This window comes from Somniosus microcephalus, chromosome 3 (genome assembly GCF_052327205.1).
Source record: "Somniosus microcephalus isolate GS21.2 chromosome 3, FLI_Smic_1.0, whole genome shotgun sequence".
Lineage (NCBI taxonomy): Eukaryota > Metazoa > Chordata > Chondrichthyes > Squaliformes > Somniosidae > Somniosus > Somniosus microcephalus.
This window is the reverse complement of record NC_140989.1, coordinates 227,299,001-227,371,089: the sequence shown is the minus strand read 5'-3', so window position 1 is coordinate 227,371,089 and position 72,089 is coordinate 227,299,001. Positions and strand designations below refer to the sequence as shown.

General features: G+C 47.4%; 2 long non-coding RNA genes across 2 annotated transcripts in view; both read right to left on the bottom strand.

Moving 5' to 3' along the window:
* Nucleotides 1-22,230: 22,230 nt before the first annotated feature.
* Nucleotides 22,231-51,569, bottom strand: LOC147121750 (uncharacterized). Its single transcript, XR_015075408.1, has 3 exons — nucleotides 51,506-51,569; nucleotides 22,492-22,654; nucleotides 22,231-22,351 (listed from the first exon to the last, which is right to left on the bottom strand). It is a non-coding gene; the product is annotated as an uncharacterized LOC147121750 (long non-coding RNA).
* Nucleotides 51,570-71,538: 19,969 nt separating this feature from the next.
* LOC147121749 (uncharacterized) overlaps nucleotides 71,539-72,089 on the bottom strand; it is a 609-nt gene continuing 58 nt past the window's right edge. The window contains exons 1-2 of the long non-coding RNA XR_015075407.1: nucleotides 71,989-72,089; nucleotides 71,539-71,642 (exon numbers count right to left, since the gene is read on the bottom strand). The exon at nucleotides 71,989-72,089 is cut by the window's right edge and continues 58 nt beyond it. This is a non-coding gene — a long non-coding RNA (uncharacterized LOC147121749). The remainder of the gene's footprint in view (nucleotides 71,643-71,988) is intronic.

Sequence of the window (72,089 nt, the reverse complement as noted above, 5' to 3'; positions counted from 1 at the left end):
AGAAGGTTAGTATGCAGGTGCAGCAGGTGATCAGGAAGGCCAATGGAATCTTGGCTTTTATTGCAAGGGGGATGGAGTATAAAAGCAGGGAAGTCTTGCTGCAGTTATACAGGGTACTGGTGAGGCCACACCTGGAATACTGCGTACAGTTTTGGTTTCCATATTTAAGAAAAGATATACTTGCTCTCGAGGCGGTTCAGAGAAGGTTCACTTGGTTGATTCCGGAGATGAGGGGGTTGACGTATGAGGAAAGGTTGAGTAGGTTGGGACTCTACTCATTGGAGTTCAGAAGAATGCGAGGCGATCTTATCGAAACATATAAGATTGTGAGGGGGCTTGATCGGGTGGATGCGGTGAGGATGTTTCCACTGATGGGTGAGACTAGAACGAGGGGGCATAATCTTAGAATAAGGGGTTGCCCTTTCAAAACTGAGATGAGGAGAAACTTCTTCACTCAGAGGGTAGTAAATCTATGGAATTTGCTACCTCAGAGAGCTGTGGAAGCTGCAACATTAAATAAATTTAAAACGGAGATAGACAGTTTCCTAGCTGATAAGGGAATTAGGGGTTACGGGGAGAGGGCAGGGAAGTGGACGTGAGTCTAAGTTCGGATCAGCCATGATCCTATTGAATGGCGGAGCAGGCCCGAGGGGCCGTATGGCCTACTCCTGCTCCTACTTCTTATGTTCTAAAAGAATAATCCGAGGATGAGTCACCCTGGCCAGCGACCTTCCACTTGCATGAAGGCTGATCAAGAGTGATCTGGGAGCCAGAAAATAATCTTTTGAAGCACGCTCCTTGCCCGACACATTAACTGGTCCGTCCTCTCCATCGATGGAGTTTTTGCAGTATTTTCTGTTTTTGTTTCAGATTTCCAGCATCCGCAGTTTTATTGATGAAATCATCTCCTTGTTGGTATCACAGCACCACCTTGTGTTCTATTCACTAGCTTTCAATTGTGATGGATGTTACATGGGAGATTGCCATCACACTAAGCCCCTGTTCACCCCCTCTGCTGATTGAGGGCAGTGCAAAGCAGGGAACTGGGGACTATAGAGCTGATCTTCAACTATACGCCCGTATTTACTCTGATGTTAAAGCAAAGTGATCATCTGATCCTCTAGACTCCTGTCTCAATAAGATCTTTTCTGGTGGTGGAGGAATGTAACTGTACATTCCAAATGATTGGTTTGCATTCTCTTTTTCAAAAGATTTTGGAAGAAATTTGTATATGACCCAGTCAGCTGCAAGAAAATTGGCTGGAATAAATTTGCGTATTATTCGTAGATCCTCTGTGGCATTGCTCACAGTGAGTCCTCTTCTCACTTGATCTTCATGTCTTCTTCATTCTCTCGCCGTGACATCTCTGTGTCTCCGTCTCTTTCTTCCCCCAAGCTCTTTTCTCTCTCGTGAATCTCGGGTTTCTACAATGTTGTATCCTTCTGCTGTCTCTCACTCCATCACCTGATCTTCCTCCCACGCTTCCCACATTTCTCTCTCCTTGTGCCCTGATTTCCTGCTCCATCACACTGATATCTATCTTTCCCTGTCACCAATCTCTCTATCCACCCAGTCTGTACCTGCAGCCTCTCTCTTCTGTGGTCTGCCTCTCAGTTCCTCAATCTATCAGTCGTTCCCCCAAGCTCTCACTTTCCCTCTTTCTGTGCCCGCAATGCCTTTCTGTCTTTCTCCCCCCTCCCCCTCTCTGCGTCTGGCCCCTGAACCTCTGTCCACCAAGTCTCCCTCTCTACCAAATTTGTCTCTCTCTTTCACCAATCTCCCTCTCTTCCGCTCTATATCCTCAAACACTTTCTCCCTGTGCCCCCAATCTCCAGCTCTCTCGTGCCCCTGAATTTCTCTCCCTTCTACTGGGGAGGGGCAGGGAGAGTTGACCTAAAGTGGCCACGGGAAATCACTGGTGGAGATCTGCAGAAAGGGGAAGCATCTTGGCAGAGGTGTCAGGAGTGGGGACCGGTCAATCAGGAGGACATGCTGGGAGTAAGAGCTGGTAGCAGTGAGGCCAGGACTAGCTGGGATGTCCAAAAGGCCAGAGAAGATTTTTTTTTAATGTAAGTTGAATGAAAACAAAAACATTTGTCACACAGGACTTAGGAAACAACATTTTTTAAAAATTGTAGAGTGGGGCCGGACAGAGCCAGGAGCAAGAGCCAACAGCAGCGAGAGAGATTCAGGGGTCAAAGAGTGTGAGTTTGGTGGTGATGGGGACAGAAAGATATTGGGGACAGAGAGAGAGATGGGGCATACAGAGAAACCAAGAAATTAGGGGAAAGACAGACAAATGATGGGAGAGAGAGAGGCTGCCGGGACAGTCGGAGAGTCTGGGTAGACGGAAAGATCGGAGACAGCGAAAGATAGAGATCAGGGTGACGGAGCAAGAAATCAGAGCACAAGGAAAGAGAAATGTGGGAAGTGAGTGGAAGATTAGGTGACGGAGCGAGAGATAGCAAGAGGATACAACTGTGGTAAACCACTGTTGTTGTTGTTGTTGTGGTGGATAAAGCTCTCCGTGCTCCCGCTGTCAAAAAGGCAGGTAGTGGCGCGGCCGTTTACCGTAATGTCCAACACGAGATTCATGAGAGGAAAAAAGAGCTTGGGGAAGAACAAGACAGACACAGAGATGTCACGGCGAGAGAATGAAGAAGACATGAAGATCAGGTGAGAGGAGGACTTACTGTGTGCAATGCCACAGAGGATCTACAAATCATAAGCAAATTTATTAAAGGCAATTTCTTGCAGCTGACTGGGTCATAGGCAAATATCTTCCAAATTCTTTTAAAAAAAGAGAAAAATAATGATTTGCAAACATACGAAAAAGACAGGCAGAAAAAGACGAGTTGGTGAATCGAGCCTGTCCCATTCATTCAACACAACACAACCCCCCTCCCCCACTTCTTACTGACCAGCAGCCTGGGAGAGGTAAAGAAAACAAAAGCGGAATACTGCGGATGCTGAAAATCTGAAATAAAAACATAAAATGCTGGAAATACTCAGCAGGTCAGGCAGCATCTGTAGAGAGAGAAACAGAGTTAACGTTTCAGGTGGATGACCTTTCAACAGAACTGGAAAAAGTTAGAGATGTAACAGATTTTAAACAAGTGCAGGGGCAGGGAAAGTGGGGAGGGGAGGAAAGAATAAAAAGGTGGGTCTGTGATAGGGTGGAAGGCAGGAGAGATTACACAAGAAGGGAAACAGAAAGCAATGAAGATGAACAAGGTAAAAGAAACAAAAAAAAACCCTCGGCCAATTCGGGGACACAGTAATTCTGGGAAATACCTCTGCAACCACCTCCCACCCCAGAAGGTGAGCAAGAACAGGTTCCAGGAGATAGCAGTGAGCTCGAGAAACATCACCCAACACCCCACCTACCTTTTGTACACAGTGACATCAGCCTCCTCCAGGAACTTTCCCAGCTCTCCTTTTGAACGTTTGCGGCCATTACATGAGCTGGCAACATGTTCCAAGGTCGATGACCCTCCGGGAAAATTTAAAAAAACCTTGACATCTGACCTAACTCTACGCTTGCATAACTTGCATGTCTCCTTGTACTTCCCAACTTATCTAATTCAAATAATCTGTCCACATGGACACAGTTTAGTCCCTTCTTCATTTTAGCTACTTCAATCAAGTCTCCCCAAAGTCTACGATTTTTCAGAGTAAAAAGACCCATCTGCCTGAGCCTAGCGAGATAACCAAAGGTTTTTAAACTAAGGGCTGGAAATTAATGAGGTGCTAACTTTTGAAAAGTAGTGGCAGGCGCTAACGATTCTCTCCTGCTGGGAAATTCAGCTTTAGCGCTCCAAGAGGGAAGTGGAGCGCTAAATCAAGCGCAAGCCACTTCTCTTAGTGTGCTCTTTTTTTTTATTCATTGATGGGATGTGGGCGTCGCTGGCTAGGCCTGCATTTAGTGCCCATCCCTAATTGCCCTTGAGAAGATGGTGGTGAGCCGCCTTCTTGAACCGCTGCAGTCCATATGGTGTAGGTACACCCACAATGCTGTTAGGAAGGGAGTTCCAGGATTTTGGCCCAGCGACAGTGAAGGAACGGCGATACAGGTCCAAGTCAGGATGGTATGTGGCTTGGAGGGGAACTTGTAGGTGTTGATGTTCCCATGCGTCTGCTGCCCTTGTCCTTCTAAGTGGTAGAGGTCGCGGGTTTGGAAGGTGCTGTTGAAGGAGCTTTGGTGAGTTGCTGCAGTGCATCTTGTAGATGGTACACACTGCAGCCACAGTGCGCCGGTGGTGGAGGGGGTGAATGTTGAAGGTGGTGGATGGAGTGCCAATCAAGTGGGCTGCTTTATCCTGAATGGTGTCAAGCCTCTAAGTGTTGTTGGAGCTGCACTCATGACTTGTGCCTTGTAGATGGTGGAAAGGCTTTGGGGAGTCAGGAGGTGAGACACTCGCCGCAGAATTCCCAGCCTCTGGCCTGCTCTTGTAGCCACAGTATTTATATGGCTGGTCCAGTTCAGTTTCTGATCAATGGTAACCCCCAGGATGTTGATAGTGGGGGATTCAGCGATGGTAATGCCATTGAATGTCAAGGGGAGATGGTTAGAGTCTCGCTTGTTGGAGATGGTCATTGTCTGGCACTTGTGTGGTGCGAATGTTGCTTGCCACTTGTCAGCCCAAGTCTGAATGTTGTCCAGGTCTTGCTGCATATGGACACGGACTGCGTCAGTATCTGACGAGTCTCGAATGGTGCTGAACAGTGTGCAATCATCAGCGAACATCCCCACTTCTGACCTTATGATGGAGGGAAGGTCATTGATGAAACAGCTGAAGATGGTTGGGCCTAGGACACTGCCCTGAGGAACTCCTGCAGTGATGTCATGTGATTGAGATGAATGACCTCCAATAACCACAGCCAACTTCCTTTGTGCTAGGTATGATTCCAACCAATGGAGAGTTTTCCCCTTGATTCCCATTGACTTCAGTTTTGCTAGGGCTCCTTGATGCCACACTCGATCAAATGCTGCCTTGATGTCAAGGGCAGTCACTCTCACCTCACCTCTTGAGTTCAGCTCTTTTGTCCATGTTTGGACCAAGGCTGTAATGAGGTCAGGAGCTGAGTGGCCCTGGCGGAACCCAAACTGGGCGTCAGTTAGCAGGTTACTGCTGAGTAAGTGCCGCTTGATAGCACTGTCGACGACACCTTCCATCACTTTGCTGATGATTGAGAGTAGACTGATGGGACGGTAATTGGCTGGGTCGGATTTGTCCTGCTTTTTGTAGACAGGACATACTTGGGCAATTTTCCACATTGCCGGGTAGATGCCAGTGTTGTAGCTGTACTGGAACAGCTTGGCTAGGGGTGCAGCTAGTTCTGGAGCACAAGTCTTCAGTACTATTGCTGGAATGTTGTCAGGGCCCATAGCCTTTGCAGTATCCAGTGTCTTCAGCCGTTTCTTGACATCACGTGGAGTGAATTGAATGGGTTGAAGACTGGCATCTGTGATGCTGGGGACCTCAGGAGGAGGCCGAGATGGATCATCCACTCAGCCCTTCTGGCTGAAGATAGTTGCAAATGCTTCAGCCTTGTCTTTTGCACTCATATGCTGGGCTCCACCATCATTGAGGATGGGGATATTTTTGGAGCCTCCTAATGTCCGAGAGCGGGGCAGCAGTGGCAGAGCGCTGAACAGTGTGGAGTGCAAAGATACCGGCATCGGAGGCTGCTTCCCTCGCTTAAAGGGAAGGACCAATGATGATGCACAACATACTTCTGCTCAATTCTGTGTTGCCAGGCGACCTTCATGACTGCTGATACAGCCCCAAACACACTCAGAGATTGGAGGGCTTGGACATCTCACAGCAACAAAGCATCGAAAACTTTCAGCAGGCACCAGACTGGTGCAAAGAATAAAGTTTGGCCTACCTGAAAACCAGTGTCTTTAATTAGCGCTCCCCAAGTGGCCAGCCGAGGTGACAACGCCTCCTCTTCCTGCCGTTGCCGACGCCCGGCGATACAGCAGGGGGCGGGAGGCAATTTTGCATACAGGGCGGTAACAGGGCGCTGCGCACTTTATGACGTCACGATCTATGAGGCGCTGGAGGGTGAGGCGGTAAGTGTTAGCGCCAGCGCTAAACCGGCAGGGAGGTTCGAGGGTGTCGCTGAGTTCGCCACACCCGGTCACTAACCCTTTAGCACCCCGTTACAGCGCACCCCCCCCCCACGCTAACTGGAGGCGCAAAGCTGCCAAATTTCTCCCCCTAAGTATTAATCTCGTGACCCTCCTCTGAACCTTTTCGGTGGCCTCTGTATCTCCTGCCGTGTGAGGGGACCAGAAGTGGACACAGTATTCTAGCTGGGGTCTAACCAAAGTCTGGTACAAGAACATTGTGGTGCTTTGTTTTATATTGGATCATCCTCGCAATACTTCCTAATATCTATTTACTTTTGTTATTGTCCCTTGGGACTGGTTGTGGACTTTACAGAGTTGACTCAAAAAAGATCTTACTGAGACAGGAGTTGGAATGATCATCAGATGAACTTCCTTGAACCTCAAAATAAAGACAGCCGTGTAGTTGAAGAATAGCCCAGTTTCCTGCTTCGCACTGCCCTCAATCAGGAGAGGACTTGAACAGTGATTTGGTGTGACAGCAATTTCCCATGTAACATCCATCACAATCGAAAGCTAGTGAATAGAACCACAGCGATTCTGGACCTTTGCTTTGGAACAGTTTATGCACCGTGTAACTAAAGTATAATTAAACTAACGGGAGGAAAATCAGGTGTGCAATCTTCCCAGTATGATATTCCTCTCTGCACTGCGACCAGGTGATGATTTACCCCCAGAGGCTAACATTGAAAATCTACCCCATCGACATTCCTGCATGTGTCACTGGACGGTGACCAGGAGCCAGAACCCGGGCTGACGTTTCTTCTTGCAAGCCCAAAGACACTGGAACCGGGTCCAGTCCCCCCACCACTGTATTTAATTGAGGTCGGATGACTCAGCACAGATGGGGGAATCAAACCTGGGATCTTCCTAGGTTGTATGGCTCATCTTCACATTAGCAGAGCTTTCTTTGTATCTGCAGACTTTATGGTAAACAGGTTTGCCAGGAAAAATGGTCCAAGGTGAGATCAGTTATTCAGAATGAGCTGCAAAATCCAGTTGCCCATTGTACACTGGAGTCACACCATTTCTCCACAAGGCGGTGCTGTGGTACCAACAAGAAGATGATTGTATCAGAAAACTGCAGATACTGGAGATCTCCAACAAAAACCGAAAATGTGTCACTATCCTTGGCTGATGAACAATCCTTACTGTAATGCATCCACATTACTTGTATTCAATTTCCACTCCTTTGTCTCCCCCCAACCAGTTTGAGGTTAAATGACCCATGAAAAAAATCTGAAAGCTAAAAAACAAGTTGGTGAAATTATGTCAGTGAAACAGATCAGAGCGTGGTGTGCTGTGCAAAAAATAAATCAGTGCTTTTTATGGAAGAAAACAAAATACTGGAAATACTCCAGCAGGTCCGTCACCATTGAGGGAGAGAACGGAAAAAGAGTGTTCTTCCAGAAATTATTTTCTGGCTCCCAGATCACTCTTGATCTGTCTATGAGCAAGTGGAAGGTCACTGGCCAGGTTGACGCATCCTCGGATTAATTTTTTTTCAAACTGTTGAGCACCTCCAAAAAAATGGTTGTGGCCACAATTCTATTTTGTTGCCTGGTAGGTAGGGTCCAGGAGAGTGTGGTATTTCTAAAACAGAGTATACTCCACTTACCAGGAAACATGTCCTGTCAGCACACTTTAAATATTTTCTCCCTCCTTCATTTTTTTAAACTCTCCTGAAACATGTTGGTGTACAGTTCCACATTGGGCCAGAATTCGCCGCATCAGGGCACCTGCCGTTAGTTAGACTTGCCCTTGCACGTTTAGGTTTTTTAATTTTTTGCGCAGCAAGTTGCTGAAAGCACGAGCTGATAATGTCGCAGCGAGGGAAGCATCTCCTTAACCAATCAGATTGAAGAATTGTGACATTAACAGCACAAGGGCTAAGAAGGAAGTGTAAATTAGAGTGAGTGGATTCAATGTCAAATCCAGTACAGAAAGAGAAATAAAGAGAGGGAAAGAAAGATTGGATTAAGAGAGAGAGAAAAGAGACAGGAAAAGTTTTTAAAAAAAATTAATTTGAAATTTTACATTTTAAAATCACCAACAACAATTAAAACCTGAAGGAATGATGCGCCACACTTGTAATGGTTAATTTTCAGTGCCAGAGAGGTTGATTGGCAGTAATAAACACTTAGCATGTCATTAAAAGGGTACTTAGATTTGAAATGACAAGACTTAACTCTCTGTGGTGAGTTTAGTTTGTATCTACCGTGCAAATACAGCAACTTCACCACATTCGATGCTTTTCAATGGTAAGGCAGACAACGAGATGACATTTTCACGAAGCTAATAGTGGAGCGGCACAACTCGGAAGCAACTTTTGGATATTTGAGTTTAACCGTGCATCTGACCCTCGCCTGAAGTTGCTGTACCATTTGCGCATAAATAATGGTGAGCGCCATTCGCCTCACCGTTATTTTGACAGCAAATTCTAGCCCAATGTCACGCACCCTCCAGTGCTGCATCCGCATAGACAAAGAATGTTGGCCAGCATCTTTGATGGTGGGAGCATCAACAACTGGTTCCAGTCCTTTGCACATATGCACTTTCCAGCAAGAGTTACTGGACTGGCAGTGAGGAATTAGGAGAGGATACCGCAGTGATTCGCTTCTCCTTCCCAGAAGGTGTTGGCACAAGCATGGGCAATATTGGTGCTTGGAGGATCCAGTCAGCAGGCAAGAGATGGTGCAGAGTGTTGTAAAACACTAGATGGAACCAGCAAGAACAATCTGAACAAAAAGCAAAATACTGCGGATGCTGGAAATCTGAAATAAAAACAGAAAACGCCGAAAACACTCAGCAGGTCAGGCAGCATCTGTGGAGAGAGAAACAGAGTTAATGTTTCAGGTCGATGACCCTTCATCAGAACTGAAATTCAACATTGACAAGTGTCTTATAAGATCCTGATGTTCACAGCCCTCCCTACCTCTGTGATCGACTCCAACCATACATTGAGTTACATCGAGTCTACAGCACAGAAACAGGCCATTCGACCCAACTGGTCTATGCTGGCGTTTATGCTCCACACCAGCCTCCTCCCACCCCTCATATATCCTGCATGCATCCTCCACATCCAGATTACTCCTTTTCCCCTATTTTTTCCACTACACAGTAGGAGTCTATTATTTTGGCCTCTACAGCCCTTCCTTCCGGATTTGCTTCATTAACTCTCTGCACTGCCCTCTCTACTTTCAAAAACATTCTTAAAATCCTTCTCTGTGAACAGGCTTTCAGCCTCTTGCCCACCAGACTTCCCGCTCCACCCCTCCCCGGGCCGGTTCTTCCCCGCTTTGCTCTCCTGCTCAGTGCCCAAGCTTTTGTTTCAGCGCCCTGAGATGTTCTCTGCATGAGGAGTGCTCAGGAATGTGAAGGAACTCCCATTTCACAAGGGGACTGGGTCACTGACCTGGGTGTTAAGAATTTATATAGCGCCTTTCATGACCTCAGGACGTTCCAAAGTGCTTTACAGCCAATGAAGTACTTTTTGTAGTGTAGTCACTACTGTAATGTAGGAAACGCGGCAGCCAATTTGCACCTAGCAAGACTCCCACAAACAATTGAAAAAAATGACCGGATCATCTAGGTGTTGGTTGAGGGATAATTGTTGGCAAGGTTGCTGGGGTGAACACCCCTGCTCTTCTTAGTGTCGTGGGATCTTTTATATCCACCTGAGAGGGCAAACAGGATCTCAGTTAAATGCCTCATCCAAAAGACAGCACCTCTGACAGTGCAGCACTCCCTCAGAACTGCACTGGAGTTTAAGCCTAGATTTTGTGCTCAATCTCTGGAGCAGGGCTTGAACCTACAACCTCTGACTCAGAGGTGAAAGTGCTGCCCACTGAGCCATGGCTGACACCTGAATTGAGGCAGCAATTAACAATTAACCTTTTCTGCAAAAAAAGTAACGGTAGTGATTTCTTTGGAAGGGTAAATTAGTGATGAAGGTACGTTCCAGAACTGTCTGCTAAAGTAGCATCTGCAGTAATGTTGCAGGAAAAGTGGTCAATAATGTGAGCAGGAAAGATCCTGGCAAAAGTGCAATATGGTGAAAACCAATACTTACCTTGGATAATCTGCAAGATCCGTAAAGATCAGTCCACATATAAGCTAATATGGGTCAGATGCTGCTTTGCTCCAGCATCATTCTGTATCTTATAAGAACATAAGAAATAAGAGCAGGAGTTGGCCATTCGGCCCTTCGAGCTTGCACCGCCATTCAATAAGATCATGGCTGATCTTCTACCTCAACTCCACCTTCCCGCACTGTCCCCATATCTCTTGGTTCCCTTCGTATTCAAAAATCTATCGATCTCTGCCTTGAATATATTCAACGACTGAGCCTCCACAGCCCTCTGGGGTAGAGAATTCCTAAAATTCACAACCCTTTGAGTGAAAAAATTTCTCCTCATCTCAGTCCTAAATGGCCGACCCCTTATTCTGAGACTGTGACCCCTGGTTCTGGACTCCCCAGCCAGGGGAAACATCCTCCCTACATCTACCCTGTCAAGCCCTGTAAGAATTTTACATGTTTCAATGAGATCACCTCTCATTCTTCTTACTCTAGGGAATATAGGCCTGGTCTACTCAATCTCTCCTCTTGATTGAGGGCAGGCGTTGAGATAGGTACAAATAGAGAAGGAACGCCTGGCAATTTATATTTGCTTGTGAGCATTTCCACCTGTATTTGTGTTGGTACATTGTAGAAGTCAGGAACTTTTAAAAAGCCTTTGGTCGCTATTTTAAAAAAGAAACAACACAGAAATATATTAGTTTGTGTAAAATGGAGGATGCGTAAAATCACAAGCAAAATGTAAATGGGATGCTGAAGACAATAGGGTGCAAGTCAGAGGAAGACACGATCAAACTGTACAATGCTCCGGCCAGACAGCACATTGAGTACTGGACCTCATTCTGGTGGCCGAGAAACGAGGGAGACCTCAAGCATTGGAGGCGGTGCAGACAGGAGACACGTGGCTGGTTCCGAGAGTCCGGAGAAAACACCAGAGAACCGTGGGCTGTTCAGCTTTGAAAGGAGGCAATAAAGGGGTGACCTTGTTGTAATTTTTCAAGATAGTAATCAGTATCGAAAAGATAGATCGGGAACACCGCCTCAATCAAGACCATGGCACTCGGACAAGAGGACGCAGGTTCAAACTAGTAAAAGGCAAGTTTCGGACTGATGGCAGGAAGTTGTTCTTCACGCAAAGAGCGATCAACACAAAGGACGGACCTGTGGATATAGTGGGGGCAAAAATCCCGGAATCAATTGAGGAACGGTTGGATGCTATGATGGAGGGGACAGCAGGGTCTTTCAGGAAACTATAAGCTAAAATCTAGCATCCTCTTAAAATAGAACGGTGGACTCTGTGTAGGGGATTAAAATTCCTCTTCTGCACTAGTTCCAGATTCCTAAAAGTCCTCCCAAGCCAAAAGCCAGTAAAGAAAGATCCTTTTAACATTTTCTTTTGACGTTGCTTATAAACCTGGCACACGAAACCAAACTAATAAAACCAAAACCCTGTCATGAACCCCCACGTATTTCTATTTGAGGAATGCTATTTAAAGACATGCTATTGTTCCCTTATTATTTATAACTTCTCTCTTCACCTGTTCCTATTTATCCAACTCAATGACTAAATTATTTATGCATTTCATCATTGACCTATTTGGAGGACAATTCTTCTGAAATACCATAATGAAGGTTATCAAGTATCGTTTATGGAGAGCGACCTGTTTACCACCTCCCCCATGCCTTAATCTTCCCTCTTTACTCATTTAATATCTCAGTTCAGTTTCTTGTTGTACCAGGATCGACCCAAACCATTTTAACCCTCTCTTGTCTGGCAAAAAACAACCCTCCATCTCTTCCAATCTCTCCAACGTCAAGGCTCAGCTTTTATCAACATTTACTTGGGATCCCAACATCTTCGCACAAAGAAAAACAATCTGTCGAGTTACGTAGAATAGTCAGTTATACTTGCGCAAAATTGTATGCAATGTCCACGTAAACCTGCACCTTTATTTGTTCCCACTTCCCTTGTTGATACTATAAGAGGTGGGAATATAAAGTAAATGGCATCAGGCTGCAGGACACAAGACAGAAAAAGGATCTTGGGGTTATCAGTGGGGAGGTCACCAAAACCAACAGCAAGAAGAAAAGCTGAACGGATCTTGGGGCGTATGGCCAGACAAATGGATCATAAATCCCACGAGATGACAATGAGTCTATATGGGGTAGTGCTATGACCAGACCTGGAGTACTCTGTACAATTCTGGTTGCTGTATTATAGCACCAATACACAGGTATTGGAGGCAGTGCAGAAAAGGGCAACCAAAAGGGGAAGGTTGAGGAATCTGGGATTGTTTACTTTGGAGAAGAGCAGGCTCAGGAAGGGTTTATTTTAAGATTCCTAAGGGAATAGACAAATTGAACCCCAATGATAGGCTTGAGATTTCCACAAACTCTAGAACCAAGGCAGATGGGTTTAAGGTTAGAAGAGGAATGGTGCAGAGACAGTGTAGATTTTGACAACTTTATTTGTGTGGAGAGGACTGCACATGGAAAAATATAAGGAGAACTGGATAGACATTTGAGGGCTATTGAGAGGTACTTCTCATTTGGAACCAGCTAGATAGGTTGCAGCATCGTTTCTGATCCTGTACTTTTTTTATGCTCCTAATTTACTTTCTCAACAACCATCGTCATTCCTTCATGCCTTACTCTGATCTAAATTAATAATCTGTAATGGGTCAGGGAGGGTTATCTTTCCTTTGTAAGCTTTATTGTATCATTACTAACCCTTGATTCCCCAATACATTGATGAGGTATCCCCCAGATATCTGTAGGATGGATTACATGTTCCATTATTTTCTTTATAAAACAAACACAATACCTTAACTGGGATCTTATAATCCACATTTCGTAAAGCGATTAGCCTTGAATTCCTAATATTGTTTTAATACCCTTTACCCTTACATATTAAAGTTACTAAACCTCTTAAAGAAGACATTACAACCTTTTTTTTGAACTTCTAACATTGGAAAAACTACCTGGAGTCTTTCTGCCGCAGTGTCTTATCTTTCTCCAGTGAACACATTACTTTAATTACTTTGGCCTCTGTTAAGGGAATATTCAACTGTTCTTTGTCTTCCTCTGAAATCTGACTCCATATTCCCTTTAAAACTGCACCCAGGTTAGTGGTTTCAATTGCTTTTTAAATGGATGATACTAAATAAAAGACAGTACCTTAATTTTGCTGGGTCAATACTCTGGAATTGCCTACCTAACACCATGGTAGGAGCAGTACAGCGAAGAGCCAGTCGGCTGATCTCAAATGCCAGGGGTCGAAGCTATGAGGAAAGACTGGAGAAACTTGGGCTTTTCAGCCAGAGAGGTGAGCTGATAGAGGTCGACAAGATAGTTAAGGAAATGGAAAAGGTAAAACCAAAGTATTACTTTCAATTAAACTGTGAGGAGGCGACAAGGGTTCACATGAATAAAAGTTAAGTTTAGCACTGATATCAAGGCGCTCTTCTTCAGACAAAGAGTGATCAACACATGGAATGGACTTCCAGACAGAGTAAAGAGGTGAAAATCCTGGTGTGGCGGAGCCACTAAGGGACTCCGATCAATTGTATATAATTCCCTTTAATAATATGTTAGCTACAGCCTGAGTCTGTATCTTTGTTTTCACTGTTTACATGTACAGAGCGCGATCACTTTAATAGCACGGGTAAAAGCGATGACGTCACGCTGTTCATCATGTGATCCCCCACCGGCGGGAAAAACGTGATGACGTCATGATGTCAGCCACGGGACCACCCAAGCAGTCCTCGTGGAGCCTCCGAACTGACTAGACCTATATTCGATGTTCTCCTGTAATTATCTGTTAAACTCTGTTAGCTTTCATTAAACCTCGTTTATTTGATCGCCTGAGTGGACCTCAGTCTTTTGATAGGAACTAGACATTCCTACATTGGTGACCCCGACTTTTGCGAACAGTTTTCGCAGAAGTTACTGAACATGGAAACGAACGCCGTTGCTTTGAAGCTACCACAGTTCTGGGAGCAACAGCCAGCTGCGTGGTTCATCCAGGCTGAAGCCCAGTTCGCAATCAGGAACATCGTTGCGGATCAGACCCGTTACTATTACGTGGTCTCCGCCCTCGACAGCGCCACAGCCTCGCGGATCGTCAGCCTGCTTGGTAATCCGCCAGAAGATCGCAAGTATGAAACGATAAAGGCGCGGTTGTTACAGGTCTTCGGGCTCACGAAGTCGGAGCGCACCCGCCGGCTGCTCGCTATGCCCGGCCTTGGGGACTCCAAGCCATCCGAGCTCATGAGCCAAATGCTCACGCTCCTGGGCCCCGAACCGGAATGCTTCCTCTTCCGGGAGCTATTCCTCAGCCAGCTACCAGAGCAAATTCAGGCTGCCCTAGCCAGGTCGGAAGTCACAGACTGCGCAGAGCTGGCTGCTGAAGCGGACAAGATTTTCGCGGTGACACAGCAGTATTGCGCTGCCACGAGGCGCACATCCCCCACAGATGCTGCTCCAGCCCCTCAACCTGCGGGGTTGTGCTTCTACCACACGCCCGTTTTGGCGCGAAAGCAAGATGCTGCCGCCCTCCCTGCAGCTTTTCGCTCATACAAAAAAACCAACAGCAACCCTGTCGAAAGAGGACCGGTTATAACGAGCGCCCTGCGGCTGCGATGGCAATCGGTAATACGGGGAAACTCCTCTTCATCACCGACTCCCTATCTGGTCGACGTTTCCTTTGCGACACCGGGGCGCAGTGTAGCATCCTACCCGCGTCAAATCTTGATATACAAGTCGGGGGGCACGAGCCCTCCCTCGAGGCGGCTAATGGTGGGGCCATTCGGACCTTCGGAAGACGGCGGGTCCAGGTGTGCTTCGGCGGCCAGCGGTTTTACTGGGATTTCATCACTGCCAAAGTCTCTCAAGCCATCCTCGGGGCGGATTTTTTGTGCGCCAACGGCCTCCTGGTGGATGTAAGGCACCGCCGGTTGATCAATGCGGCCACTTTTCACTCCATCCCGTGCCACCGCGGTAACGCCATGTCGCGCACTGTCTCCTGTGCGTTCCCACCTCCGGATGACTTCACTCGCCTCCTCGGAGATTTCCCAGACCTCACCAGACCCACTTTCTCTTCCACGGCTACGAAACATGGTGTCGAACACCACATCACCACTACTGGCTCCCCGGTCTATGCACGGGCCCGGCGCCTCGAACCTGGCAAGCTCGCGGCTGCGAAAGTGGAGTTCGACACGATGGAGCGGCTAGGGATTATTCGCCGGTCGAATAGTCCCTGGTCTTCGCCTCTCCACATTGTTCCGAAACCTGATGGCGGCCTTGCGGCAACTACCGACGCCTGAACGACGCCACTACTCCTGATCGGTACCTGATCCCTCATATTCAGGATTTCTCTGCCCATTTGGCGGGAAATACCATTTTTTCAAAAGTCGACTTTGTCCGTGGCTACCACCAGGTCCCCGTGCACCCGCAAGACGTCCCGAAAACTGCAGTCATCACCCCATTCGACCTGTTTGAATTTCTGCGGATGCCGTTTGGATTGAAGAAGGCTGCACAGGCTTTCCAGCACTTGATGGACTCCGTGCTTCGGGACCTCAAGTTTCTATTCGTCTATCTCGACGACATCCTCATCGCCAGCCCTAATAAAGAGGAGCACATCCGCCATTTACGCACCCTCTTTAGACGCCTCAGTCAACACGGCTTGATCATCAACCCGGCCAAGTGCCAGTTCGGCCTGCAGCAGATTGATTTCTTAGGCCACCGCATCACATCGGACGGCGCAATTCCCCTGCAAACGAAGGTGGAGGCTGTTACTTCTTTCCCGCGCCCGCAGACTGTCAAGGCCCTGCAGGAGTTCCTCGGGATGGTAAATTTTTATCACCGGTTCGTCCCTAATGCAGCTCTGCTCATGCAGCCCCTGTACGAGGCCCTCAAGGGCAAGTCCGGCAAGGATCCAATTAGCTGGACGGTCGATATGGACCGGGCGTTCGTCGACACAAAAGGCGCCTTAGCCAATGCAACCATGCTGGCGCACCCGCTGCCAAGTGCCACCATCGCCCTTACCACCGACGCGTCAGACTATGCCATCGGTACAATGCAGGAACAGTGGGTGAATGGGACGTGGCAACCGCTGGCATTTTTCAGCCGTCAACTACGGTGAAACGAACGGAAGTACAGCACGTTCGACCGGGAGTTGCTGGCCCTTTTTCTGGCCATCCGCCATTTCCGGTTCTTGCTAGAGGGCCGTCCATTCATGGCTTTTGTGGACCATAAGCCACTAACGTTCGCTATGGCCAAGACCGCCGAACCGTGGTCAGCTCGGCAACAATGTCAGTTGACCTTTATTTCAGAATTCACCACTGACATTCAGCATGTGTCTGGTAAGGACAACCTGGTGGCGGATTGCCTCTCCCGTGCGACCATTCATGCAGTCCAGCTCGGCATCGACTATGCCCTCATGGCTGCGGATCAAGCCTCGGATCCGGAAGTACAATCTTACAGAACCAACCCCTCTAGCCTCCAAGCGGCCGACGTCAAATTCCATGCTGCGGGCACTACGCTACTCTGCAACGTCTCCGTGGGAGATCCTCGCCCTATCGTGCCAGTTGCCTGGTGCCGAAAAGTTTTTGATGCCATACACGGGTTGTCGCACCCTGGCATGAAGGCCTCGCAACGGCTGATTTCGTCCAAGTTCGTGTGGCGGGGCATGCACATGGATGTCTGCGACTGGGCCAACACCTGCGTGGTCTGCCAAAAGGCCAAGGTGCAGCGTCACGTCAAGGCTCCATTGGCCACTTTCGCTGTTCCAGAACGTAGGTTTGATCATGTGCATGTGGACCTGGTGGGGCCACTTCCGCCTTCGCACGGGTTTACTCATCTTCTTACGATGGTGGACTGCACCACTAGATGGCCTGAGGCGGTTCCTTTGTCATCCACCACTTCTGCAGACGTCGCCAGGGCATTCATCTCCGCTTGGGTCGCCCGTTTCGGGGTACCGGCGGACATCTCGTCTGATCGTGGGCCGCAGTTTTCTTCTGAGCTCTGGAACGCTGTGGCTCAGGGGCTCGGCGTCAAGCTGCATCGCACCACTGCCTAGCATCCACAGGCGAATGGCCTGTGCGAGCAATTCCACAGGTCGCTCAAAGCCACACTGCGAGCCAGCATTAAAGGCGCAGGCTAGGTGGACAGGCTTCCATGGGTCCTTTTGGGTCTTCGTACGGCACCTAAAGAAGATCTTCAATCATCTTCGACGGAGCTCATATTTGGCCAGCCGCTACGCGTACCTGGGGATTTCCTTCTGACTCCGACAGAGCCATGGTCCGCATCCCAGCAGCTCATCAGCCACCAGGAGGCAGCCAGAGGTTTCGCTCCAGTGCCTACGTCGCATCACGGCTTGCAGAGCTCCCACGTCCCGGCTGAGCTGAAGAATGCCGACTATGTGTTTATCCGCCACGACGCTCATCGGGGTCCACTCAAACCCCCTTACACTGGCCCTTTCCGCGTGATAGAGCCAGGAGACAAAACTTTTTCGGTCGATATCGGAGGTAAACCGGACCACATTTCGGTTGACCGGTTGAAGCCAGCTCACTTGGACCTTGACTGCACAGTCGCGATCGCACAACCGCCGAAACGTGGCCGACCGCCCACAGTCGCCGTGCCAGTTCAAACGCAACCGCCCGCCAGCTCGCCCGCCGTCCATCAGCTTCCACTTCAAGGCTACAGAAGTCGATCTGACAGGCTTGTCGGGCCTCCTCGCCGTTTTACTTTTGCTGTTAAAGACAATTCTGGGGGGGCGCATGTGGCGGAGCCACTAAGGGACTCCGATCAATTGTATATAATTCCCTTTAATAATATGTTAGCTGCAGCCTGAGTCTGTATCTTTGTTTTCAATGTTTACATGTACAGAGCGCGATCACTTTAATAGCGCGGGTAAACGCGATGACGTCACGCCGTTCATCACGTGATCCCCACCAGTGGGAAAAACGTGATGACGTCATGACATCAGCCACGGGACCGCCCAAGCAGTCCTCGTGGAGCCTCCGAACTGACTAGACCTATATTCGATGTTCTCCTGTAATTATCCATTAAACTCTGTTAGCTTTCATTAAACCTCATTTATTTGATCGCCTGAGTGGACCTCAGTCTTTTGATAGGAACTAAACATTCCTACACTGGGATCATTTAAGAAACAGTTGGGTACAGCAGTGGGGGCGGGGAGTGTAGGGTCTTTCTGGATGAATTAGTTGAGATTGGTCAAATAACCTTCCTTATCCATAATTATAAGAACATAAGAAATAGGAGCAGGAATAGGCCACTTGGCCTCTCGAGCCTGCTCCGCCATTTAATAAGATCACGGCTGATCTTGGGCTCAAAGCCACTTCCCTGCCCACTCCCCATAACCCTTCACTCCCCTATCTTGCAAAATTCTGTCTATCGCTACATTAAATGTATTTAATGACCCAGCCTCCACAGCTCTCTGGGGCAGAGAATTCCACAGATTTACGATGCTCAGAGAAGAAATTCCTCCTCATCTCAGTTCTAAAAGGGCGATCCTTTATTCTGAAACTGTGCCCCCATGTTCTAGATTTCCCCACGAGAAGAATCATCCTCTCTGCTTCTACCTTGTCGAGCCCCTTCAGTATCTTATATGTTTCAATAAGATCACCTCTCATTCTTCTAAATTACAATTAGTATAGGCCCAACCTGCTCAACCTTTCATCATAAGTCAACCCCCTCATCTCTGGAATTAACCTAGTGAATCGTCTCTGAACTGCCTCCAATGCAAGTATATTCTTCCTTAAATAAAGAGACTAAAACTGTACACAGTAGTCAAGGTGTGGTCTCACCAATGCCCTGTACAGTTGTAGCAGGACTTCCCTGCTTTTATATTCCAACCCCCTTGCAATAAAGGCCAACATTCCATTTGCCTTTTTGAATACTTGCTGTACCTGCATGCTAACTTTTTGTGTTTCATGCACAAGGACCCCCAGGTCCCTCTGAACTGTAGCATTTTGTAATCTCTCTCCATTTAAATAATAATTTGCTTTTTTATTTTTCCTGCTAAAGTGGATAACCTCACACTTTCCCACATTATACTCCATCTGCCAAATGTTTGCCCACTCACTTAGCCTGTCTATGTCCCTTTGCAGATTCTTTGAGTCCTCTGCACAACTTGCTTTCCCACCCATCTTTGTATCATCCGCAAACTATCTTCTGATCTTGTGAAAAGCCCCTGCAAATACTGCAACTTTCTTAAATGTTTCTCCCTTTTTCTTCTTGTGCTTTCTTCTCTTGAAGGAAAGCTTTTCTGTCTCTTTTACCATTTCCCAGCATTCTCTATCTCAAGGAATCCTGCAATGATTTCTGTTCAATTAATCAACAATGATATAACTCTGTAACCACAATACCTTCCAATAATTAACTTCCAAGTTACTATTCCTATTTTAGTTGCATCTGGTAAATCAACTTTCACCTTTAACATTTGGTGGTCTAAAAGATAAAGGCCTAGAAATTGGGTTGTTTGCGCCAGCGGTTAGCGCCTTAAGAGACCGAGAATTGGGGCGTTGCCTAATGTTGGAGCGGGCGCAATGAAGATAGCGACAATTCCCATATTGACTATACATTTAACGCCTGCACTAAGTGTTTGCGCGCGCCCGCGAGCGCAAGCACATAATGACGTCATTTCATCGTGCAATGCCTTTTAGGGGTGCCTGAGCGGATATTGGGTGGCGCCCGGAGCCTTAACGCCTAGCGCTATTAGTGACAGTTCGAGGGAGCGTTAGCAGGCCCTTCTCGGAGTCGGGGGGGCGATATTTAAAGGGGACAGCTCTAGTATAGAAGCTTCAGCCACTTGGCCTGTTCATTGCGATCGTTGGTGGAGAGATTTGGGGAGCTACTGTGGAGCAGAGTTTTTGGATTTTAGCATTAGAGTAATTGGGACCCTCAAACCTGTCCGGAGCAGTTGGAGCACTAGACCTAACAGCCTTCTGACCAACTGGCATCGGAATGGGAGATGCTTTGGAGGGCGACGGGCTCCTGGCCGAACACTATGAAGGGGCAGAAAGACGGCGGGAGAGAGGGCCGGGATTGGCCAGAAGGAGGAGGGGCAATGGAGGTTGCCCAATCCGAGGGTATGCTGCGAGGGTCTTTAGGGGTCATACCTTGACATGTCGGAGGAGCAGTGTGTGCGAAGGCTCCGAATCGGGATGGACGTTGTTACTGAGCTGTGCCACCTGCTTACTGAGGATCTGCAGCCGCGTCAACGGTTCATGACCTCTCTGTCGGTGGCTGCTGAACTGACTGTTGGCCTCAATTTTTATGACAACGGATCCTTTCAGTGAGCCATTAGGGACATCGCGAATATCTCTCAGGCTGCAGTCCACTGCTGCATCCGGCAAGTTACAGCTGCCCTTTATAGGAGAAGGCGTCAATTCATCACCTTCCCTCTGACCCTGGAGAAGCAGGCGGAGGAGGAGGAGGAGCATGCGGACGAGGAGGAGGAGGAGCAGGAGGAGGAAGATGGAAGGGCTCCTGAAAGTGGAAGGGACATCCGTCACTGGCTCATGAGGAGTCGTCTCGAGGCCCCTCTGGCGGAATGATGAATGTCTTAACTGCTGCGCACTTTGGATGTTTGAAAGCATCTGAAGGCCAGCATCACTGTAATTATTCACGTACACCTTAACACATTTAAACTTCTCTTTATTGTCACAAAAGTCTTTCCTTACAGCAAAACAACGTCATGTCAACAGAAACCATAACAAACAAAATAACAATAAACTCTTTGGCAAAGCCGCCAAACTGAGCAAACCTTTTTCCTACAATTCCAACAGGTGAGGGTCTCCTTGAGTTTGGCCAAAGAAACGTCTCAGGACCTCCCTCTACTGCTGGCCCCTTGATGGAGAACGACTTCTCTTTCGCGCTCGGCCCCTTCCCTCCTTGCTGCTCCTACATAATTGAACCCCAGTGGCAGGGTGAAGGCTGGGGGACGCCTGCTGACTGTCTGGAAGCGCAGAAGCCCCTGATGGACGGCCTGGACGACCTCTGGGCTTGGAGGGTGCGGAGGCTGGCTGCTTGATCTGGCCATGGCTGGAAGCAGTGTGAACTGCAGGTGGTGGCAGCTGGACTGCAGACGTTCCAGCGGTGGCATGAGCAATGGTCACCTGCCGAGAGAGGACACCTGCACCATGGTCGGATGACACACTGGCTCTCGGAGGGGACCGGCTCGGCTCCACCGCCACAAGTGACTGCTCCACTGATTCCTGGCCTCGTGTGGCACTGGAAGGGCCCGGGGTGATCCTAGCTGAGGCAGATAGGGTGGCTGCAGTGAGAGTTCGCGTTGTCTCAATCTGGGTGTGGACGAGGCCGGCAAGTGACTGCGTGGCAGCAGTGAGGACCTGTGAGCCAGGTGCCAGTGCTTCGGAGAAGCCCTGGACAGTTCTTTCCATTGCTTCGGACAAGGCCGGTGCTGACCGCTCCACTGCCTCGGACAAGCCCTGGACAGACCTTTCCAGGGATTGTCCGAAGCCCTGAACAGTCCTTTCCATAGCGGCCTCGAAGCCCTGGACAGTCCTCTCCATTGTTGGTGCAAAGCCCTCGACAGACCTCTCCATTGTTGTCCCGAAGCCCTCGACAGACCTCTCCATTGTTGCCCCGAAGCCCTGGAGAGTCCTGTCCATTGTTGCCCCGAAGCCCTGGAGAGTCCTGTCCATTGTTGCCCCGAAGCTCTGGAGAGTCCTCTCCATTGTTGCCCCGAAGTCCAACACACTCTTTGCCAGTGAATCTATTGACTGAGGCATCCTCCCCACTGCAGCCATCAGCTCAGTGTGCCTGAGCCGGGTCTGGGTGCTCATTTCAGCCAGGCGACGCACCTCCTCTGCACTCTGTGCAGCAGTCATCACTACCTGCCTTGCCCTCCGGGGAGACGGTGGCCGAACTTGCCCACCCCCCTTGCGTTGCTGCATGCCGCTTGGTCCGGCAACTGCCTGATCATCAGAGCCCCCCCCCCCTCCCCTCCAGGGAACTACTATCCCCAGTCTGTACATGTGTATGCTCCTCTGAGATTGGAGCGGATGGTCTGGCTTCCTCCTGATCCTCAACTCCGGAGGCACTGGCACTGGCAGCTTCAGGGCGTGGAGCCCCAGTTGGTGATGCATCATCTGAAAGCAGGGAGGTGGAAGAGTGGCTTTAGCAAAAGGACAGGTTGGCGGAAAGGCATGGCAGATTGCGGCACACTGAGGAAGCATGCTGGCGGGGGGACCAAGTGGAAGGAGACAGTTGCAAAAGGTGCGAGCCTTACCCTCGCTGTCGGAAATGGGGTCGGCAGCTGCAGTGGTAACAGGACCAGACAGACGTCCTCCAAGAATCTGGTGCACTCTCTCCTCGAGATCCGTCAGAGTGACGACTTGTGGAGGTCCGCCACCGGTTCGACGCTGCTCCCTCTGCATCGTCGCCAGCTTGGACTGCAGGGGAAAGAAGGGGAAGTTCTGTAACATGATGCCTTGAGAGATCATCTCATGCCCCCCATGGTGCGACAGCCCTTACATGATGCCTTGAGAGATGATCTCATGCCCCCCATGGTGCAACAGCCCTTACATGATGCCTTGAGAGATCATCTCATGCCCCCATGGTGCAACAGCCCTTACATGATGCCTTGAGAGATCATCTCATGCCCCCCATGGTGCAACAGCCTTTACATGATGCCTTGAGAGATCATCTCATGCCCCCCATGGTGCAACAGCCCTTACATGATGCCTTGAGAGATCATCTCATGCCCCCCATGGTGCAAGAGCCCTTACATGATGCCTTGAGAGATCATCTCATGTCCCCCATGGTGCAAGGCCCCTTACATGATGCCTTGAGAGAAATGTTCATGTGTGTGCCCAGAAAGGGCCATGGATGCTTGCTGACAGATGGCCATTGGGGCATCATGGCAACAGGGTCCTCGAAGTTAGGTGCAGATGGAGGGAATCAGAAGTTTGCATAACCAACACTCACCCTAACGACCCGAGTGAGGTCGTTGAATTTCTTCCTGCACTGAACAGGGGTCCTGGTCGCCAAGCTGTTGGAGTTGACCCTCTGAGAAACCTCCCTCCAAGATCGCCGGTAAGCCTTTTGATTCGGCCTCTTGCCATTGTCAGGATACAGAACATCTCGACGGCGCTCAACTGCAGACACCAAGTGGTCCAGGGCCTCACTGCTGAAGCGCTCTGCTCTCTGTCTCACCTTCTCCATCCTCACCAAGCTTGTTGCGCCAGAGAAGGGCGAGCGCCGATTCTGAGGCCTACAGGGCGTTGAGTGTAGCAGCTCAGGCTGACTGACCCACCCCTTTAAGAGCCGGCCGGCGCCTGGAAGTCTCGTGGTTTCCGGTAATTGAGATCACCTGCGCTGCGCCCGTCCGCGACGATGTTGGGTAGCGCCTGAACTTTTGCGCCTTAGGAGCCCCGTGCAACGTCTGAGTTAGCGCCTCAATCCCCTTTGGGAGCGATGCAACCCAATATCTCGCCAGGCAGCGATAAGTTTCGTCTGGCTATAAACTTTGCGCAGCGCCAGTTCTAACGCCTCAAGCGGGGCTATACCCAATTTCTAGGCCAAACTGCCTTGAACAAAAACTGTTTTACCTTCCATAAGTTTAGACGCAAAACTAATGCATTGTGGAATTAATTGATCCATTTGCATTAAAGAACTTGTATTGATATAACGTCTTATCATATCTCTCAGAAACATCTGAAAGTGCTTTTTGTGGACTGCATTACATTGTGCAATTACTGAGTAACCATGTGAATTTCAGTCTCCTATGCCCTCAAGAGTGCCAACGTGGATTAAACCACGTTTCTTCCACAATTTATTTGATAAGTCTTCACTATTTATCTTCCTACTGTGACACTCCATGATCTGGTTAAATTGTCCTCCATCATTAAAAAAGACATTCACGTTGATAAAAACCCAAGATTCTTTCATAATGCTTGTCAAGTGCAGTCACTCCCGAGACACTTTCTCACTCACCTTTCATCAGTAAAATAATTCTTCTTACGTTCATCCACCACACCTTGGCTTGAAACCTAACCAACATTTTCTGCTCCCACAATTGCACTGACTAGCAACATGCTCTCTAGGGCCTCTCAGTTATAAGGTTATCATTGTTCCACTTAATTAAGATGTTTGCGTAAAGAAAATCACATTCCCACACCAGCAAGGGACACGGGAGCCTTTGTCTCCAATAATATTGCAGCTATGGGTCTCAGCCTAGCATCCGTGGAATGTGATGTGCTGCTGATAGACCAAATGTACATTGATGGAATTCATCATCCAACAGTGTGCTGTATCCCTTGATTCAGGGACCACCCAATCATCAGCCAGACCAGGTAACAGATGAAGATTTAGCAACACTATGTGAAACAATAATGTTTTTGATCACAACTGCAGTGAAGATGGAGGATGTCCTTTGGCTATTCTGACTGGAGTTTGTCACTATGACCCAGTATACCAAGGCTTTAACAATAATCTGCAATTGTTCAGCACATATTGGGGAAAAAGAAACTGCAAGCCGGCAGTGAAAGCTTTCCGCTTACAATGAAGATGCCAATCTCCCTAAAGCCCAGGCACTGCTGTCCTGGCTCCTCATCGTGTCTTGTTGCCCATATCAGGGAGGAGGCCGAGGAGCACGACACTGAGGCTAATGCAAGTCCTGAGTCTCAATATCCACCCAGAATCAGCAAGGTGGTTGGAAGAGGAGCTTCCAGCATTAGTTAACGATTTACTGGAGAATTCAGAGGAGTCTCTGGCCCAATGGCAATGGGAAGATAAATTATTGGTGGGCTTGTGCATAATTCTGAATAGCATTGATGACGAGGAATGAACATGTCAGCTCGCAAATAAAATATGGGAACATATCAGCACAAACCATCTTTCCCCATAAGGACTTTCTCTATAAATCTCTTGGGACAGTGCTCCGCCAGACCCGCATGAAGAACATAAGGGAGGATCTTCGCCAAATGCTACTGAGTGTGCAGCACAGTGACAGTGCGGAGAGAGGGGGCAGCCCTCGCCATTGGTTTCTGTGCCATGGCACACTTTGATAATACCCTCAGTAGCCTGGAGGAGTTTGCTAATTCCAACAGATTTAGGGTCAAGCCTGATGAGGATTTGGATAAAGTCAAGAGCACACTGGTTCTGTGCTATGGGAGCATGGCAGCCTGCGCACCTGAGGAACTGCTGTCCACAATCGAGACCCACATTCTGCCAGCTGTTAGTCAATTAATTACAAGTGGGCAGGGGATAGAGGCTGAATCCAAGGATCTCACACTAAAGCTCAGCCTAATACAGACCATGACTCTGATAGCCAGATCCCCATATTCAAATCGCCAGAGAGTTCCCATCAACTTTACCAGAAACAGGGTGTTGCTTACATACATGCAGGATCTTATCGAGCTGCTGCAGAGCCCTGTTCAACAGTTAACTATTAACACCTGCACACATCTCGTACAACTACACACTGAATCAAACCAAGCTGACACCTGCCAATTGATTGAAACCTGCCTTATCAGTACTTTCAGCTTGGTACCTTCCGAACTGGACAAGGACAAAGACACAAATGGCAACACAAAAGAGACAGCGACGCTTTATACCCAAACCACAAATTCCCTTCAAAATCTTCTGAATCAAATATTACTTCAGAACCTCTCCCTTGAAGGACTTGAGGCCATTTTCAATCACATAGAAGAGTGGATTATTTCAACAAAAGACTAGGAACGAGAGAGAGTCTTGGACATGACCTTAGAGCTTCTGAAACTTTACTTGGGGAAGCTCAATGTTAGTAAGGTAGTGCCTGGGGACTCAGATTGAACGAATGATGCTGCGCTGTGCAGGTCCATCGCTTCCCGTTCGACAGATGGCCCTGAACACTTTGTACATCACCCTGTCCATTTAGTTATCGTATGAAGGCACCAATCTGGATTAGCAAAAGGAGAAGTTAGAGGTTCTGAAAGCAGCCAGAGAACAGTTAGTTAGTCCTAACATTTAATTCCTCTTTCAAACGTGCTGCCTGATCACAGAGGTAATTTTGAAGTGTTTGCCCCATGACCAGCTGGACGACTTGCTCTTCATGGTCTTCAAAGGACTGTCTGGCCAACACCCCAGCTGTTCCGGTGCAGCCGCTGTGCTCATGAAAACCATCATTAAAAGATGTGGCAGTGAACTTCGGGACCAGGTCTCGGAGATACTTGACGTGGTGAAGGTTCAATTGCAGTCAGTTCCTTATGAGGAGGTCTATCTTTCGGTTCTGCATAGTATCGCCATTCTGGCATCACACAACACAGTTGTGTCCTGTCTCCTCCCCTACCCTTTGGACAAGTACATCAATGACGTGTGGAGATCACTGGCTGAGGACACAGAATATGCCATGAATACAATGGGAGAGCTGCTGGACACACTGAACAAACAGTTACCATTTGGGATAAGCAGAGCCTGCCCCATCAATGAGAAGGCAGCACAGTATTCGACCCTTGAATTGTTGGCTGCCATCTGTGGGCTGCACCAAATGATAACTAAGCCCGAGTCAGCAAAGGCAGTGACTACATTATTCCCGCTGTTGTTCAGTGCCCTTCTCATTCATCTCAACTCCTGTGTTAATATTTCTCTGCTCAGTGGTTTTGCTCCTGATGGTAAATCGAACCAGAAAGATTTCTCAGCTGAGTTTCAAACATCTAGAAGCAGAGGTCAGTGTGTGAACTGTGTGGAGACACTAAAGGACCTGCTGGCTCCGACAAATAATAAAACAGTAACTAAGGACATGGTGAAAAGTGGAGGATGGGACCAGCTGATGAACAAATTCGACAAGGGGTTTGTCCTACTGGCCAGAGCAATGGTGAAATATGCTGGCCTCAGCCTGCCTGGCATTGTGGAACAGCTGGCAGCTCAGATCCTTACCGTCCAAGACTGTCAGACAGTCACCATGGCTTCCTTCTTTGGAGAGCTGTTAAAATCTCCACTGGTTTCACAGCTGCAGGCACACAGACACTCTGGTGAGCACATTGCTAAGGTCTTTGCTCTATGCTTGTCCAGTTGCCCAGTTGGTGTGTGTCAAGGGCCTGGGCAACATTACAATTGGAGCCCATTACTGGCCTCATAAAGTGATGGGCACATTTATTAGTCTGTTGGGAAACAAGGACAACCAGAAGGAGCTGCTAATGTGCCTCTCTAAGTATATAATTCAGGTGAGAGCAGACGCCATCCAACTGTTTGTAGACAGAATCCTCATTCGGATTCAACCACTTTTCAAAGCTAAGTGTGATAAAGTGTGGGCTGAAGCATTCAGCGTGTTGGCGAACTTGGCCAAGTATGGAATCGGAGGTTCCAGATCTTTCTTCTACTGACAGGTGTGCTTGTTGTTGCAACTGAATGGAAACAGTGAGGCGATCACCAGGTCCTGTGGTTCAACACTGCGGTTGGTCTTCCCACTTAGTGGATCTGCCGAGCCTTCCTCATTAATTGAGAATTATCTAGGGGAGCCCAACAGGGGCTACATGGACTTCCAAAGAGAACTTTCGCAGCAGTTGGTTCAAGATTTCCCCAACAGGATCAATTCCTATGCCACGGATTGTGAGTCCTTCTTTCACGGCTCCCAGGAGCAGCTTCGAGCACACGCAGTGGCCTTTTCAACTTTACTTCTCTGGCAGTCAGAAGGTGTCCCACCCACCCGGAGGCTCACTTGGTGGAACAGCTGTGTAATGAACTGCTGCTGTCGCTATCAGAATGAAGACTAAGCACTCAGGCCCTGATCCTCCACCACCTCCTCTTCTTAGCAGCTACTGTTGATTCTTTCAACAAGATTTGTAAATATGTAATTTTATGCATTGTAAATAAATAGATATCCTGTTGTGCCATTTTAACTATCAGTTGATCTTCAAACGATTCAGGTTCCGCTGCTGTGTGACTGGGAGTGAAATCTCCCGATGTACTCACACTCACACAAACACACACACCCCGCACACTCAGAAACACACACACCCTTACACCCTCACACACTTGCACACCCTCATGCTCACACTCACTCACACACACCCTCACCCTCACACACATCTCACATACAAACACTCACATGCACACCCTCACACATACGCACACACACACCCTCACACACTCGCACACACCCTCAAACACACACATACACACACACACCCTCACACACAATCTCACACTCACTCAAACCCTCACTCTCACACACGCTCACAATCACACACACCCTCAAACATAGAAAAAAAGCATGGATAAATAGTAGCAGGAGTAGGCCATTCAAGCCTGCTCCGCCATTTAATATGATCATGGCTGATCCTCTATCTCAACACTATATTCCCGCTCTACCCCCATACCCCTTGAGGCCTTTTGTGTCAGGGTGATAGTGTGTGTGAGTTTTTGGATTTGAGGGTGAAGGTGTGTATTTGTGTGTGTGTGTGTGTGTGAGTGTGAGGGTGTGTGTGATTGTGCGTGTATGTGAGTGTGGGTGTGTGCATGAGGGTGTGAGGATGTGTATGAGATTGAGGGTGTGTGTTTGTGTGAGGGCAAGGGTGTTTGTGAGGGTGTGTGTATCAGTGTGCGTGAGCTTGAGGGTGTGTATGTGAGGGTGTGTGAAGGTGAGATTGAGTGTCTATGTGTGCGGGGTGTGTGAGGGTGTGTATCAGGTTGAGGTGTGAGTGTAATGGTGTGTGAGGGTGAGTGTGAGGGGAGGGTGTGTGTGTGTGAGAGTGAAGGTGAGGCTGTGTGTGAGTCTATGAGGGGGTGAGGGGATGTGTGTGAGGGTAAGGGTGTGTGAGTATGTGTGTGTGAGTGATGGTGAGGGTATGAGGGTGTGTGTGTGAGGGTGTGAGTGATAGTGAGGGTGTGTGTGAATGTGAGGGTGTGTGAATTTGTGAATGAGCGTGTCAATGAGAGTGATGGTGAGGGTATGTGTGAGGGTAAGGGTATGTGAGTATGTGTGTGAATGTGTGCGAGTGTGAGGGTGTGTGTGAGAGTAAGGGTGTGTGGGTGAGGGTGTGTGTATGTGTGTGCGTGTGTGAGTTTGTGAGGGTGTGTGTGAGTGAGGGTGTGTGAGTGAGGATACGGGTGTGTGTGTTTGTGAGTGTGGATGTATGGGTGTGTGTAAGTGCCAGTGTGAGGGTGTATGTGTGAGGATGTGTAGGTGAAGTGTGTATGACTGTGAGGATGATGGCACATGTGTGTGTGCGTGAGTGTGTGAGGCTGAGGGTGTGTGTGTGAGAGTATGAGGGTGTGTGAGGGTGAGAGTGTGCCAAGGCTTCTTCGACAGCACCTCCCAAACCCGCGACCTCTTCCACCTAGAAGGACAAGGGCAGCAGGCGCATGGGAACATCATCACCTCCCAAGTTCCCCTGCAAGTTGTAGTGTATGTGCCTTTAAGAGCCCCCTGTGTACTGTAATGCCGGTAATGGCCACTCGGGCTATATAAGCCTGTACACGGTGTTGTATCAGTTAGTTCACCTCCAGACTTTGTTCAGTAAACACCTGTGAAACCAACTCCTGCCTTCCATGTCTCTATTAACACACGGATACAACAGTGGCGACGAATTGGAAACGGACTTACCTGCAATTCGGCAGCACCTCAAGGACATCGATTCCTCAGACGTCCAAAGTCGAAGAAAAGCAAGAAAAAAATAAAGAAAAAAAACTGTGGTTTCACCAGCTAGCCGAGCTGGTGGCAGGTACTGCAATAATCCTTCCTGGGCAGCGGGCTGGGGCTCCATCGGCTGGCTCTGCAGCGGGGCCGAGCAGCGAAGGCGGAGGCAAACAGAAACAGAGGGGGGGAGCACTCTGGAGACGGCCAGCGCTGCAAAGCAGGTCGGCGTTCGGACCAGAGGGGGGGAAAAGTCCCAGAGAGTCCGGTGGGAACGAGTCTCCACCTGTAAATAAAAAAACCGCGGAAAACAGCGTTTTCAGCAGCAGCAGCGGCGGGAAAGTGCGGGAAGCGCCATTTTTTTCTGCAGGGAAGAAAGGGAAGCGCGGGAAGCGCCATTTTTTTTCCAGGATGCCTAAGGCTGGCAATATTGATGCTTTCGATAATGATATAGAGGATTGGACCACATATGTGGAAAGAGTGGAGGTATATTGCACAGCAAATGGAATAGAAAATGATAAAAAGGCGTCAGTACTTCTAAATCTAATGGGCGCAAAGACATACGGGCTGTTACGAAACGTAATCACTCCAGCCAAACCAAAGGACAAGAATTTTAAGGAGATTGTTGATACCCTACAGGAGCACTTAAACCCAACACCGCTGCTGATAGCGGAACGATTCAAATTCTTCAAGAGGAATCAGCACAAGAATGAAAGTAACTCTGATTACCTCACTGAATTAAGAAAGCTATCAAAGCACTGCCAATTCGGGGCAGGACTGGCAGATTTTCTTCGAGACAAATTCGTCTGTGGTCTCCTAAGTGAAGGAACACAGAAAAGGCTGTTTTTTAGAAAGATTTGACACTGGACAAGGCTTTCAGTATGGCTGTATCATACGAAGCAGCCACAAGGGGAGCTGCAGAGATACAGCAAAAGACACAGGACTTCGGCACCCATGAAATGACACAGGGTTTCGAGAGATGTTATCGCTGCGGCAGATCCACCCATGGCCAGAGGGACTGCTGGTTCAAGGACAAAGCATGCAGGCAATGTGGAAAGATTGGACACATTGCACGTGTGTGCCGATCTGGACAAAAAAAATCCACGGACAGGAAAAAAATCAATAAGGAAAAGTACAGAAAGGTACAAATGATGACGGACAGTAGCTCCGAAGACCAGAAGAGCGATAGCGACTCCGGAAACAAGAGACTAAGCTGTCTCAAATTACATAATGTATTTGCCAAAGAAGATTACCAGACCATTTGGGTTACCCTCACGATAGCGGGGTCCCCAGTTAAAACGGAGCTAGATACAGGATCAGCTCTGACCGCCATAAATCGATGGGATTACGAGCGGCTATTTCCACATATACCTTTAAAAGACACATCCATTATCTTGAAAACATATACGGGGCAGAAAGTATACCCCAAAGGAAAAATAAGGGTGCCTGTTCTATACACGGCAAGGAAATACAAAGGTTGTATTTATACGTTCTACAAGATGGTGGTCCACCGCTGTTGGGACGTGAATGGATCAGGAAGATACGTTTAGACTGGCACTCCATTCAGGCACTGACGGTGACCAGTAAGAAAAAAAATGATGATGACGTCATACCTGAACGATTAAAAGACATCTTGGCCAACGCCAAGGAAGTGTTTCAAGAGAAACTAGGAACCTTGAAAGGCATCACCGCCTCAATAAAAGTGGAAGATGCGGCAATTCCCAAGTTTTTTAAGGCAAGGCCGGTGCCATACGCAATTCGTCCAGCAGTCGAGGCAGAGCTGGAGAACTTGGAAAAGGCAGGCGTATTATCCAAGATAGATTGGAGCGAGTGGGCAACACCCATCGTCCCGGTCATGAAGAAAAGGTTGAATAATGATAAATCTGAAGAACAGAGAAAAATTCGCATCTGTGGAGACTTCAAGGTGACTGTAAACCCGGTCCTTCACACGGTACAATATCCTCTTCCGAGGATAGAAGATATTTTCGCCTCACTATCCGGAGGGAAACGTTTCACCAAAATTGACTTGGCACAGGCATATCTACAGATGGAGGTTGAAGAGGCCTCTAAAAAGTATCTCACGATAAATACACACAAAGGCCTGTACCAGTACAATCGACTGGTTTTCGGAGTAGCATCAGCTCCAGCTATCTGGCAAAGAGCTATGGAGCAAGGGATTCCGGGGACTCAATGCTACCTAGACGACATCCTTGTAACAGGAGAAAATGACAACGAGCACCTTGCCAATTTGGAGCAGGTGCTCACTAGGCTGAGAGAACGGGGCCTACGAGCAAATCGCCCCAAGTGCGAATTTTTCCAGAAACAAATATCATATTGTGGCCATATAATTAACGAAAAAGGGTTGCATAAGTCACCTGAAAAAATTGAAGCGGTCATAAAAGCCCCAGCACCTGAAAATGTCTCACAATTAAGGTCGTTCCTGGGATTGATAAGTTCGGTAAATATTTATGATAGTAATTTATCAACTCTTCTGCACCCTCTTAATGAACTGCTACAAACAGGAGTAATTTGGAAATGGAGCGAAGACTGTAAACGTGCCTTCCATAAATGCAAAGACTTAATCACGCCCAAGGAAGTTTTGGCTCATTACAACCCATCACTGCCAATCAGACTGGCGTGCGATGCATCCCCTTACGGCGTAGGAGCGGTATTATCGCATAGATTCCCTGATGGCTCGGAGCGGCCGATAGCTTTTGCATCACGCTCATTGAACTCAGCTGAGCGTAACTATGCCCAGATCGACAGGAAAGCACTCAGCCTGGTATGGGGAGTGAAGAAATTCAACCATTACCTACACGGACAAAAATTTACCTTGTTGACTGACCATCAGCCTCTCGTCTCCATATTCAACCCTAAAAAGGGTGTTCCCATTATGACAGCGCAAAGTCTACAGAGGTGGTCCCTTTTTCTAGGGGCACACCAATATGACATAGAATACAAAGGATCAAAACAGCATGGGAATGCTGATGGTTTATCGCGCCTACCGTTGCCAACGGTAGAAGAGGCACCTACAGTAGACCCAGTGGAGATGTTCCACTCTACCATAGTGGAATGTCTACCAGTAACAAATTCTGCCATTGAAAAGGAAACGAGAAATGACCCGACTCTCTCACGAGTCTACGATTTAACAGTGAAGGGATGGCCAGCACGTGGCGAACCACTGTTGCCAGCATTCTCGCAAAGAAGAGAACAGCTGTCAGTGTGCCGAGGAACCTTGATGTGTGGATCCAGAGTGGTGATTCCACCCAAACTCCAGGATAAAGTGCTAAAGGAGCTTCACGAGGGGCATCTGGGTGGAGTGAAAATGAAGAACCTAGCCAGAGCGTTTGTATGGTGGCCAGGTATCGATGGAGACATCGAAGAAATGACCAAGAGCTGCCTAGGATGCCAGAAGGTCCAAAACGCTCCACCACAAGCCCCTCTACATCCATGGGAGTGGCCCTCATCTCCATGGCAAAGGGTACACACCGACTTTGCTGGTCCATTTATGGACTCAATGTTCTTAATCGCGGTTGATGCACACTCCAAGTGGCTGGAGGTAATAAAGATGTCCTCCACCACCACGGAAAAAACCATCACAGTATTAAGGACCATATTTGCCAGGAATGGGCTGCCTGAACAGATCTGTTCTGATAATGGACCGCAATTTGTGTCCGAAGAATTCAGGAAGTTCTTAAAAACAATGGGGTTAAGCACTACACGTCCGCCCCATACCATCCCGCCACCAATGGATTGGCTGAAAGGTTTGTCCAGACCTTCAAGAAGGCCATAAAGGCCATGGATAATGAAGATATAAAACTTCAGCATAAGGTAGATAACTTCTTGTTTGCATACAGGAATGCAACACATATGGTTACAAACCAAACTCCCGCCATGATGTTCTTCAATAGAAGCCTAAGATGCCGGCTGGATTTGATCAAGCCAAACATTAGAAGGGACGTGGAGAACCGGCAATTTCAAGGCATGAATGAAAGGCCAACTAGAACCTTCCAGATAGGTCAACAAGTTTTGGCCCGGGACTACCGTACCGAGAAATGGCAGCCTGGAACTATTTGCACACGACTAGGACCGCTGATGTATACCGTGGACATTGGAGAAAGCATAATAAGGCGCCATGCTGACCAGATCATAGTCATCCGAAAAGGGACAACCTACACCACAACTCTATACGCCTAATGATGAAGTAGAGATACCCATAGTATCTACCTCCGATCCGGTGATACTGGAACCAGATGAACCCGACACTGGCATTCAAGCCGAATCAGCCTTGCCAAAAGAACCTACTACACCACCAGAAACTACCACACCACCAAGGCGTTATCCAGACCGAGTCAGGAAGCCTCCAGAGAGACTGACTTATAATTGATTAACTGCAGCAATGTGTAGATTATTGTTCTTGTAACATGTAATTAATGATTACTTAAAATATTATGTATTGTTTGGCTAAAAGGTGAGGAATTGTATTGTATGTGCCTTTAAGAGCCCCCTGTGTACTGTAATGTCGGTAATGGCCACTCGGGCTATATAAGCCTGTATATTGTGTTGTATCAGTTAGTTCACCTCCAGACTTTGTTCAGTAAACACCTGTGAAACCAATCCTGCCTTCCGTGTCTCTATTAACACAAGGATACAACACAAGTCACACACCATCCTGACTTAGAAGTATATCGCCAATCCTTCATCGTCGCTGGGTCAAAATCCTGGAACTCCCTACCTAACAGCACTGTGGGAGTACCTTCACCACACGGACTGCAGCGGTTCAAGAAGGCGACTCACCACCACCATCTTAAGGGCAATTAGGGATGGGCAATAAATACTGGCCTTGCCAATGACGCCCACATCCCATAAACGAATAAAAAAGTAATCATGGGGGACTTTACTCTACATATAGACTGGGGAAACCAAATTTGCAGTAATAGTGTGGAGGACGAATTCATGGAATGTATGCAAGATAGTTTTCTAGATCAGTATGTTGAGGAACCAACTAGGGAACGGGCTATTTTAGATCGAGTATTGTGCAACGAGAGAGGGTTAATTAATAACCTTGTAGTGAAGGGGCCTTTAGGGAAGAGTGACCATAATATGATAGAATTTTATATTGAGTTTGAAAGTGATTTAGTTAAATCCGAAACTAGGGTCTTAAATCTAAACAAAGTAAACTACGTAGCTATGAGGGGCGAGTTGGCTAAGGTAGATTGGGAAACTACATTAAATGGTATGACGGTAGACAAGCAATGGCTAGCATTTAAAGAATTAATACATAATCTATAACAAATATACATCCCTTTAAGGCACAAAAACCCCACAGGAAAAGTGGTCCAATAAGAGAAGTTAAAGATAGTATTAGATCAAAGGAAGAGGTTTATAATGTTGCCAAAAAGAGTAGTAAACCTGAGGATTGGGAGGATTGTAGAATTCAGCAAAGGAGGACCAAGAAATTGATGAAGAAAGGGAAAATAGAATACGAGAGTAAATTAGCGAGAGACATAAAAACAGACTGTAAAAACTTCTATAGGAATGTAAAAAGGAACAGATTAGCAAAAAAATGTGGGTCCCTTACAGGCTGAGACAGGAGAAATTATAACGGGAAATAAGGAAATGGCAGAGAAATTAAACAAATACTTTGTGTCTATCTTCACGGAAATAGTGGAAAACCAAGGGTCTAGCGAGAATGAGGAACTGAAAGAAATTAGTATTAGTAAAAAAAAGTACTGGAGAAATTAATGGGACTGAAAGCTGATAAATCCCCTGGACCTGATGGTCTACATCCTAGGGTTTTGAAAGAGGTGGCTATAGAGATAGTGGATGCATTGGTTGTCATTTTCCAAAATTTCATAGATTCTGGAATGGTTCCCGTGGATTGGAAGGTAGTAAATTAACCCCACTATTTAAGAAAGGAGGGAGAGAGAAAACGGGAAACTACAGACCAGTTCGCCTGACATCAGTAGTAGGGAAAATGCTAGAATCTATTATTAAGGACGTGGTAACAGGGCACTTAGAAAATAATAATAGGATTGGGCAGAGTCAACACGGATTTATGAAAGGGAAATTGTGTTTGACAAATCTGTTAGTGTTTTTTGAGGTTGTAACTAGCAGAATAGATAAGGGGGAACGAGTGGATGTGGTGTATTTGGATTTTCAGAAGGCATTCGATAAGGTGCCACACAAGAGGTTATTAAACAAAATTAGGGTTCATGGGATTGGGGGTAATATACTAGCAGGGATTGAGGATTGGTTATTGGACAGAAAATAGAGAGTAGGAATAAATGGGTCCTTTTCGGTCGGCAGGCTGTAACTAGTGGGGTACCACAAGGATCAGTGCTTGGGCCTCAGCTATTCACAATCTACATCAATGATTTGGATGAGGGGACCAAATGTAATAAATCCAAGTTTGCTGATGATACAAAACTGGGTGGGAATGTAAGCTGTGAGGAGGATGCAAGGAGGCTTCAAGGCCATATGAATGGGCAAGAACATGGCAAATGGAACATAATGTGGAGAAATGTGAAGTTATTCACTTTGGTAGGAAAAATAGAAAAGCAGAGTATTTTTTAAATGGTGAGAGATTGGGAAATGTTGGTGTTCAGAGGGACCTGGGTGTCCTTGTACACAAATCACTGAAAGTTAACATGCAGGTACAGCAAGCAATTAGGAAAGCAAATGGTATGTTGGCCTTTATTACAAGAGGATTTGAGTACAAGAGTAAAGACATCTTACTGCAATTATATAGGGCCCTGGTGAGACCACACCTGGAGTATTGTGTACAGTTTTGGTCTCCTTACCTAAGGAAGGATATACTTGCCATAGAGGGAGTGCAACGAAGGTTCACCAACTAGTTCCTGGGATGGGGGGATTGTCCTATGAGGAGAGATTGAGCAGACTAGGCCGATATTCTCCGGAGTTTAGAAGAATGAGAGGTGATCTCATTGAAACTGTAGTGTATGTACCTTTAAGAGCCCCTGTGTACTGTAATACCGGTAGTGACCACTCGGGTATATAAGCCTGTATAGCGTCTTGTATCTTTTAGTTCACCTCCAGACTTTGTTCAGTAAACACCTGTTAAACCAACTCCTGCATTCCGTGTCTCCATTAACACACGGATACAACAATGGCGACGAATTGGAAACGGACTTACCTGCAATTCGGCAGCACCTCAAGGAGATCGATTCCTCAGACGAACGTCGAAGAAAAAAAAAAAAAAAAACTGTGGTTTCACCAGCTAGCCGGGCTGGTGGCAGGTACTGCACTAATCCTTCCTGGGCGGCGGCTGGGGCTCGATCGGGTGGCTCTGCAGCGGGGCCGAGCAGCGAGACGGAAGGCGGAGGCAAACAGAGACGGAGGGTGGAGCACTCGGGAGACGGCCGGCGCTGCAAAGCAGGTCGGCGTTCGGACCAAGCAGAGGGAGAGAAAAGTCCCAGAGAGTTCGGCGGGAACAAGTCTCCAACTATTAAAAATATCTGTGTAAATAAAAACCGCGGAGAACAGCGTTGTTAGCAGCGGCAGCGGCGGGAAAGCGCGGGAGGCGCCATTTTTTCTCGGCAGGGAAGAAAGGAAAGCGCGGGAGGCGCCATTTTTGATTTTCAGGATGCCTAAGACTGGCAATATTACTGCTTTCGATAGTGATATAGAGGATTGGACCACATATGTGGAAAGAGTGGAGGTATATTGCACAGCGAATGAAGTAGAGGATGATAAAAAGGCATCGGTATTTCTAAATCTGATGGGCGCAAGGACATACGGGCTGTTACGAAACGTAATCACTCCAGCCAAACCGATGGACAAGAATTTTAAGGAGATTGTTGATACCCTACAGGAGCACTTAAACCCAACACCGCTGCTGATAGCGGAACGATTCAAATTCTTCAGGAGGAATCAGCACAAGAATGAAAGTAACGCTGATTACCTCACCGAATTAAGAAAGCTGTCAAAGCACTGCCAATTCGGGGCAGGACTGGCAGATTCTCTACGAGACAAATTCGTCTGCGGTCTCCTAAGTGAAGGAACACAGAAAAGGCTACTTTCTGAGAAAGATTTGACACTGGACAAGGCTTTCAGTGTGGCTGTATCATACGAAGCAGCAGCAAGAGGATCTGCAGAGATACAGCAAAAGACACAGGACTTCGGCACCCATGAAATGACACGGGGTTTCGAGAGATGTTATCGCTGCGGCAGATCCACCCATGACCAGAGGGACTGCTGGTTCAAGGACAAAGCATGCAGGCAATGCGGAAAGATGGGACACATTGCACGTGTATGCCGATCTGGAAACAAAAAATCCACTGACAGAAAAAAAATCAATAAGGAAAAGTACAGAAAGGTACAAATGATGACGGACAGTAGCTTCGAAGACCAGAAGAGCGATAGCGACTCCGGAAACAAGAGACTAAGCTGTCGTAAATTACATAATGTAATTGCCAAAGAAGATTACCAGACCATTTGGGTTACCCTCACAATAGCGGGGTCCCCAGTTAAAATGGAGCTAGATACAGGATCAGCTCTGACCGTCATAAGTCGACGGGATTACGAGCGGCTATTTCCGCATATACCTTTGAAAGACACATCCATTATCTTGAAGACATATACGGGGCCGAAAGTATACCCCAGAGGGAAAATAAAGGTGCCTGTTGTATACAACGGCAAGGAAATACAGAAGTTGTATTTATACGTTCTGCAAGATGCTGGTCCACCGTTGTTGGGACGTGAATGGATCAGGAAGATACGTTTAGACTGGCACTCCATTCAGGCACTGACGGTGACCAGTAAGAAAAAAAATGATGATGACGTCATACCTGAACGATTAAAAGACATCTTGGCTAAAGAGTGCTTTGTGCATTGAGTGCTGTTGGAGTTTTGCTAAGTGGGAGAAAAATCATTTAAGTGTATTTTGTGAATTTTAGTGTGTTAAGAAGTCAATTATTTGAAGTAAGTTAAATTTTTTAAGGGTTTTTTAAACTCTTGGGCAGTTTAAACAGGAAGTAGAATCCGGGTATAAAAGGGGAGGGGCTAGTGCGGTGCACGGAGTGCTTTGTGCATTGAGTGCTGTTGGAGTTTTGCTAAGTGGGAGAAAAATCATTTAAGTGTATTTTGTGAATTTTAGTGTGTTAAGAAGTCAATTATTTGAAGTAAGTTTAATTTTTTAAGGGTTTTTTAAACTCTTGGGCAGTTTAAACAGGAAGTAGAATCCGGGTATAAAAGGGGAGGGGCTAGTGCGGTGCACGGAGTGCTTTGTGCATTGAGTGCTGTTGGAGTTTTGCTAAGTGGGAGAAAAATCATTTAAGTGTATTTTGTGAATTTTAGTGTGTTAAGAAGTCAATTATTTGAAGTAAGTTTAATTTTTTAAGGGTTTTTTAAACTCTTGGGCAGTTTAAACAGGAAGTAGAATCCGGGTATAAAAGGGGAGGGGCTAGTGCGGTGCACGGAGTGCTTTGTGCATTGAGTGCTGTTGGAGTTTTGCTAAGTGGGAGAGTTTGGTTAAGTGGGAGGTGAGGGTGTGTTTTTTGCTCTGTTTTGTTCCCCACTCCCAGGCTTAGACATCACTGCGGAGGCAGAGCAGCGAGACGAGTCAACCAAACGGGCTCCACAGACAGTATTCAAGGAGGAGGTTGGTGATCAGCTGGTTGGTTGGTTTTCTTCCTTCTCTTCTCTTTCATACCTTTAAGTTGGTAAGTCCTATTGAATAGTGGTGTGATATTATCATATATATCCGGCCAGGGTCTTCATAACTAATAATAATAAATTTAATTAATTATATAGAATGGAGCAGGTGATGTGTTACTGTTGCGAGATGTGGGAGCCGGTGAACCCCATTGAGGCTAACGGTGATTACATCTGCGACAAGTGTTTGCTGCTAGAGGAACTCAAGTTCCATGTTATGGAGCTTGAGACCGAGCTTCGGACACTGCGACACATCAGGGAGGGGGAGAAGTTCCTGGACTCTATGTTTCAGGAGATGGTCACACCTATGAAGTTAATTACTGCAGATGTAGTCCGTGGTCAGGGACAGGACGGTGTGACTATGAGTGAGGAAGGTACAGGGATCCAGGATGTAGTGTTGAAGGAGACGCAGCCCTTGTTCTTGTCCAGCAGGATCGAGGTTCTTACTCCCTGTGAGGGCGGGAGCGGGGACTGCAGGGAGGATGAGCAACCTGGCCACAGCACCGTGGTACAGGGGGCCATTAAAGTGGAGGGAGTAAAAAGAAATGTTGTAGTGGTAGGGGATAGTATCATTAGGGGGATAGATAGGGTTCTCTGCAGTCAAGAGCGGGAGTCCCGAAGGCTGTGTTGCCTGCCTGGTGCCAGGGTTAAGGACATCTCTTCTGGGCTGGAAAGAAACTTGCAGTGGGAGGGGGAGGATCCAGTTGTCGTGGTCCATGTTGGTACAAACGACGTAGATAGGACAAGGAAGACGGTTCTGTTAAAGGAGTATGAGCAGCTAGGGGTCAAATTAAAAAACAGAACCTCAAGGGTAATAATCTCTGGGTTATTACCTGAGCCACGAGCGAATTTGGCTAGGATAAATAAAATTAAAGAGTTAAATGCGTGGCTCAAAGACTGGTGTGGGAGAAATGGGTTTTGCTTCTTGGGACACTGGCACCAGTACTGGGACAGGAGGGAGCTGTTCTGTTGGGACGGACTCCACTTGGCCAGTGCTGGGACTAGAGTCCTGGCGAATCATATAACTAGGGCTGTAGAGAGGGCTTTAAACTAATTAGTGGGGGGGAGGTTTCTAGAGAGCAAATCATAGAAATGACAACAGAGAAGGTCATAGACTTAGGTAGCAGTGGGGGAATTAAAAAACAGAATGTGTCAGGAAGGGACAGAAGGTATGGAGTAAAAAGTAAAGTACTAAAAAGGGAAAAAAGAGGAACTAAGTGTTACAAAACATATTTGAAAGTTCTTTATCTGAATGCACGTAGCATTCGTAACAAAATGAATGAGTTAACGGCACAAATAATGACATATGGGTATGATCTTGTGGCCATTACAGAAACATGGCTGCAGGGTGACCATGACTGGGAATTAAACATACCAGGTTATTTAACAATCAGGAAGGACAGGCAGGAAGGGAGAGGAGGTGGGGTGGCTATGTTAATAAAGGAAGGAATCACTATAATACAGAGAAATGATATTGGGTCAAAGGAGCACGATAGTGAAACAGTTTGGGTGGAGGTAAGGAATAATAAGGGGAAAAAAACACTAGTGGGTGTAGTCTATAGGCCTCCGAACAGTTGCAACTCTGTTGGACGGAGTATTAATCAGGAAATAGTTGAGGCTTGTAATAAGGGAACAGCTATAATTATGGGGGATTTTAATTATCATATTAACTGGACAAATCAAATTGGGCAGAGCAGCCTTGAGGAAGAGTTCATTGAGTGTATTAGGGATGGGTTTCTTGAGCAGTATGTAACTGAACCGACCAGGGGGCAAGCAACCTTAGATTTGGTCCTGTGTAATGAGACAGGATTAATTAAAAATGTCCTAGTAAAGGATCCCCTTGGAATGAGTGACCATAACATGGTTGAGTTCCATATTCAATTAGAGGGTGAGAAGGTTGGATCTCAAACAAGCGTGCTGAGCTTGAATAAAGGAGACTATGAAGGTATGAGAGCGGAATTAATGAGAGTGGACTGGGAAAATAGATTAAAGGGTAAGACGGTACATGACCAGTGGTGTACATTTAAGGAGTTATTTTACAACTTCCAAAAAAAATATATTCCACTGAGGAAAAAAGGGTGTAAAAGAAAAGATAGCCATCCGTGGCTAAGTAAAGTAATTAAGGATAGTATCCGACTAAAAACAAGGGCATATAAGGTAGCCAAATCTAGTGGGAGGATGGAAGATTGGGAAGTCTTTAAAAGACAGCAAAAAATAACAAAAAGATTGATTAAGAAAGGGAAGATAGATTATGAAAGTAAATTAGCAAAAAATATAAAAACAGACAGTAAAAGTTTCTATAGTTATATAAAAAGAAAAAGGGTGGCTAAAGTAAATGTTGGTCCCTTAGAGGATGAGACCGGGAAATTAATGGTGGGAAACATGGAGATGGCAAAAACACTGAACAATTATTTTGTATCATCTTTACAGTAGAGGACACTAAGAATATCCCAACACTGGACAAACAGGGGGCTCTAGGGGGGGAGGAACTAAATACAATTAAAATCACTAAGGAAGTGGTACTTGGTAAAATAATGGGACTCAAGGCGGATAAATCCCCTGGACCTGATGGCTTGCATCCCAGGGTCTTGAGGGAAGTAGCGGTAGGGATTGTGGATGCATTGGTAATAATTTTCCAAAACTCCCTGGACTCAGCAAAGGTCCCGGCAGATTGGAAAACTGCTAATGTAACACCATTATTTAAAAAGGGTAGTAGGCAGAAGGCTGGAAACTATAGACCTGTTAGCCTAACATCTGTGGTTGGTAAAATGTTAGAGTCCATTATTAAGGAGACAGTAACGGGACATTTGGATAAACACAATTTAATAGGGCAAACTCAGCATGGTTTCATGAAGGGGAAGTCATGTTTAACAAATTTGCTTGAGTTTTTTGAGGAAGTAACATACAGGGTGGATAAAGGGGAACCAGTGGACGTAGTGTATTTAGACTTCCAAAAGGCATTTGACAAGGTGCCACACAAAAGATTATTGCTCAAGATAAAAAATCACGGGATTGGGGGTAATATTCTGGCATGGGTGGAGGATTGGCTCTCTAACAGAAAGCAGAGAGTTGGGATAAATGGTTCGTTCTCAGATTGGCAACCAGTAACTAGTGGTGTTCCGCAGGGGTCAGTGCTGGGTCCCCAACTCTTTACAATCTATATTAACGATTTGGAGGAGGGGACCGAGTGTAACATATCAAAGTTTGCAGATGATACAAAGATGGGACGGAAAGTAGTGAGTGAGGAGGACATAAAAAACCTGCAAAGGGACATAGACAGGCTAAGTAAGTGGGCAGAGATTTGGCAGATGGAATACAATACTGGAAAGTGTGAAGTTATGCACTTTGGCAGGAAAAATCATAGAGCAAGTTATTATCTTAATGGCAAGAAACTGGAAAGTACTGTAGTACAAAGGGATCTGGGGGTCCTGGTGCACGAAACTCAAAAAGTTAGTATGCAGGTGCAGCAAGTGATCAAGAAGGCCAATGGAATGTTGGCTTTTATTGCTAGGGGGTTGGAATATAAAAACAGGGAGGTATTGCTGCAGTTGTACAAGGTATTGGTGAGGCCGCACCTGGAATACTGCATACAGTTTTGGTGTCCATACTTAAGAAAAGACATACTTGCTCTCGAGTCAGTACAAAGAAGGTTCACTCGGTTAATCCCGGGGATGAGGGGGTGGTCATTTGAGGAGAGGTTGAGTAGATTGGGACTCTACTCTTTGGAGTTCAGAAGAATGAGAGGCGATCTTATTGAAACATATAAGATTGTGAAGGGGCTTGATCGGGTGGATGCGGTGAGGATGTTCCCAATGATGGGTGAAACTAGAACTAGGGGGCATAATCTTAAAATAAGGGGCTGCTCATTCAAAACTGAGATGAGGAGAAACTTCTTCACTCAGAGGGTGGTAGGTTTGTGGAATTTGCTGCCCCAGAAAGCTGTGGAAGCTACATCATTAAATAAATTTAAAACAGAAATAGATAGTTTCCTAGAAGTAAAGGGAATAAAGGGTTACGGGGAGCGGGCAGGAAATTGGACATGAGTCTGGGTTCGGAATGGTCATGGCCCTGAGGGTAGTGGAGCGGGCCCAGGGGCCGTGTAGCCTTGTTCTGCTCCTACTGTGTTCTAATTCTGTTAGATTTCAGGAGATGGTTTTATTCCTGTTCCTGGCTGGGGTGGAGATCGCCTTTACAGAAGGTAAGTACTGTAGAAAATATAGGGACAGAGTGATCTCCTGGAAGAATTTCGATCGCCTAGATGGGTCGGAGAGGAATTTCCCAGATTTTTTTCTCCCAAATTGGCCATTGGGTCTTTATCTGGTTTTTCGCCTCTCCCGGGAGATCACATGGGTTCGGGTGGATGCAGTGTGATAGAAGATTTGAGGTTAGGATCAGATCAGCCATGATCTTATTGAATGGTGGAGCAGGCTCGAGGGGCCGATTGGCCTACTCCTGCTCCTTATGTTCTTATGTTCTTATGTTCTAAGTGTTTCAACAGGAACTAGGAACCTTGAAAGGCGTCACCGCCTCAATAAAAGTGGAAGATGCGGCAATTCCCAAGTTTTTTAAGGCAAGGCCGGTGCCATACGCAATTCGTCCAGCAGTCGATGCAGAGCTGGAGAATTTGGAAAAAGCAGGCGTGTTATCCAAGGTAGATTGGAGCGAGTGGGCAACACCCATCGTCCCGGTCATGAAGAAAATGTTGAATAATGATAAATCTGAAGAACAGAGAAAAATTCGCATCTGTGGGGACTTCAAGGTGACTGTAAAACTGGTCCTTCACACGATACAGTATCCTCTTCCAAGGATAGAAGATATTTTCGCCTCACTATCCGGAGGGAAACGTTTCACCAAAATTGACTTGGCACAGGCATATCTACAGATGGAGGTTGAGGAGGCCTCTAAAAAGTATCTCACGATAAACACACACAATGGCCTGGACCAGTACAATCGACTGGTTTTTGGAGTAGCATCAGCTCCAGCTATCTGGCAAAGAGCTATGGAGCAAGTCCTGCAAGGGATTCCGGGGACTCAATGCTACCTAGACGACATCCTTGTAACAGGAGAAAACGACAATGAGCACCTTGCCAATTTGGAGCAGGTGCTCACTAGGCTGAGAGAACGGGGCCTACGAGCAAATCGCCCCAAGTGCGAATTTTTCCAGAAACAAATATCATATTGTGGCCATATAATTAACGAAGAAGGGTTGCATAAATCACCTGAAAAAATTGAAGTGGTCATAAAAGCCCCAGCACCTGAAAATGTCTCACAATTAAGGTCGTTCCTGGGATTGATAAATTACTATCATAGATTTTTACCGAACTTGTCAACTGTTCTGCACCCTCTTAATGCACTGCTACAAACGGGAGTAATTTGGAAATGGAGCGAAGACTGTAAACGTGCCTTCCATAAATGCAAAGGCTTGATCACGTCCAAGGAAGTGTTGGCTCATTACAACCCATCACTGCCAATCAGACTGGCGTGTGATGCATCCCCTTACGGCGTAGGAGCGGTATTATCGCATAGATTCCCTGATGGCTCGGAGCGGCCGATAGCTTTATGCGTCACGCTCATTGAACTCAGCTGAGCGTAACTATGCCCAGATCGACAGGGAAGCACTCAGCCTGGTGTGGGGAGTGAAGAAATTCAACCATTACCTACACGGACAAAAATTTACCTTGTTGACTGACCATCAACCCCTCGTCTCCATATTCAACCCTAAAAAGGGCGTTCCCATTATGACAGCACAAAGGCTACAGAGGTGGTCCCTTTTCCTAGGGGCACACCAATATGACATAGAATACAAAGGATCAAAACAGCATGGGAATGCTGACGGTTTATCGCACCTACCGTTGCCAACGGTAGAAGAGGCACCTACAGTGGACCCAGTGGAGATGTTCCACTCAACCATAGTAGAATGTTTACCAGTAACAAATTCTACCATTGAAAAGGAAACGAGAAATGACCCAACTCTCTCACGAGTCTACGATTTAACAGTGAAGGGATGGCCAGCACATGGCGAACCACTGTTGCCAGCATTCTCGCAAAGAAGAGAACAGCTGTCAGTGTGCCGAGGAACCTTGATGTGTGGATCCCGAGTGGTGATTCCACCCAAACTCCAGGATAAAGTGCTAAAGGAGCTTCACGAGGGGCATCTGGGTGGAGTGAAAATGAAGAACCTAGCCAGAGCGTTTGTATGGTGGCCAGGTATCGATGGAGACATCGAAGAAATGACCAAGAGCTGCCTAGGATGCCAGAAGGTCCAAAATGCTCCACCACAAGCCCCTCTACATCCATGGGAGTGGCCCTCATCTCCATGGCAAAGGGTACATATCGACTTTGCTGGTCCATTTATGGACTCAATGTTCTTAATCGCGGTTGATGCACACTCCAAGTGGCCGGAGGTAATAAAGATGTCCTCTACCACCACGGAAAAAACCATCACAGTATTAAGGACCATATTTGCCAGGAATGGGCTGCCTGAACAGATCTGTTCTGATAATGGACTGCAATTTGTGTCCAAAGAATTCAGGAAGTTCTTAAAAAACAATGGGGTTAAGCACTACACATCCGCCCCATACCGTCCCGCCACCAATGGATTAGCTGAAAGGTTTGTCCAGACCTTCAAGAAAGCCATAAAGGACATGGGTAATGAAGACATAAATCTACAACATAAGGTAGATAACTTCTTGTTTGCATACAGGAATGCAACACACGTAGTTACAAACCAAACTCCCGCCATGATGTTTTTCAATAGAAGACTAAGATGCCGGCTGGATTTGATCAAGCCAAACATCAGAAGGGACGTAGAGAACTGGCAATTTCAAGGCATGAATGAAAGGCCAACTAGAACCTTCCAGGTAGGTCAACAAGTTTTGGCCCGGGACTACCATACCGAGAAATGGCAGCCTGGAACTATTTGCACACGACTAGGACCGCTGATGTATACCGTGGACATTGGTGAAAGCATAATAATGCGCCATGCTGACCAGATCATAGAGTCATCCGAAAAGGGACAACCTACACCACAACTCTGTACGCCTAATGATGAAGCAGAGATACCCATAGTATCTACCTCCGATCCGGTGATACTGGAACCAAATGAACCCGACACTGGTATTCAAGCCGAATCGACCTTGCCAAAAGAACCTACTACACCACCGAAAACTACTACACCACCGAGGCGTTATCCGGACCGAGTCAGGAAGCCTCCAGAGAGACTGACTTATAATTGATTAACTGCAGCAATGTATAGATTATTGTTCTTGTAACATGTAATTAATGATTACTTAAAATATTATGTACTAATTATCTAAAAGGGGAGGAATTGTAGTGTATGTACCTTTAAGAGCCCCTGTGTACTGTAATACCGGTAGTGACCACTCGGGTATATAAGCCTGTATAGCGTCTTGTATCTTTTAGTTCACCTCCAGACTTTGTTCAGTAAACACCTGTTAAACCAACTCCTGCATTCCGTGTCTCCATTAACACACGGATACAACAGAAACATTCAAAATTCTTACAGGACTTGACAGGATAGTTGCAGGGAGGCTGTGTCCCCTGGCTGGGGAGTCTAGAACCAGGTGTCACAGTCTCAGAATAAGGGGTCGGCCATTTAGGACTGAGATGAGGGGAAATTTCTTCACTCAGAGGGTGGTGAATCTTTGTAATTCTCTACCCCAGAGGGCTGTGGAGGCTCAGTCGTTGAGTATGTTCAAGACAGAGATCGATAGATTTTTTAATATTAAGGCAATCAAAGGATATGGGGATAGTGCAGGAAAGTGGAGATGAGGTAGAAGATCAGCCATGATCTTATTGAATGGTGGAGCTGGCTCGAAGGGTCAAATGGCCTACTCCTGCTTCTATTTCTTATGTTCTTAGAAACATAGAAGATAGGAGCAGGAGTAGCCCATTCGGCCCCTTGAGCCTGCTCCGCCATTCAATGAGATCATGGCTGATCATCCAAACTCAGTACCCTGTCCCTGCCTTCTCCCCATATCCCTTGATCCCTTTAGCCTTAAGAAATATATCTAACTCCTTCTTGAATATATTTAATGAATTGGCTTCAACTGCCTTCTGTGGTAGAGAATTCCACAGGTTCACCACTCTCTGGGTGAAGAAATTCCTCCTCATCTCTGTCCTAAATGGCTTACCCCTTATCTTTAGACTGTGACCCCTGGTTTTGGACTCCCCCGCCATCAGGAACATCCTTCCTGCATCTAGTCTGTCTAGTCCTGTTAGAATTTTATCAGTAACTAGTGGTGTTCCGCAGGGGTCAGTGCTGGGACCCCAACTCTTTACAATCTATATTAACGATTTGGAGGAGGGGACCAAGTGTAACATATCAAAGTTTGCAGATGATACTAAGATGGGAGGGAAAGTAGTGAGTGAGGAGGACATACAAAACCTGCAAGGGGACATAGACAGGCTAAGTAAGTGGGCAGAGATTTGGCAGATGGAATACAATACTGGAAAGTGTGCGGTTATGCACTTTGGCAGGAAAAATCGTAGAGCTAGTTATTATCTTAATGGCAAGAAACTGGAAAGTACTGAAGTGAGGCTGAGAGTGAGAATGTGTGAAAGAGTGTGTGTGTTAGTGTGAGACCCCAGGGTATAGTGTGAGAATCAGGGTATAGTGTGAGGGGCCACGGTATAGTGTGAGTGCCCAGGGTATAGTGTGAAATCCAGGATACAGTGTGAGACCCTAAGGTATAATGTGAGGGACAAGAGTTTGGTGTGAGGGACCAGGGTATAGTGTGAGACCCCAGGGTACAGAATGAGATCCTAGGGTATAGAGAGAGACCCCAGGTATAGTGTGAGACCTCAGCGTATATTTTTGACCCCAGGGCATAGTGTGAGGGACCCCGGTAATAGTGTGAGACCCCAGGGTGTAATGTGAGTCCCCATGGTATATTGTGAGTGACCAGGGTTTAGTGTGAGGGACCACAGGATATATTGTGAGACCCTAGGTTATTGTCTTGATGAAAGCCTTCCCCCAGGAGCTAATTGCAATTGGGCAACCTGGAAGTGCCTTAACAGACTTAGGACCGGTGTAGGTTGCTCAAAGGTGTCACGAAGCAAATGGGGATATTCAACCAGCTCGACAACTTGTGAATGTGGAACTGAGGCACAGACTATGCAACATCTCCTGCAATGCCCATCGTTAGAGGAACCCTGCACTGTTGCAGACCTTGCCGAATTCAACAACAAGGCGCAAAAATGTGTCCAGTTCTGGCTGGGCTATGTATAGACTGTCCGTGGACACGATAAGAAGAAGAAGGTTATTGTGTGAGTCCACAGGGTATAGTGTGAGAGACCAGTGTATAGTGTGAGAAAAAGAAAAAACACTTTCACGACCACCGGACATCTCAAAGCACTTTACAGCCAATGAAGTACTTTTTGAAGTGTAGTCACCGTTGTAATGTAGGAAATGTGACAGCCAGTTTGTGCACAGCAAGTTCCCACAAACAGCAATGTGATAATGACCAGATAATGGCCCAGAAATTTGGGTTTCCACGGGTGAGTACGCACGGGGTACTCACCCGTAGGCTGAATGGAAGTGCCGGTTTTCTGCATGCACTGCGCATGTGCAGGAAACCGGCACTTCCGATCCTCTGAACGAAGAGGTTCAGAGGTCGAACACGCGCGCAGGAGAGGCTGCGCGTGCGCATCAAACTTACATTTTTTTTGCAGGTTTTCCCGGGATTGTAAGCCTGCAGGATTTAGAAATGTAAAAAGCAGGCGTAAGGCCTGCTTTTTACAAGGTAAGTGGTGAATTAGTTAAAACTGAAACATTTTTTCCACAGGTTTATTATTTTTAAATACTTTAAAGCCAGGTAAGTTTATTTTTAGCCCCGTTGGAAATAAAATTATTTTTTCAAAAATTTAAATTGTTGTTTAAAAGTTATTTCATGTAATTTATAGTTTATTTAAAAAAAAAATTATTTGAAGATTTAGTGATGTTCTGGGGCCTGTAGTATTTATAAGTTTTGACAGGTCTTCCTGTCAAAACTTATGAATGGGCATTCCCTGCTCCGATTGGCTCCCCATGGCCCACGTGATCCCAGGGGACGCATCGAACTAACTGCGCCCCTGGGATACGCAAGCACTGCGCGCCGGCAGTTGGAGCAGGCCCAGGATCGGAATCCCACAGGGGCCCACTGCTCAACTGCCGGCGCGCAAGGTAAGTGCAGATCGGGGGCTTACACCCGCGGGAAGCCCCCGACCCGAATTTCTGGGCCAATGTGTTTTAGTGATGTTGATTGAGGGATAAATATTGGCTAGGACACCGGGGATAACTCCTCTGCTCTCCTTCGAAATAGTGCCATGGGATCTTTTACGTCCACCTGAGAGAGCAGATGTGGCCTTGGTTTAACGTTTCATCCGAAAGTACTGCACTGGAGTGTCAGCCTAGATTTTTGTGCTCAAGTCTCTGGAGTGGGACTTGAACCCACAACCTTTAGTTTCTGGAGTGGGACTTGAATCTGCAAGGATCTGTGTTGGGGCCTCAACTATCCACCGTATTTATTAACGACTTAGATGATGGGATAGAAAGCCACACATCCAAGTTTGCTGATGACACAAAGATGGGCGGCATTGTTAGCAGTGTAGATGGAAGCATAAAATTGCAAAGAGATATTAATAGATTAAGTGAATTGGCAAAACTGTGGCAAATGGAATTTAATGTAGGCAAATGTGATGTCATCCAATTTGGACCTAAAAAGGACAGAACAGAGTACTTTCTAAATGATGAAAAGCTAGAAACAGTGGCGGTCCAAATACATAGATCATTAAAATGTCAAGAACAGGTACACAGAATAATAAAAAAGGCTAATGGAATGATGGTCTTTATATCTAGAGGACTAGAGTACAGTGGGGGGGTGGGAGGACTAGAGTACAGTGGGGTGGCGGGAGGACTAGAGTACAGTGGGGGGGCGGGAGGACTAGAGTACAGTGGGGTGGCGGGAGGACTAGAGTACAGTGGGGGGGCGGGAGGACTAGAGTACAGTGGGGGGGCGGGAGGACTAGAGTACAGTGGGGGGGTGGGAGGACTAGAGTACAGTGGGGGGGTGGGAGGACTAGAGTACAGTGGGGTGGCGGGAGGACTAGAGTACAGTGGGGTGGCGGGAGGACTAGAGTACAGTGGGGTGGCGGGAGGACTAGAGTACAGTGGGGGGGGCGGGAGGACTAGAGTACAGTGGGGGGGCGGGAGGACTAGAGTACAGTGGGGGGGCGGGAGGACTAGAGTACAGTGGGGGGGTGGGAGGACTAGAGTACAGTGGGGGGGTGGGAGGACTAGAGTACAGTGGGGGGGCGGGAGGACTAGAGTACAGTGGGGGGGTGGGAGGACTAGAGTACAGTGGGGGGGCGGGAGGACTAGAGTACAGTGGGGGGGCGGGAGGACTAGAGTACAGTGGGGGGGTGGGAGGACTAGAGTACAGTGGGGGGGCGGGAGGACTAGAGTACAGTGGGGGGGTGGGAGGACTGGAGTACAGTGGGGGGGCGGGAGGACTAGAGTACAGTGGGGGGGCGGGAGGACTAGAGTACAGTGGGGGGGTGGGAGGATTGGAGTACAGTGGGGTGGCGGGAGGACTAGAGTACAGTGGGGGGGCGGGAGGACTAGAGTACAGTGGGGGGGCGGGAGGACTAGAGTACAGTGGGGGGGCGGGAGGACTAGAGTACAGTGGGGGGTCGGGGCAGAAGTTATGTTGCAGCTGAGGTCGACAACAAAGGTCATTTTCACCTGCATTGTTGGAAGCAGCTGTAGAGCTACGCCCTGTGGGTGGAACGTTTTTAATGTTGGGAAAGAATAGGCAGGAGTGTCTGCACTCTTGCAACTTTTCCAAGTTCCAAGAAGTCCAGCACATTGCCTGGGCACTTTTAAAATGTGGCTTCTAACGGGGCTGGAGTTGCAACTCAAACTGTTGCAGGATGGCCTGACTCCTGAGTTATAATGGCCCAGAAATTCCAGAACGGGGCTTGCAGCGCGTGCAAGCCCCGTATTTACACTTACCCCGCGCTACTGCCGATCAGCTCCAGGGACGCCTGGAATTGGTGTTTCCAGAAGAAGAATCCCGGGCAGCGTATGACGTCACGCCGCCCAGGAGTGCAGCCAGCGTGAAGCCTGTAGCGTGCAGTGCAAGTGAGACACGCCCCTTGAGGTCTCAGTTTCACTGGACACGCCCCCAATGTTTCTGTCAAGCTGCTAACCATTTTTACATGCAAAGCAGCAGTTTAAATAGGTTTTTGGAAGTTTTTTGAAGATTTTGGTAACTTTTATAAACTTTTTAAAATGTTTACATTATTTTGAGTAATCTGAAGTAGTTTTAAACAGAATTAAAGCAATTTGAAGACTTTTAAAAGCCCTAAAAGAATTTTTTTAATTCCATTTATTTATTTAGCAATGTTGTCGTCATACGTGTCTTCACACTGTTCCCTTTGGGGAACTGTATGAAGTGGTGGAAGGATTTATGGCCATGATTAACGCTCATTCCGTGACCGTAACCATCTTTGAACCAGCCATTAGGGCGGTTAGTCCTATGGCGGGAGGGTTTTACGGGCTCCCACAAGCTATACAAGGAGGGGGGCCACCCACACCCACGGACACAAATATCCCACTGGATGTCAACCCAGAATTTAGAGCCGGAGCTCCGACTCCACTTGCCGGGACTGTCTGGTGCGGGGTTCGAAACCCTACCCTGATTTGGCCCAGCGGCGGAGATCCTACCGCTATGACAAAGGCCCAATCCGATTAGCAACGTGAAATGGCAGCATAGGGCTCCAGTCACGGGGAGGGAAAAGGCGCAGGAAACGTATGGGTGTCACCTTTTGTGCGGAGTGGGCCTTTTGCGTAGCAGTAAGCATCCCCGCCGCTGGGCCAGAAGGAGTAGGGTTTTGAACCCCACTCCAGACAGTCCCGGCAAGTGGAGTCGGAGTTCCAACTTTAAATTCTGGGTGGACATCCAGCGGGATACTTGCGTCCGTGGGTGTTGGTGGCCCCCCCCCCCTCAGATGGGTTGTGGGAGCCCGTAAAACCCTCCCGCCATAGGACTAACCACCCTAATGGCTGGTTCAAAGATGGTTACGGTCACGGAATGAGCGTTAATCACGGCCATAAATCCTTCCACCACTTCATACAGTTCCCCAAAGGGAACAGTGTGAGGATACGTACGATGATGACCTCTTGCGCAATGCACCTCCTTGGACCCTCAGTCGCAGATGCGAGGGGGCAAGTCGTGCAATTGTTAAATTTTTCATTTTATTGACATGTAAAATGTTGGCCCAGTAATTCCCTTCCAAATGCGCGAGTACGGTCGGGGTACTTACGCATCTGGCTGGATGAAATGCCGGTTTTCAGCATGCACAGTGCATGTGGGGAAAACCGGCATTTCCTGTCCTCTGAACGAAGGGGTTCAGAGGCAGAACGCGTGCGACTGCACAGGCAGCGCGTGCGCAGTATAATTCGCCGCTTTCATTACTGCTTTCAGTGAGGTCAAGTCCTTACAACTTACACATGAAAAAAGCATGGGTACAGTTGCTCCAGAGGCTGCGGAGGAAGATATTTCTTATCGTGGAGCTTCTGAAAGTATGTATGTCTGTATATATTCCTTTGCGTGTTATGTATATATTCCTTTACTTATGTGTATGAATGTATTATTTAATTATGACTTTCAGAGAAAGCAACTTATTGGAAAATCATAATTAAAAACATACATTCATACACATTAGTAAAGGAATATAAAACATACATACATATACGTAAAGGAATATATGTGGACATACATACATAACTCATTCTCACATTCCATTCACACAGCCACAATTGCTCCTTCTACCTACCGTTCTGAAAACCCTTTAAAAAAAAAAAAATTTTAACTTTAAAACTTACTTAAAATTTCTTAAAATAACTTCCCTCCCTTTCCCAAACAAAAATATTGCATTTCAGAAGCTCCACGATAAAATGTTTCTTCCTCCGCAGCCAATGAACCACTTTACACTTGCTTTTTTTACGTGTAACTTCTGAGGACTTACCCTCACGGATTTCATGAATGAAATCTACGAAGTTCACTGCGCAAGCGCTGCCTGTGCAGTCGCATGCGCTCGAGGTCTGGAAATGCCGGCGTTCCCCGCATGCGCTGTTCATGCTGAACGCCGGCATTTCCAACGGCCAGATGCGTGAGTACCCCGAGCGCACTCACGCCTTTGGCCGCGAATTTCTGGCCCGTTATGTTTCTGTCAATACTCAGCCAAAACCCCTTTGCACTGATATGAAAGTAGCAGTGTAATGGAGCCCTCTACAACCCAAATGTTTCATTATCTGTCTGCTTATTTTGTTGTCAGTCGTGGCTTAGTAGGTAGAAGGTTGTGGGTTCAAGTGTGGAGTCTTGAGCACGAAATCTCGGCTGACACTCCCGTGCAGTACTGAGTCTTCTTCTTAGGCAGTCCCTCAGAACCGAGGATGACTTGCTTCCACATTAAAAATGAGTTCCCAGGTGACTGATGAGTCCAATGCGGGACCTACAGTCTTTGTCGCAGGTGGGGCAGACGGTGGTTGACGGGGCGGGTGGGTGGGGTGCTTGGGTTGACGTGCGCTCCTTGCACTGCCTGCGCTTGGCTTCCGCTTGCTGCCGGCAAAGAGACTCGAGGTGTTCGGCGCCTTCCCGGATGCTTCTCCTCCACTTTGTGCGGTTGTAAGGTTCTTAAAATTCCAACGTTCCCTGAAGTTATTAATTAAAAGGGACCCTGGATGGACTTGATTTTAAAACCAGGGTACCCAAAATGGCTGTGGTAAACCTCGTGACCAGGCCAAATGGGATTTTAAAACAAAGGTTCTGCAAGTAGGTCAAGGAGTTCAAGTTTTAAACTAATCAAAGACTTTGTAAGGACTGATAAAATGAACAAAAGACTGTACATTCCAGTCATTAAGTTGGAATGGGCTCCATCAAGCCATTAGGCTTTCTGCATTTTAAATCGGGAACCGCTCACCAGAGACATTAAGCCTGAATGGGAGCAATTCACAACTTGTCTTTAACAACGGCCAGGGTTTCGAGGCTACTTTAGACATAATGGCCCAGTAATTCGGGTCCAAATGCGTGAGTACGGTCTGGGTACTCACGCATCTGGCCGGATGAAATGCCGGCGTTCAGGAAACACCGTGCATGCGGGGAACGCCGGCATTTCCAGTCCTCTGAACGAAGGGGTTCAGAGGCACAGCGCGTGCAACTGCACAGGCAGCGCATGCGCAGTGAACTTCGTCGATTTCATTCATGGATTCAGTCAGGGTAAGTCCTTACAAGTTACACTTGAAAAAAGCATGTGTAAAGTTGCTCCAAGGCTGCGGAGGAAGATATATTTTATCGTGGAGCTTCTGCAAGGCAATATTTTTGTTTGGGAAAGGGAGGAAAGTTATTTTAAGAAATGCTGAGGTTAGTTTTAAAGTTAAAATTTTTTTTTTTAAACGGGTTTTCAGTACGGTAGGTAGAAGGAGCAATTGTGGCTGTGTGAATTGATTGTGAGAATGAGTGTTCTAAAATGAGTAATGTAACATTTCCAACACTTTTAAGAAAGAAACTTTTCATCAGTAATAAGTAATTATGTATGTATGTCCGCATATATTCCTTTACGTATATGTATGTATGTTTTATATTCCTTTACTTATGTGTATGAATGTATGTTTTTAATTATGATTTTCCAATAAGTTACTTTCTCTGAAAGTCATAATTAAATACATACATTCATACACATAAGTAAAGGAATATATACATACACGCAAAGGAATATATACAGACATACATACATAATTACTTAAAAGAATATATTACTGATGAAAAGTTTCTTTCTTAAAAATGTTGGAGTCATTTTCACATTTAATAAACACAGCAAATTCAATTCACATAGCCACAATTGATCCTTCTACCTACAGTACTGAAAACCCGTTTTAAAAAACAAAAATAAACTTTAAAACTTACCTCAGCATTTCTTAAAATAACTTTCCTCCCTTTCCCAAACAACCGCAGCCTCTGGAGCAACTGTACTCATGCTTTTTTCATGTGTAAGTTGTAAGGACTTGACCTCACTGAAAGCATGAATGAAAGCGGCGAATTTTACTGCGCACGCGCTGCCTGTACAGTCGCACGCGTTCTGCCTCTGAACCCCTTCGTTCAGAGGACAGGAAATGCCGGTTTTCCCCGCATGCGCTGTGCATGCTGAAAGCTGGCATTTCCTCCGGACAGACGCGTAAGTACCCCAACCGTACTTGCACGTTTGGAAGGGAATTACTGGGCCAACATTTTACATGTAAATAAAATGAAAAATTTAACAATTGCACGATTTGCCCCCTCGCATCTGCGACTGAGGGACCAAGGAGGTGCATTGCGCAACAGGTCATTGTCGTACGTATCCTCACACTGTTCCCTTTCGGGAACTGTATGAAGTGGTGGAAGGATTTCTGGCCACGTTAACACTCCTTCCGTGACCATAACCATCTTCATACCAGCCATTAGGGTGGTTAGTCCTATGGTGTGAGGGTTTTACGGGCTCCCACAACCCATCTGAGGGGGGGGGGCCACCCACACCCGCGGACGCAAGTATCCCGCTGGATGTCCACCCAGAATTTATAGTTGGAGCTCCGACTCCACTTGCCGGGACTGTCTGGAGCGGGGTTCGAAACCCTACTCCTTCTGGCCCAGCGGCGGGGATGCTTACCGCTACGCAAAAGGCCCACTCCGCGCAAAAGGTGACACCCATACGTTTCCTGCGCCTTTTCCCTCCCCGTGACTGGAGCCCTATGCTGCCACTTGAAAGACCAAGCTATCATCTGTCCTTTTTGCGGCGCCTTTGACTTCTCATTACCAATGATGAGCAGGCACTGCGCCTCCACCTCGTTGAGGAGATTGCTGAGGTCATCATCAGTTCAATTGTGAGTTCTTTTAATGCCGTGAATTGTGCTCATTCCAGCCATTTCACGTTGCTAATTGGATTGGGCCTTTGGCGTAGCGGTAGGATCCCCGCCGCTGGGCCAGATCAGGGTAGGGTTTCGAACCCCGCTCCAGACAGTCCCGGCAAGTGGAGTCGGAGCTCCGGCTCTAAATTCTGGGTTGACATCCAGTGGGATATTTGCGTCCGTGGGTGTGGGTGGCCCCCCCTCCTTGTATAGCTTGTGGGAGCCCGTAAAACCCTCCTGCCATAGGACTAACCACCCTAATGGCTGGTTCAAAGATGGTTACGGTCACGGAATGAGTGTTACTCATGGCCATAAATCCTTCCACCACTTCATACAGTTCCCCAAAGGGAACAGCGTGAAGACACGTATGACGACGACATTGCTAAATAAATAAATGGAATAAAAAAAAATCTTTTAGGGCTTTTAAAAGTCTTTAAATTGCTTTAATTCTGTTTAAAACTACTTCAGATTCTTCAAAATAATGTAAACGTTTTTAAAAGTTTATAAAAGTTACCAAAAGCTTCATAAAAATACCAAAAACCTATTTAAAATGCTGCTTTGCATGTAAAAATGCTTAGCAGCTTGTGAGAAACATTGGGGGCGTGTCCTATTAAACTGAGACCTCAAGGGGCATGTCTCACTTGCACAGCGCGCTCCAGGCTTCGCGCTGGCTGCACTCCTGGGCGGCGTGACGTCAAACGCTGCCCGGGATTCTTCTGTTTCAAAATGGAATTCCAGGCGTCCCTGGAGGTGAAATGTCAGCGCGTCGGGTAAGTGCATATCAGGGGCTTGCACGCGCGGCAAGCCACCGACCCGAATTACTGCCCCATTGACTATCACTCTACAGGTCATTTTTATAAACGTTTTTAAACATTTAAACGAACTCACCCAGATCAGACAAAGGACTGAACTGATTTGGAGCGCAGATAAGGGCTCCCGATGGGGTATAACTATGGGCCCATCAGGAAGCCACTCTCTCTCTTGCCTCTTCTCTCCTGCCTCCTGCCTCTCAACTTGCTGCCAGATTACAACCAGGACGGGTTGTATGAAGAAGACTGCGTGGGGCTTCGAATAAATGGGCCCTCAGTCCAGCTCATTCAACCCAACAAGATCAACCAAGGAAGAACATCAACTGAAGAAGAGCCCGTCCTGCGAGGTAAAATACCCAGGCAGAGACTTTAATATTGGGGTATTTTACCTGGACGGCATGCTTGCAGCACGCTGGAACCACGTGACATCGGCAGGCCACAGAGTGCACAAGGAGTGAACCCAAAACCTTCAACTGCTTTTTTTAAAACATAACAAGTTCTTGGATTGGTGAGCATGAAGTTCTGGCCCCTCATAGTCTAATCTAGTTAGGTATAGGGGGTGGGAATTAAGGGGATTGCTAATATCGTTGTTTTCCCTCAATTGTGCCGTGTATTCCCCATTCCCTTTAAGTATAAGCATTTTATGTCTAGTGTGCTGTACCAGTAATTTTCTTGTGTAAGATCGTTATAATTTTTCAGTTCAATAAAATCTAAGTTCTTTTACACCAAACCACTTGTCTACTCGATTTTCTGTATCGCTGCCTGTATCTAAGTCCGGTGTCCAGAACCCAGCGGGCGAGCGATTCGAACTGCTCAAAGAAGGTAGTCAGAGGCAAAGCTGACTGACCAAACACGCCTGTGCAAACCCCCTACATGGTCCTGGGCCAGGGATTCCCACGTGTCGGTGGGGATGTTACACTTTTTCAAGGAGGCTTTGAGGGTGTCCTTGAAGCGTTTCCTCTGCCCACCTGGGGCTCTCTTGCCGAGCCGGAGCTCCGAGTAGAGCGCTTGTTTTGGGAGTCTCGTATCGAGCATGCGGACAATGTGACCCGTCCATCGGAGCTGATCGAGCGTGGTCAAAGCTTCGATTATCTGGTTATCTGGTCATTGCTGTTTGTGGGAGCTTGCTGTGCACAAATTATCTGCTGTAGTTTCTTAGATTTCCAGTGACAACACTTCAAAAAGTACTTGTCTGCCAAGTGTTTTGGGACGTCCTGAGGTTGTGACCGGAGGGGGGGCGGATTTCTGTAGGCAGGTGGTGCCGAGTCCCAGCCCCCTCAACCCCTTGCCCCTGTACCTTGGGGTGATGCAGAACCCCCTCGGGCCGTTCCTCTCCCGTCGCTGCCCCATCAGCCTCCGGCTCCTCGCGCTCTCCCCCCGGCTCCATCACCGAGTGCACCCTGACTTCACTCCAAAGTGTCACAGCAATCCCGGCACGGGGGAGGAACGCGCTGCCGCTCAACAATGGTTCCGCCGCCAAGGACAATTCAACAACGTGTTGCTGCGCAGAGTGAAACGACCCTTCAGTCTTTGAACTCTCCCCTCGCCACACGCACTCTTTCTTGAGCGTGCTTTCTTTCTGCAGCGGGTTTCGTCCATTTGGAGTGAGATTTGTTTTGTTTTTTGCCCGTGTGTTTCCCACTCTGAAAAGTCCTGGTTTGCACATTCATTTTAATCTTAACCTCAGTTCTAAACTCCCCCAGCTGTGGACAACGCTTGTGTGTAAAACGTTACCATGAAAATATGTAACAGATTTCCTATTATTAACCCTTTCAATGCTTTTGCAGTTTTCACCAAGAGACACATTATCATTAATGATTTCACCTAAAATTGAATATTGAGTGCTGTGGCAAAACCACTAAGTGACTTACATAATTGTCTGTAACCAATGTTATTACCTCTAGCATTAATTGTCTGTAACCAATGTTATTACCTTTCAAGTTGGCTCTGGTTAAACAGAGCTAGATTGACAACATCGCGATCTGACACGATGACATCATCACGTGGGTCACGTGACGTCCCCTTCGGCGGGAAACATCATGACGTCATGACGTCAGAGGTAGAGGGCGGGGCCAGCCAGTCCTCGTGTGGATTGAAAGAGAAAAGACCTGTTTTGAGCTTCTCCTGTAGTTTCTTGTTTTGTAAAGTTCTTACACAATAAATTCAGTTTGTTAACTTCCAGTAAGTTATAGATTCTTTGTTAGGAGTGCAGGGACTCCTACATTGGTGACCCCGATTCCTCGCGATCGTTTTTTGCTGTGAACGCCGAACACAGGCCAGTGATGGAGGCCAACGCAGTGGCCTTGAAGCTCCCCCAATTCTGGGAACAACAGGCAGCCTCTTGGTTTGTGCAAGCCGAGGCGCAATTTGAGCTCCGCAACATCGTTCAGGATCAGACCAGATATCTCCACGTGGTCTCCGCCCTCGAGAGCTCGACGGCGTCGAGAATCATCAGCCTGCTGGAGAGTCCTCCGACTGCTGCCAAATATGTCGCCATCAAGACACGATTGCTGCAGGTATTTGGTCTCACCAAAGCGGAGCGCGCTCGCCGTTTACTGGCTCTACCAGGGTTAGGAGACTCCAAACCCTCGGAAATGATGAGTCATATGCTGACTCTCCTGGGGTCCGAGCCCCAGTGCTTTCTGTTTCGCGAACTGTTCCTTACTCAACTTCCTGAGCAAGTACAGGCGTCCCTCGCCCGAGCACAAACCGCAGACTGCATCGCGCTCGCCGAAGAGGCGGATAAGATTTACGCGGTCCGGCAACAATACTGCGCCCTCGCGCAACGCCCCGCCACGAAGAGCCCGGCCCCGGCTCCGACAAAGGCGCCTCCGACGACCGGTTTCTGCTACTACCACGCTCGTTTCGGCCCAAAGGCCCGCTGCTGCCGCTCGCCGTGCACTTTCGTTACCAGACCGTCGAATAGACCGCCGCGAGTCATGCACGCCGGTCCCGGTACTTCCCCCGCGGCCGCGATGGCGATCGGTGCTTCCGGGAATCTTACCTACGTAACCGACTCCATCTCCGGCCGTCATTTTCTATGCGACACGGGGGCGCAATGCAGCATACTGCCCACCTCGGTCATAGACCTTCGCTCCGGCAGCCGTGGTCCCCCTATGCAAGCGGCCAACGGGGGTTCGATCCGCACTTGCGGGAAGCGCCTCGTCCGAGTATGTTTCGGTGGACAGTTTTTCAGCTGGAATTTCATCACCGCTCAAATCTCACAGGCCCTGTTGGGTGCTGACTTTTTAGGCGCCAACGGCCTGTTGGTGGACGTGAAAAATCGACGCCTCGTTCGCGCCGCCATGCTCGACGATATTTCGGGGACGTGCAGCACGGCTGCGTCACACACGATTTCATGTGCGCAGCTGCAGCCCGACAATTTTGCCCGGCTCCTCAAGGATTTCCCCGAGCTGACAAAGCCCAACTTTTCGGCTCCGACCGTCAAGCATAGGGTGGAGCACCATATTTCGACTACCGGCTCGCCCGTTTACGCCAGGGCGCGACGTTTAGAGCCCAGTAAGCTAGCGGCAGCAAAGGCGGAGTTCGCCGTGATGGAAAAAATGGGGATCATCCGTCGGTCCAGTAGCCCCTGGTCCTCCCCGCTCCACATCGTCCCCAAGCCCAGCGGGGGATGGCGGCCCTGTGGGGATTATCGCCGCCTCAATGACATAATGACGCCCGACCGCTACCCCATTCCCCATATACAGGACTTCTCGGCACATTTGGCGGGGACGTCCATCTTCTCCAAAATCGACCTCGTCCGTGGTTACCATCAGGTGCCGGTGCACCCTCAGGATGTCGAAAAGACAGCGGTAATTACCCCCTTTGGATTCTTTGAATTCCTGCGAATGCCCTTTGGGCTTAAGAACGCGGCACAGGCGTTTCAGCGCCTCATGGATTCAGTCCTGCGGTACCTTGACTTTCTGTTTGTTTATTTGGACGATATTCTGGTTGCCAGCACCTCCAAGGAGGAACACCTCGAGCACCTTCGGGTCCTTTTCAGACGGCTTCAGCAGCACGGCCTCATCATTAACTCGGACAAATGCCGTTTCGGCCTATCGCAACTGGATTTCCTGGGCCACCGCATAACCCCCACGGGGGCAACGCCACTTCGGGTCAAGGTGGAAGCAATTGCGGCGTTCCCAAAACCGAAATCCGTGAAAGCTTTACAGGAGTTCCTGGGGATGGTTAACTTCTATCAGCGTTTCATCCCCAGGGCTGCACAGCTCATGCGTCCTCTATATGAGGCCCTCAGAGGCTCGACGGGAAAGGACCCTGTGGTATGGTCACAGGACATGGATCGTGCTTTCGAGGAGACGAAAACCGCACTCGCCAATGCGACCATGTTAGCACACCCCCTGCCGGGAGCCACCATTGCTCTCACGACGGACGCATCACACTACGCGGTGGGGGCCGTCCAGGAGCAGTGGGTCGATGGCGCGTGGCAACCCCTGGCCTTTTTTAGCCACCAGCTACAACGCCTTCATCTGTGCTGAGTTACAAAGTATTTACAGCACAGAAACAGGCCATTCAGCCCAACAGGTCCATGCCAGTGTTTATGCTCCACACAAGTCCCCTCTCACCCCTCTTCATTTAACTCTATCAACATATCCTTCTATTCCTTGCTCCATCATGTGCTTATCTACCTTCCCCTTCATCTCAACTGCTCCCTGTGGGACCTTCTGGTTTAGAGGGCCTGGGTTGCAATTTTCAGCACACAGTGTTTGACAAGCCTGGTCTTATTTGTTATCAAATACTGAAATTATTTGATTAATTTATACTCAGCGTTGGCTCAATGGTAGCACTCTTGCCTCTGAGACAGAAGGCTGTGTGTTCAAGCCCCATTCCAGTGATTTGAGCATATAAACCAGGCTACCATTTCAGTAAAGTACTGAGGAAGTGCTGTACTGTTGAAGGTGTTGTCTTTCATGTGAGATGTTAAACTGAGGCCCTGCCTGTCCTCTCAGGTGGATGTAAAAGATGCTATGGCACTATTCAAAGAAGAGCAGGGGAGGTCTCGCCAGTGTCCCTGTGGTAGCGAGTTCCACATTCTAACCACTCCCTGGGTAAAGACTTTTCTCCTGAATTCCCTATTGAATTTATTAGTGACTGTCTTATATTTATGGCCCCTAGTTCTGGACTTGCCTGCAAGTGGAAACATCTTCCCTACATCTACCCCATCAAACTCTAGCTAGGAGTACTTATCTTATCCATTTAACATCTACTGGATTGGGTTTTTATGATAATCCAGCAGCTTTCATGTTTTTATTTTTTACTGTAGCAGTCTACAAATAACCAGATTTATTGAATTCAATTGCACAAGTTTCCATGGGCAGGGAGGGAGGGGATGGCAGTTGATCTCACAGCCTCTGGGTTAGTAGCCCAATACCATAACCCCTAGATGCTGAGAGGTTGTTTCCCCTGGCTGGAGAGTTTAGAAATAGGGGGCATAGTCTCAGGATAAGGGGTCAGCCATTTAAGACTGAGATAAGGAGGAATTTCTTCACTTAGAGGGTTGTGAATCTTTGGAATTCTCCATGCCAAAGGGCTGTGGATGCTGAGTCGTTGAGTATATTCAAGGCTGAGATAGATGGATTTTTGGACTCTAGTGGAATCAAGGGATATGGGGATCAGCCGGGAAAGTGGAGTTGTGGTTGAAGATCAGCCATGATCTTATTGAATGGCGGAGCAGGCTCGAAGGGCCGTGTGGCCTACTCCTGCTCCTAATTGTTATGTTCTTAAGTTCTTAGCCCTTTGCGAATGGGGTGAGGCCTATGATGGCCTCTACGATCACACATCCTGCTGACCTTACTGTCTGACTCATTTATGGCCACTTAGTTGAGATATTAGAAAAGTGGCCAGTACCATGGAACCTGACTGTAGCAAGAGTCTTTGAGAGAGGAGAGAAAAGTTGGAAGATTAGAGAAGAAAGTTGAGGAGCCTTTAATACTTGCATGGGGTGTGCAGTATATATTTATCGAAACCATCTGGTCTTTGTTGACAATGTTTTTGCTTCTCTCAGCACGTCAGAAGTTGCATAAACAACAATATAATGAGCCATAATTTGCTGTGGCTGGGCATCTAATGACGCCTGCTGTTAGTTAGACTTGCCCTTGCATGTTTAGGTTTTTAAATTTTTGTGTGGCAAGTTGCTGAAAATGCGAGCTGATAAAGTCACAGCGAGGGAAACAGGGCATCTGGGACCCGAGCGAACAGGACAAGCAACTGTGTATCTCCTTAACCAATCAGATTGAAGGATTGTGAAATTAACAGCGCAAGGACTGAGAAGGAAGTGTAAGTTAGAGTGGGTGAATTCAATGTCAAATCAGGTACAAAAAGAGAAAAAAGGGGGAATTTTAACCCCAAAAAACAAATGGATTGGGGTCGGGTGGGAGGTTAAAGAGGTCCCTTGAGGCCTCCAATCTCCAACCGCCCCCCCCGGACTCTGATCTCCAGCCCCCGGCCCCCGATCCCACATCCGGCCTTCCAACCTTCCCCATTCAGCTCCTGATCCCCTCTCTGGCCTTCCGACCTGCCCCCTCCAGCCCCCGAACACCATCCAACCTGCGCCCCTCCACCCCCCCCAATCACCTTCCAACCTGCCCACCACTGGGCCCCGATCAACTTCTGACCTCCCCCCTCCAGCCCCAATCACCCTCCAGCCCCGATCACCCTCCAGCCCCGATCACCCGACAGCCCCGATCACCCGACAGCCTTCTGACCTGCCCTCCTCCGGCCCTGAACACCTTCTGACCTGCCCCTCTCCTCTCCGGCCCCCGATCATCTACTGATCTTCCCCCTCTCGGGCCCCCGATCACCCTCCGGCCTTCGATTTCCCCACCCCCACCCAATCCCTCCCTCCCTCCTCTCTGTGGCCTGGTGCCACAGGCCTCCCTGCCCAATAGCAAGCCAGCCAGCAGTTCTCAGCCTCCGCTCCCATTACCCGCCCCCAAATTAAAATTCTGGCCAAAGAGAGGGAAAGAAAGATTGGATTAAGAAAGAAGGAAAAAGAGGCAGAAAGAAAAAGTAAAAAAAATTAAAATTCTACACTTTTAAAATCTCCAACAACATTTAAAACCCAAAGGACTGAGACTCCTCAGTTGTAATAGTGAATTTTCAGTGCCAGAGAGGTTGACTGACGGTAATAAACACATCACATCATCAATTTCATGCCGCTCAATGTATTTCAATGGTGAGGCAGACAGCGAGATGCAGTTTTCGGGAAGCTACCGAGGAGCAGCTTAAGTTGGACAGCAATGTCCGGATTTCCACGTATAACCGTGCATCTGCCCTCGCATTTGCGCTTAAATAACGTTGAACACTATTAGCCTCATCATTATTTTGACAGAAAATTATGGGCCAATGTGTTTTTAAGTGAATAAAAAAACACAGCATTTAAAGCTGGACATTTCAACAAGATGTTGAAGCAAACAGATTTCTACAAATCTTGTTAGGTAGAAATAACTGATCCTTGGCTGGTAGTTCATAGAATTTGTTTTTACAAATGCAAAAATCACAACCATTGTTTGAAGTGGTAAACACTGAAGGGGTGAATACCCTCTCAATGGAAAATGGGTGAATCACGTGATCTCTGCAGTAAAAAAAATGCCAAGAAAACTACATTCTCAATTTGCATGGTCCCATGATTTTGTTAGCAGACTGTTGTTGTTTTTGTATCACGGTGGAAGGATTCACAGGCTGACAGGCTGCAATGTGAACACTTCTTCGATGGACGTAACCACCTTTTTATACCAGCTGATACAGTGTTTATCCGATACGGTAGGTTTATTTTACCAGCTTCCACAACCCACCAGATGCAATTATCCCACTGGATATCAACACAGAATTTGACCAGATCATCTGTTTTAGTGATGTTGATTGAGGCATATGTAGCCTGGCGAAATGGAGCAGCACAGGACACGAACTTTCGTTTTTGGGGTTTTTTTATTCTGTATTAATAACTTGGGTCTAGGTTTAGGATGAAATTGTAAATACATAAAACACAGTCGACAAAATACGGCAGTGGCTTGCTGTAAAACAGAACATGAGGCAAACCACAGGTGCAGGTAGTTAATTAACTAACAATCATTATACAAAACAAAACATATCATACCATACATTCGTATGTCCCGTTATCACTTGTTACCTCTTACAAGCAAATAGAAAGTATTAAACTCGTTCGAAACGTAGCCCCAAGGACTCAACAACAATTTTAACAAAGGTTAACACCAGCACATGGTGGGACAATCTGCAAGCATCCCCGTGATATCGAGTGATTTGGGAAACAATATCACTTTAAAACTATGTCTGGCTGCACTAAATGCTGTTTTAGTTGTACTTTACGCAGACTAAGTTCATTTCAAAAGTCATATTCACCCCAACTCTCCTCAGAGCACATCCCTCACGCTGGATCTAGAAAATGGAGGCTGTGAAGAAAGGGGAGGTTCCTTGGGCATCACATGGCCCTTCCCATAACCCTTTTCTCCTTTTTTCAAATTCTAAAGGGGAAAATGAACCGCGCCATCTAGTGGACTTAAATATTCACTGCATTTTCCCACTTGGCTACATTCTCCCCTGCTTTAAAGTCAACGTCCTCGGTGACTTAGCACCCGTTTTTCACTTCTTTTACAGCTTCTCGAAAAAATGCAGTACCCAGACTCGATAAAACATGAGAGAACACCTCAGGACTGAGTGAGACTGCATTACAGGCTGACTGAGGCAAGTGGTATGGGTTAGGGTTTACCCCAGCATTGGCTCTTTTAGTTCTGCGAGGAGCCGGAATGGGTACCTCAACCTCAGTCCCACACTCAGAAGGATCTGAATGCTCTGGCTCAGAAACAGCCTCTGATTCCTGTACATCTTGGGCGTTACCAACAGGATCATTGTTTACTTTTTCCTCCTGAGTTAACTCTGGATAGGTGACTTCCTCTACCACAACAAACTCAGTATCAGAGGGCTCTGGCAACGATTCTGTCAAAAGAGTGACAGGGGGTACGGTGACAGGGGACTTGGTTCTCGTCCGCCTAGGCTCAGGGACAGGGGTAACACATGGCCTAAGATTAACTCTATGGACCCTTTTTAAAGGACCGCCCTCTACAGGCTCAACTGCATGTGTAGTACCCTGTACCTCCACCACTCTGTACACAGTAGGACCCCAAGCATCCTGAATTTTGTTCCTACCCAAAGGCCTGTGTCGTAAGTATACCAACTGACCCACCTCAATGGTTGGACAGTACACTTTGTCTTTGTTAAGTTCAATTCTTTGAGCTGATTTCTTTTCAGTGTACTCTCTTGCCCTTGCATGTGCCTCCTTCAAACGCTCTTGGTGGACAACCAACCACTCATGTTTCTTGTCTAACACTTGCTCCTGACCTAATAAAGCATCTACAGGAAGGTGTGGATGAACCCCGAAAAGCAGATAGTACGGTGAGTAGCCAGTCGTAGCATGGGGTGTTACATTGTAGGCATACACCAACTCAGATAAGTGCTCAGGCCAGCGGCGCTTCTTTTCTGGAGGCAGTGTATGCAAAAGATCATGTAAAGATCTGTTGAATCTCTCACATTGAGCATTTCCTTCTGGGTGGTGTGGGGTAGTGCGGGTTTTCTTTACACCATAAAGCTTACACAGCTCGGCAATGATTTCACTCTCAAAATTTCGACCTCTGTCTGAATGCAATCTTTCTGGGACCCCATACTTCATGAACCACTCTTTGAGAAGGACTTTTGCCGTGGTATCAGCCTTTTGGTCCCGAGTAGGGAAGGCTTGTGTGAATTTAGTGAAAACATCGGTCACCACTAACACATTCTCACGACCATCGGAGGCCGGTTCCAGCATGGTGAAATCTACAGCAACTACTTCAAGGGGCCGGGAGGCTAGAAATGATTTCATAGGGGCATGTATCTTGGGGTGGGGCATTTTTGTCAAAACACACCTCTCGCATTTCTTGACCCACTGTTCCACATCCCCATAAATCCCAACCCAAAAACATCTCTGTCTCAAAAGGTTCTGTGTGCGCTCTATTCCCTGATGGCCCATACGATCATGCACACCTTCAAGCACGACTTCTTTCAAACAAGAGGGCAGTAGTAGCTGGTGACACTCACCAACATGGACATCCTCGATTACACGGTACAACAAACCATCTTGCTCACAAATACGGGGCCACTGCTTTAACGTGGATAATACTAGCTTGGATAACTGCGACCTCTCCTTGTAAGTTGGCCTTCGCTGCTCACCCCAAAACTTCCTAAACACGCTGAGGGTGGGGTCTGTGTCCTGAAACTTACGTAGTTCCTCTTTAGAGTAACCGGGAAGTGTTGGTGCGTTACCCTGCAACTCACTACGCTCAGTACTTTCTTCTGCGTCCGAAACACGGATCTGTCTGACTTTACAGCACTTGACTCCTGCTGTCCCTAAGTCTGGTCCTGGAGCTGTTCCCTTGTGAGTAACATTACATATGGCCACACAACCATCATAGTCTGCATCCCCACTGTCTGACTCGGGCTCCCCTGCTAACGGCTGCCTAGAGAGGGCATCTGCTGCTGCATTACAGCGGCCTGGGCGGTACTTGACGTCAAAGTCAAAAACAGCTAACTGAGCCACCCATCTTTGCTCAACAGCACCTAACTTAGCTGTAGAGAGGTGACACAGGGGGTTGTTATCTGTTATGACAGTGAACTTGGAACCTAGAAGGTAACCTCGAAATTTCTCTGAAACAGCCCATTTGAGGGCGAGGAGCTCTAGTTTCATACTGCTGTAGTTTCTGTCATTTCTTTCAGCATTACGGAGCCTCCTACTGGCATATGCTATCACTCTCTTCCTATCTCCCTGCTGCTGGTGGAGGATGGCACCTAATCCTAGGTTACTGGCATCCGTCTCTACAATAAAAGGCTGAGTGAAATCTGCGTAACCTAACACTGGAGCACTGATCAGCTTTTCTTTCAGCTGTTCGAAAGCAGCTTGGCACGCAGCTGTCCATGAACCTTCAAACAACCGTTTTGCTTTTGCTGGGCTGTCTTCCCTAAGGCATGCATTGACTACGTCATGGAGAGGGCCAGCTCGTTTAGAAAAATCCTCAATGAACCTCCTGTAATAACTACAGAAACCAAGAAATGACCTCAGATCTTTGACTGTACTGGGGACCGGCCACTTCTTTACGGCGGCAATTTTCTCTGGATCTGTCCCTATACCCTCCCCTGAAATTTGATGCCCAAGGAACCTGACCTCCTGCTGCAGGAAGTGACACTTTTCAAGCTTTACTTTCAAACCTGTCTCTTTCAGTCGTCTTAGAGCTGTCTCAAGCCTCTCTAAATGGTCCGGGAAGGTCTGAGAGAACACAAGGATGTCATCTAAATACACTAATAGGATGTGGAACACTAAGTCGCTCATAGTCGCTTGCATAAGTCGTTGAAAAGTCGCAGGTCCATTACAGACACCAAAAGGCATTCTGAGGTACTCAAAAAGGCCAAAAGGAGTTGTAAAAGCAGTCTTAGGCCTGTCACTTTCACGAACAGCAACCTGGTGGTACCCACTTGCAAGATCAATGGTCGAGAAGAACTTTGCACCATGAAGGGCATCAAAACTTTCGTCAATGCGGGGCAAAGGAAATGCATCACGTCTGGTTTTTGAGTTTAGTTTCCTAAAGTCAACACATAGTCGTATGTCTCCATCAGTCTTACGAACTACCACTATGGGTGAAGCGTATGAACTATTGCTCTCCTGGATGACACGCTTTCTTAAAAGCTTAGTGATGTGGTCCCTCACCTCTTTGTACAGTGTAGGTGGGATACGACGGTATGGCTCTGTAACTGGTGCGTCATCTACCAAGTTAATCTCATGCTCAACTTTATCAGTGTAGCCTAGGTCCTCATCCTTAAAAGCAAATACTTCCGAATACCTGGCTAAAAGTGCACCCAACTCTGCTTGTTGGCCCTGTGTGCCACCTATGTGTAGTTTGTCCAAAAGCAACTGAATGTCTTGGTCTGTCATCTGTCCTTCTTTTCTGCCAACAGTTACTTCCTCTGTGTCAGCGGAGATGCGTTGAAATCGCACCTCACAGGAGTCCTTGTCTACACACTCTGCCTGAGTCGGAATACCAAGCCTGGTCCTGGGGCTTAACCACACATCCTCCTCAGAGAAATTTACCACCTGCACTGGAAATAAATGTCCCTTTGATTCAACTAGAGTGGGGACAACTACCAGGCCACCTGGCAATGGTGTGTTACCTGGCTCCAACAGCATTTTAGTGCTGCCACCTGACTGAGTTTTAAGTCCCTTTACATAGACTGTAGCTATGGAAGACGCAGGCACATGTACAGCACCCCTACCAGCTACACGGACAGAAGATGACTTTGGAGTGATGTTACACTGTTGTACTTGCTGAAATGCTTCCCTCCAATCTGAATCCAACTTTCCCCCTAGAGTAGTGTCAAACTCAGCATGAACTAGTTGTCTGCATCGGCTGATGATGTTCATACCAATAAGACCTGGTGCTGCAGGCTGTGACTGCTGATGCTCTTTGACTACCAGGAAACCACATTCGGGTAAGGTTATGCCCATAGTTTCAACGTCTAACTCAAGGTAGCCCAAGTAGGGAATGTCCAACCCGTTGGCAGCAGTGATCTTAAGCCACCCGGTTGTAGGCAGCATATCCTCATCCCTCCCAAGTAAGTGCTCTCTGAAAAAAACTTCAGTAATAGTGCTGACTTGGCTCCCGGTATCCAGTAAACAGTTAGCAGTAACCCCCCCAATCTTGAGATCTACTACTGGACATTTACCTACTGCACGGTCAAGAAATCTGTCACGAATACCAGTACTGTTCTGAGAGCCTGCAGGTTTTCCTCGCATTGCCCGGCTCATGGCAATCGAGGGAGTTAGTTTTCCTGCACCCCAGCCAGCATTGGTGGATGTGTTTGCTACCTCGTGCTTCTGAGGACACTGTTTGGCAATGTGCCCCGCCCCGTTACACTTAAAGCAAATAGGCTGACCTTCATCAGTGAACTTTGGCTTGGCTCTAGGTTTCCCAACCTTGTCATTACCCGTGTTTTCCTTCTGTAGAGCAAGACCCCGTACTGCCTCTGTTAGTTCCCCGATAGCTTTACCCTGTTCCGCCACCACTTTAAGAACATCCTGTAAAGTGACAGCCTGGCTGCCTGGTACCCCAATGGCAGAACACTGAAGATCCCTCCCCGTACTGTCACACACTACATTCTTGCTCTTTGCAACTTTAGTGCTACAGGGCTGGTCTTCTAAGGACCATAAGACAGCTTCCTCACGTACATCGAACAGGGTAGACTGGGGGTTGTCTCGTACAAACTTGCGCAACTCTCTCCGGAGTGAGGGATCTCTAACACCATCAACAAATCTGTTTCTGACAACCCGTTTTGTGTCCGGCACAGCATCAGGTGATTGCTTTACCAAAGTTCTAATAATCTGAGAGAGTGCATGTGAGTATTCTCGGAAATCTTCACCCTCTTCTTGCTTGCGTCCATAGAAAGTTTCTAACAGCTGAGACTCACTGCGTTTTTCGGTGAAAGCCCCCCTTAGGTAACTGAACAGGTCACTGGGCTGCTTAGACTCTCCACCCAACCGTAACCTAATTTCCTGAAGGGCTGCCCCCCTCAACAAAGATCGAATGAAATCTACCTGCTCTGCAGGAGTCTGATCTCTAGCTCATAGTACACTTTCAACCTCTTCAATGAACTCATCAACTGAACGACTATCTTTGGATACCTCACCACTGAATGGTTGGATCTGACGCTCTCTGGGTACATACACATATGACTTGGTTGCCCCATTACCTAGAGTGGCAATAATTGCCATTGCTTGGTCATGGTTTTTTTTCAACTCTGAAATCTGTGCCTTGAGTTGATCTATCTGGTTGCCCTCACCCACACTCGAGGTATTGTCCTCACCATCTGAATTGTGAGCTCCACCCGCCTCCTCAGGAGGGTCTAACATTTTGACTCAGTTCACAAGTCCCTGACAGTCACTGAATGGGATGGCCGCTGCGACGATTCTTCTCCAATGGTGTCCCTCCTCGGTGCCTTGATGGGTCCTCTCCCAGATTGGTCCTGGCGCCCTCTGGATCCCGTCTGTCTGGTCTGGTCCTCCTTAGCAACCCCAGGCAGCACTCTCCGTCCGTCTCCAGGTCCACTTGGCACCACACCGCTCTTCCCCCACTGCCGTATTTTATGTAACTTTCCCAAACCTGAGAAACTCCAAGCTAACAGACCCCACTCCTGGTACCAAAATGTGTAGCCTGGCGAAATGGAGCAGCACAGGACACGAACTTTCGTTTTTGGGGTTTTTTATTCTGTATTAATAACTTGGGTCTAGGTTTAGGATGAAATTGTAAATACATAAAATACAGTCGACAAAATACGGCAGTGGCTTGCTGCAAAACAGAACATGAGGCAAACCACAGGTGAAGGCAGTTAATTAACTAACAATCATTATACAAAACAAAACATATCATACCATACATTCGTATGTCCCGTTATCACTTGTCACCTCTTACAAGCAAACAGAAAGTATTAAACTCGTTCGAAACGTAGCCCCAAGGGCTCAACAACAATTTTAACAAAGGTTAACACCAGCACATGGTGGGACAATCTACAAGCATCCCCGTGATATCGAGTGATTTGGGAAACAATATCACTTTAAAACTATGTCTGGCTGCACTAAATGCTGTTTTAGTTGTACTTTACGCAGACTAAGTTCATTTAAAAAGTCATATTCACCCCAACTCTCCTGAGCACACCCCCCACGCTGGATCTAGAAAATGGAGGCTGTGAAGAAAGGGGAGGTTCCTTTGGCATCACATGGCCTTAGCCATAACCCT